The sequence below is a fragment of the Henckelia pumila genome, chromosome 2 (assembly GCF_033568475.1).
Source record: "Henckelia pumila isolate YLH828 chromosome 2, ASM3356847v2, whole genome shotgun sequence".
Classification (NCBI taxonomy): Eukaryota; Viridiplantae; Streptophyta; class Magnoliopsida; order Lamiales; family Gesneriaceae; genus Henckelia; species Henckelia pumila.
The window spans coordinates 51,398,044-51,470,132 of NC_133121.1; the positions used below are offsets into that span (position 1 = coordinate 51,398,044).

Below are 72,089 nucleotides of genomic sequence, written 5' to 3' on the forward strand. Positions count from 1 at the left end.
GTTCCAGGATCGGAGCTTCCGTTCCGATCAAAGCTTACTATCCGGGATCGGAGCTTACTATCCGGGATCGGAACTTACTATCCGGCCCAAAATGAAAAAGCCCAAATTTTACTTCTGAAGTCCAATAACACTCCGAAATTGGTTAAATACCAACCCTTAATCATGTTTAACATATTATTATCTTAAAATGGTATCTGGGTTATTACAGTGACCCTCAATGGTTCAGGGATACAGCTAGCCGTGGGCTCACAACTCCTTGTGACTCGGAACAACAATTTCCGACTTGCCCATCGAATCATGGTAAGAGCGCCTAGCAACATCGCCCCATGATTCCCTAGGTATCACTGATAGTGCCTGCAAGAACCAATAGATTTTGGTTAGCGTACAGTACGGTCTCTTCATCCATATATCCCGATCGAATCAACAACCATTGGTAAATCGAGAGTCGTTCGAGATTCGATAACTATGCAATACATCTTGAAGATCAAATAGTGACATCGCATGTGTGTTGGAAAACTGGCGAGTTCCCAGACCAATTACGATTGATACCCGGTGCAGCGGAAGTTTAAAAATTTTTCATGGAACGTTTCCATGGTATGGGTATCAACCGTTCATCGATTGAATTACGTGTGTGTATAAAATTTAAATAACAATTAAATAAATTTTACCTCAAATCTCGCAACGAGATTAATGGACACCAACAGAACAATTCTGCTCTTGTTGTCTCTCCCTGGAACCGATGAACGCCTTCAATCAGGTCCACGAACAGAGGTTTAATCCCTCTGATAGATTGCACTAGAAAATCTATCAGAAGTTTTCTGCGAAGAGAATACACGAATTTGATTCGTTATTCCTTACTGCGATTCAAAATCACAGACCGGAATTTTCTCGGGCAGAGGGGAGGGGTCGGCCGAAAACGTTTTTGAGAGGGGTAGGGTTTCGAAAATCCTGTCTCAAAAATTATGACCTGTTGTGTGTAATTTCTGTACTGAAATAACTTATTTATAATGCAGGCCACTAACACCTTAGGGCCCATTAGTCATAAGCTGGGGCCCGACAAGCAAAGCCCGCTCGTTCAGAAATTAATATAAAATTCATCGTGACTCCGATTGATGAAACGATTTCACCAATGTGCACAGAAACCATTTCTGCACGTTTTAAAGTCAAAATAAATTTTCCTGAATCCGAATTCAGTGGTTTCCAAAAATGTCCATCCCTATGTCATTTTAGGAAATCCTACTCCCTTACTCTTATTTAAGAAGTCCAACTCCTTAGTTCATTAAATTTAACTCTTTAAATTTAACTATCTCAACGGGGATTAAAACTCCATTACACTGTGTGACCCTCAATGGTTCAGGGATACAGCTAGCCGTGGGCTCACAACTCCTTGTGACTCGGAACAACACTTTCCGACTTGCCCAACGAATCATGGTAAAGCGCCTAGCAACATCGCCCCATGATTCCCTAGGTATCACTGATAGTGCCTACAAGAACCAGTAGATTTTGGTTAACGTACAGTACGGTCCCTTCATCCATATATCCCGATCGAATCAACAACCATTGGTATATCGAGAGTCGCTCAAGATTCGATAACTATGCAATACATCTTGAAGATCAAATTAGTGACATCGCATGTGCTACTAAGAAACCATTTCTTAAATCACATCAAGTACTCTGGCCAGAGATTTGTCACACTAATATCTCCTCAGATCGCATAGGATATCCACACTCGCAAGTATGTGGTGAATCCTTGACAACAATGCATTGACTCCTATATGTGTCGTAACTGTACCCAATCTCGACACCTGATGACCCCCTCAGAGTCGGTAAACGAGTCAAAGCACAGTACTAGCATATAGAGTCTCCATGATGTTTCAAGTCGTAAGGACTAATGGTGTACAACCAAAACCGCGGACTTTATCCACTCGATAAGTGATAACCACTTGGAAAGTCCGGATAGGGTAGTTCGACTATTCATCCTATGAATATCCATTTGCATGCTTCGAACATCTCCATGTTCCCTACCAATGAAACGTGGTACTCCGCATCGCAAATGCTAGTCTCAAACTCGAGCGATCCTTATCCTTATTATCGGACGGCTCAATCGACTAGGAACGGTTTTAGAATATACAGTGACTATAAGATGTATTTCATGATAGACATCTCCATGTTCTACCACATCTTACATACACTATAGTATATTCAAGGTCTTTATCAAAACAACAATAGTATATCACAATATAACAATATGAAGTAATATAAAGTCATTGCCATAAAAGTGTAAATAATATTAAACAAAAGATTGTTTATACAAAGAGTCAACAAAGCCCATAGCCACACAGTTGGCTCACTGGGCACCCACTCTTACAATCTCCCACTTGCCCTATAGCCAACTAGTCATACTACGTAGACCCATTGCTTCGCGATGTTTGTCAAACAATGGTCCTGGCAAAGGCTTAGTAAGTGGATCAGCGATATTGTCTGCAGAGGCCACTCGTTCGACACTGATGTCTCCTCTTTCCACAATCTCCCGGATTATGTGGTATTTCCTCAGTACGTGTTTGGATCTTTGATGAGACCTCGGTTCCTTTGCTTGAGCAACGGCACCCGTGTTGTCGCAGTACACCGGGACTGGACCAACAAATTCAGGAATGACGCCCAACTCTTGGACGAAATTCCTCATCCAAACGGCCTCTTTAGCAGCAGCTGATGCTGCAATGTATTCAGCCTCAGTGGTGGAATCCGCTGTGGTGTCCTGCTTGGAACTCTTCCAAGAGACAGCACCACCATTGAGCATGAACACAAATCCAGAGGTTGACTTCGAGTCATCCACATCACTTTGGAAGCTAGAGTCGGTATAGCCTTCCAGTTTGAGTTCTCGTCCTCCATAAACCATGAACATATTCTTAGTCCTTCGCAAGTACTTAAGAATGTCCTTCACGGCTTTCCAATGCATCTGACCAGGATTAGACTGATATCTGCTCGTGACACTCAGAGCAAATGCTACATCCGGTCTGGTAGATATCATCCCATACATGATACTACCTATAGCTGACGCATATGGTACATGTGTCATATTCTCTATCTCTGCATCAGTCTTGGGACACATAGACTTGGATAGAGAAACTCCATGACACATGGGTAGATGTCCTCTCTTGGACCCATCCATTGAAAACCGTTTCAATATGGTATCGATGTAGGTTGATTGAGTGAGTCCTATCATTCTCTTAGATCTATCCCTATAGATCTGTATCCCAAGAATGTAGGATGCCTCACCCAAATCCTTCATCGAAAATCTACCTGATAACCATATCTTTGTTGACTGCAACATCCCTACATCATTCCCAATGAGTAGGATGTCATCAACATAAAGTACTAAGAATGTCACCGCATCCTTAACTACTTTCTTGTACACGCAAGGTTCCTCCGGGTTCTTGATGAAACCAAAATCTTTTATTGTTTCATCAAATTTCTGGTTCCAACTTCTTGATGCTTGTTTTAGACCATAAATTGATCTCTGAAGCTTGCATACCTTATGCTCGCTTCCCATGGATGTGAACCCCTCAGGCTGCCTCATATAGATTTCTTCCTTAATGTCTCCATTAAGAAAGGCAGTCTTCACATCCATCTGCCATATCTCATAGTCATACCATGCAGCTATGGCAATTAGGATTCTTATGGACTTGAACATTGCGACTGGTGAAAAGGTTTCATCATAGTCAACTCCTTGCCTTTGAGTATAACCTTTCGCCACCAATCGCGCCTTGTAAGTCAATATCTTACCATCAGGCCCAAGCTTTCTTTTGTAGATCCATTTACACCCTATTGGAACAATTCCATCGGGAGGATCCACTAAAGACCAGACTTGGTTAGTATGCATCGAATCCAATTCAGACTGCATAGCTTCAAGCCATAAATTCGAATCCGCATCAGAAATTGCTTCCTTGAAGCTTCTTGGATCACATCCAATGTCGGGTTCATCTTGACCCTCTTCAAGAAGAAGACCATATCGAACTGGAGGTCTAGAAGTCCTCTCGGATCTTCTAGGTACAGGCGTGTCCAGCAATGGTTCCTGAGGTGTGGGATCGTTATTTTGTATTTCGGGTTCTTCTCGAACTTCTTCGAGTTCCATCATCTCGCCTTTCTTATCCAATAAGAACTCCTTCTCCAAGAAGGTGGCATTCCGTGAAACAAACACCTTTGTTTCAGCAGGATAATAGAAATAATATCCGATTGAATTCTTCGGATACCCCACAAAATAACACAAGCTGGATCGACTATCCAACTTATCTCCCACTGTCCGCTTCACGTAAGCAGGACATCCCCAAATCCTCAAGTACGAATACTTAGGAGCTTTGCCATTCCATAACTCGTATGGTGTTTTGTCCACTGCTTTAGTGTGGACGTTGTTCAACAACAATACCGCCGTTTCAAGCGCATAGCCCCAAAACGAAGGTGGAAGCTCAGTGAAGCTCATCATAGATCGAACCATGTCCAACAAAGTTCGATTACGACGCTCCGATACACCATTAAGCTGTGGTGTCATAGGAGGAGTCCACTGAGAGAGAATCCCATTCTCTTTCAGATAGTCCAAAAACTCGGTACTCAAGTATTCTCCACCTCGATCCGATCGAAGTGCTTTAATACTTTTACCTAGCTTGTTTTCTACTTCAGCCTTGAATTCTTTGAACTTTTCAAATGCTTCAGACTTATATTTCATTAAATATAAATACCCATACCTTGAATAATCATCAGTAAAGGTAATGAAGTAGGTGTGGCCATGTTGAGTCCCTACTCTAAATGGACCACAAACATCTGTATGGATCAAATCCAACAGATTTTGACTACGCTCAGGCTTCCCCTTAAAAGGAGATTTAGTCATTTTCCCTTTTAGGCAGGATTCACAAGTAGGTAGAGAGTTAATATCAGACATATCAAACATGCCCTCTCCCACTAGCTTGTTCATCCTCCTTGAGGAAATATGACCTAGTCTAGCGTGCCAAAGGTTTGCCGGGTTTTGACTATCGATTTTCCTTTTGTTTGTTGTCGCCGGTTTGTCAATACAATTCACTGGAACGTCTTTTAGTTTTAAATTATATAGATCGTTTTCAAGTTGTCCATTTCCAATTAAACATTCATTCTTGTAAATACTGCAAATCCCATTCACAAAATTACAAGAATAACCATCTCTATCAAGCATAGAAATAGAAATAATGTTTTTAATTAAATCTGGCACAAATAAAACATCTCTCAACAATAATTTAAAATCATTCTGCAAAATCAAACAAACATCTCCAATGGCCGTAGCTTCAACTCTGGAACCATTCCCGAGCCTCAGCTGGGTCTCACCCATTCTAAGCCTGCGACTTCTTGTCATCACCTGCAAATCATTGCAAATGTGAGATCCACATCCGGTATCCAATACCCAAGAAGTTGTATTAAGTGACATGTTTATTTCGATATAGAACATACCCTTTGCAGTTCCTAACTGCTCAAGATACTCCTTGCAGTTGCGCTTCCAATGACCCGGCTTCTTGCAGTAATGGCAAACATCCTTGGATTTTCCATTGTTTGAAGCCTTTGTCTTTTGCTTCTTCTCGGGTTCCACTTTCTTGGGTGGGGCAGAACGTTTCTTGCCCTTCATACTTGGCCCCTTCTTAGCAGAAGATGAGGAGCCCACCAAGAAAGCTGGCTTATCCTTCTTAAGTGTGGATTCATATGTAACGAGCATATTGACCATCTCTTCAAGGGTGGCCTCTATCTTGTTCATATTAAAATTTATCACGAATCCATCAAATGAGGAAGGAAGAGATAGAAGCAGCAAGTCCACATTGAGTTCATGCTCCAACACCAAATCAAGGGTCCCTAACTTCTGTATGAGCCAAATCACTCGTACCCCATGATCACGGACCGAAGTCCCTTCACGCATGCGGCACGTCATCAACTCCTTAACAGTAGAGAACCTTTCAGCCCTCGACTGAGCCCCAAAAAGTTCCTTGAGTTGCGCGTGAATGTCAGCAGCATTCACCGTGTCCTCAAATCGCCTCTGGAGTTCATCAGACATCGAGGCTTGCATATAGCATTTGGTCTTGATGTCATGGTCACACCATGCATCAAGTTTGGCCAATTCCTCCGGACTTATGTCAGCTGGTGCTTCCTTCGGAGGTGCTTTCTCTAACACGTAGAGCATTTTCTCCGAAGTTAAGACAATCTTCAACTTCCGGAACCATTCCGTATAGTTGGCGCCAGTCAGCTTGTTTTGTTCGAGGATCGAGAATAAAGGATTTCGCGAATTCATTGTATGAAATACTGAAAAGGAAAAACAGACATATATCAATGATTGTTTAACAATTTACTAAGACATAAAATAGGCGAATTTAATTTTATGAATCTCACTCCCACTATTTTAACGATTTCACCACCCTCTAGTGAAAACGGGAAACTTTTTCCTTAGTGAGAACATGGAGTCCAATTGACAAACTTATGGTCCCGAATAATATCAGCCAACCATAATTCTCAAAAGGTAGAGCCCAATTGCTTCCAAAGCAACCCCCATGTGTTTACCTCATGTCCAATAAGGGCCCAATAATATGACGCCGTTTAAAGTGACATGTCAAGATGACCCATCAATATTAAGTTGTGATAGACGGTCGCCATGTGGATCCCCCAATAATATGAGCCGATCCCATGGGAGTTCCACCCAACTTACAACATTTGTCGATCCAATGTACAGCTTTCCGACGGACGGGCCCCCCCAATAATATGAGCCGGACCGTATCCGCGGGTAGCATCACATACATTGACCGTTGATGGAAGGTAGGAACATTTAAACAATATTTAAATTTCCTTTATTTATCTTGATATAAATTTTAAATCATATTTAAAATGAGGGATTTTATTTATAAAAATATTTGTCTCATCATATTTAATTTATTGCATGCATTGCCGGATTCACGCAATTTATGTCTAAACATGCATACAATCATAATATCACATATTATATAGGATGATCGATTCCATTTCTAATTGACCCGTGGTTGCCAATCACGGGTCTTAGTCCAATCCTAGGTAATATGCAGTATGCAAATGCAATCCTATTACATATGCTTCCAATTTACATTTCTTCAGTCTTCATTGTCTGCTGGGCCCACCATCTTCAAATCTTGATCTCCCACTAAATCTAATGTATTTACAATAAATAACAATGACAAGTAGGGGATACATTTTTAGGGGTGGGAACGGGCTATAAACCAAGCCCACTTTTATTACATATGACATTCATATCGGGCCATAAACCAGGCCCATTAATAAAACCAACAACAATAAAGACAAAATGTAAATTCCTAACATACACCTACAAAATTGGTCATGGCAATCGATCATCCTTATCCAATAACTTTTAATTCAAAATTAATTTATTGGATAACATGCTGTGGCAATTCAAATTTAAACAAGATAAAATCATATTTTATATATAAAATCACATTTCACATATAAAATCATATTTTATCTCCATATCAAATAAAATCATATTTTATCTATAAAATCCAATTTTACAAATAAAATCATATTTTACTTAATATATCATAAGATCATATCTTATCATCAATTGTACCAAAATAATTGATTTCAAAATTCAATTTACGGATAAAATATTAAAATTTTCCAAAAATTCAAATTTATCCAAAATCAATTTTAAAATTTACGGACTCGAACAATTCGATCCGAAATCTCGTGAACCAATCAAAAACAATTTTTGACCGGACCAAAAATAAAATTTTAAATATTAAAATTAATAAAAATATAATTTTTCCCGCGGGCCGCCCGGGACACTCCCGGGCCGGCCCGCACCCGGGGCGCGGGCCGGGGGCAGCCCGGCTGCCCCCTTAGGGCAGCGCCTGGCGCCGCCCCTGGGCGGCGCCGTGCGCTGCCCTGGGCGGCGCCGAGCGCCGCCCTGCGCAGCGCCCAGCGCTGCGCTGGGCAGCGCACAGCGCTGCCCTGGGCGGCGCCGTGCGCCGCCTTGGGCGGCGACGGTCGCCGCCTTGGGCGGCGCCGTGCGCCCCCTTTGGGCGGCGCCGTGCGCCGCCCGGGGCAGCAACAATTGCTGCCCCACCGGGCAGCGATCCAATCGCTGCCCGGGTTTTGCCCCGAAAAAAAAATTTTTTTTTATTTAAAATATTTATTTTGTTTCAAAAACCGAGACTCAAAAATTTTGTACAATTGATTAATTCAATCGATTGATCTGAGCAACCTGGCTCTGATACCACTGTTGGAAAACTGGCGAGTTCCCAGACCAATTACGATTGATACCCGGTGCAGCGGAAGTTTAAAAATTTTTCATGGAACGTTTCCATGGTATGGGTATCAACCGTTCATCGATTGAATTACGTGTGTGTATAAAATTTAAATAACAATTAAATAAATTTTACCTCAAATCTCGCAACGAGATTAATGGACACCAACAGAACAATTCTGCTCTTGTTGTCTCTCCCTGGAACCGATGAACGCCTTCAATCAGGTCCACGAACAGAGGTTTAATCCCTCTGATAGATTGCACTAGAAAATCTATCAGAAGTTTTCTGCGAAGAGAATACACGAATTTGATTCGTTATTCCTTACTGCGATTCAAAATCACAGACCGGAATTTTCTCGGGCAGAGGGGAGGGGTCGGCCGAAAACGTTTTTGAGAGGGGTAGGGTTTCGAAAATCCTGTCTCAAAAATTATGACCTGTTGTGTGTAATTTCTGTACTGAAATAACTTATTTATAATGCAGGCCACTAACACCTTAGGGCCCATTAGTCATAAGCTGGGGCCCGACAAGCAAAGCCCGCTCGTTCAGAAATTAATATAAAATTCATCGTGACTCCGATTGATGAAACGATTTCACCAATGTGCACAGAAACCATTTCTGCACGTTTTAAAGTCAAAATAAATTTTCCTGAATCCGAATTCAGTGGTTTCCAAAAATGTCCATCCCTATGTCATTTTAGGAAATCCTACTCCCTTACTCTTATTTAAGAAGTCCAACTCCTTAGTTCATTAAATTTAACTCTTTAAATTTAACTATCTCAACGGGGATTAAAACTCCATTACACTGTGTGACCCTCAATGGTTCAGGGATACAGCTAGCCGTGGGCTCACAACTCCTTGTGACTCGGAACAACACTTTCCGACTTGCCCAACGAATCATGGTAAAGCGCCTAGCAACATCGCCCCATGATTCCCTAGGTATCACTGATAGTGCCTACAAGAACCAGTAGATTTTGGTTAACGTACAGTACGGTCCCTTCATCCATATATCCCGATCGAATCAACAACCATTGGTATATCGAGAGTCGCTCAAGATTCGATAACTATGCAATACATCTTGAAGATCAAATTAGTGACATCGCATGTGCTACTAAGAAACCATTTCTTAAATCACATCAAGTACTCTGGCCAGAGATTTGTCACACTAATATCTCCTCAGATCGCATAGGATATCCACACTCGCAAGTATGTGGTGAATCCTTGACAACAATGCATTGACTCCTATATGTGTCGTAACTGTACCCAATCTCGACACCTGATGACCCCCTCAGAGTCGGTAAACGAGTCAAAGCACAGTACTAGCATATAGAGTCTCCATGATGTTTCAAGTCGTAAGGACTAATGGTGTACAACCAAAACCGCGGACTTTATCCACTCGATAAGTGATAACCACTTGGAAAGTCCGGATAGGGTAGTTCGACTATTCATCCTATGAATATCCATTTGCATGCTTCGAACATCTCCATGTTCCCTACCAATGAAACGTGGTACTCCGCATCGCAAATGCTAGTCTCAAACTCGAGCGATCCTTATCCTTATTATCGGACGGCTCAATCGACTAGGAACGGTTTTAGAATATACAGTGACTATAAGATGTATTTCATGATAGACATCTCCATGTTCTACCACATCTTACATACACTATAGTATATTCAAGGTCTTTATCAAAACAACAATAGTATATCACAATATAACAATATGAAGTAATATAAAGTCATTGCCATAAAAGTGTAAATAATATTAAACAAAAGATTGTTTATACAAAGAGTCAACAAAGCCCATAGCCACACAGTTGGCTCACTGGGCACCCACTCTTACAATGTGCTACTAAGAAACCATTTCTTAAAACACATCATGTACTCTGGCCAGAAATTCGTCACACTAATATCTCCTCAGATCGCATAGGATATCCACACTCGCAAGTATGTGGTGAATCCTTGACAACAAAGCATCGACTCCTATATGTGTTGTAACTGTACCCAATCCCGACACCTGATGACCCCAATAGAGTCGGTAAACGAGTCAAAGCACAGTACTAGCATATAGAGCTTCAATGATGTTTCAAGTAGTAAGGACTAATGGTGTACAACCAAAACCGCGGACTTTATCCACTCGATAAGTGATAACCACTTGGAAAGTCCGGATAGGATAGTTCGATCATTCATCGTATGAATATCCATTTTCATGCTTCGAACATCTCTATGTTCCTTACCAATGAAACGTGGTACTCTGCATCGCAAATGCTAGTCTCAAACTCGAGCGATCCTTATCCTTATTATCGGACGGCTCAATCGACTAGGAACAGTTTAGAATATACAGTGACTATAAGATGTGTTTCATGATAGACATCCCCATGTTCTACCACATCTTACATACACTATAGTATATTCAAGGTCTTTATCAAAACAACAATAGTATATCACAATATGACAATATGAAGAAAGATAAAGTCATTGCCATTAATAAAAGTGTAAATTATATTAAACAAAAGATTGTTTATACAAAGAGTCATCAAAGCCCTTAGCCACAAGTTGGCTCACCGGGCACCTACTCTTTCAATCTCCCACTTGCCCTAAAGCCAACTAGTCATACTACGTAGACCCATTGCTTCGCGATGTTTGTCAAATAATGGTCCTGGCAAGGGCTTAGTAAGTGGATCAGCGATATTGTCTGCAGAGGCCACTCTTTCGACAGTGATGTCTCCTCTTTCCACAATCTCCCGGATGATGTGGTATTTCCTCAGTACGTGTTTGGATCTTTGATGAGACCTTGGTTCCTTTGCCTGAGCAACGGCACCCGTGTTGTCACAGTACACCGGGACTGGACCAACAACTTCAGGAATGACGCCCAACTCTTGGACGAAATTCCTCATCCAAACGGCCTCTTTAGCAGCAGCTGATGCTGCAATGTATTCTGCCTCAGTGGTGGAATCCGCTGTGGTGTCCTGCTTGGAACTCTTCCAAGAGACAGCACCGCCATTGAGCATGAACACAAATCCAGAGGTTGACTTCGAGTCATCCACGTCACTTTGGAAGCTAGAGTCGGTATAGCCTTCCAATTTTAGTTCTCTTCCTCCATATACCATGAACATATTCTTAGTCCTTCGTAAGTACTTAAGAATGTCCTTCACGGCTTTCCAATGCATTTGACCGGGATTAGCTTGATATCTGCTCGTGACACTCAGAGCAAATGCTACATCCGGTCTGGTAGATATCATCTCATACATGATACTAACTATGGCTGACGCATATGGTACATGTGTCATTTTCTCTATCTCTTCCTCAGTCTTGGGACACATAGACTTGGATAGAGAAACTCCATGACACATGGGTAGTTGTCCTCTCTTGGACCCATCCATTGAAAACCGTTTCAATATGGTGTCGATGTAGGTTGATTGAGTGAGTCCTATCATTCTCTTAGATCTATCTCTATAGATCTGTATCCCTAGAATATAGGATGCCTCACCCAAATCCTTCATCGAGAATCTACCTGATAACCATATCTTTGTTGACTGCAACATCCCTACGTCATTCCCAATGAGTAGGATGTCATCAACATAAAGTACTAAGAATGTCACAGCATCCTTAACTACTTTCTTGTACACGCATGGTTCCTCCGGGTTCTTGATGAAACCAAAATCCTTTATTGTTTCATCAAATTTCTGGTTCCAACTTCTTGATGCTTGTTTTAGACCATAAATTGATCTCTGAAGCTTGCATACCTTATGCTCGCTTTCCATGGATGTGTACCCCTCAGGCTGCTTCATATAGATTTCTTCCTTAATGTCTCCATTAAGAAAAGCAGTCTTCACATCCATTTGCCATATCTCATAGTCATACCAAGCAGCTATGGCAATAAGGATTCTTATGGACTTGAACATTGCAACTGGTGAAAAGGTTTCATCATAGTCAACTCCTTGTCTTTGAGTATAACCTTTCGCCACCAATCGCGCCTTGTAGGTCAATACCTTACCATCAGGCCCAAGCTTTCTCTTGTAGATCCATTTACACCCTATTGGAACAATTCCATCGGGAGGATCTACTAAAGACCAAACTTGGTTTGTATGCATCGAATCTATTTCCGACTGCATAGCTTCAAGCCATAAATTTGAATCCGCATCAGAAATTGCTTCCTTGAAGTTTCTTGGATCACATCCAACATCGGGTTCATCTTGATCCCCTTCAAGAAGAAGACCATATCGAATAGGAGGTCTAGAAGTCCTCTCGGATCTTCTAGGTACAGGCGTGTCTATCAATGGTTCCTGAGGTGTAGGATCGTTATTTTGTATTTCGGGTTTTTCTCGAATTTCTTCGAGTTCCATCATCTCGCCTTTCTTATCCAATAAGAACTCCTTCTCCAAGAAGGTGGCATTCCTTGAAACAAACACCTTTGTTTCAGCAGGATAATAGAAATAATATCCGATTGAATTCTTCGGATACCCTACAAAATAACATAAGGTGGATCGACTATCCAACTTATCTCCCACTGTCTGCTTCACGTAAGCAGGACATCCCCAAATCCTCAAGTACGAATACTTAGGAGCTTTGTCATTCCATAACTCGTATGGTGTTTTGTCCACTGCTTTAGTGTGGACGTTGTTCAACAACAATACCGCCGTTTCAAGCGCATAGCCCCAAAACGAAGGTGGAAGCTCAGTGAAGCTCATCATGGATCGAACCATGTCCAACAAAGTTCGATTACAACGCTCCGATACACCATTCAGCTGTGGTGTCATAGGAGGAGTCCACTGAGAGAGAATCCCATTCTCTTTCAGATAGTCCAAAAACTCGGTACTCAAGTATTCTCCACCTCGATCTGATCGAAGTGCTTTAATACTTTTACCTAGCTTGTTTTCTACTTCAGCCTTGAATTTTTTGAAATTTTCAAATGCTTCACACTTATATTTCATTAAATATAAATACCCATACCTAGAATAATCATCAGTAAAGGTAATGAAGTAGGTGTGGCCATATTGAGTACCAACTCTAAATGGACCACAAACATCTGTATGGATCAAATCCAACAGATTTTGACTACGCTCAGGTTTCCCCTTAAAAGGGGATTTAGTCATTTTTCCTTTCAGGCAGGATTCACAAGTAGGTAGAGAGTTAATATCAGACATATCAAACATGCCCTCTCCCACTAGCTTGTTCATCCTCCTTGAGGAAATATGACCTAGCCTAGCATGCCAAAGGTTTGCCGGGTTTTGACTATCGATTTTCTTTTTGTTTGTTGTTGCCGGTTTATCAACATAATTTATTGGAACGTCTTTTAATTTTAAGTTATATAGATCGTTTTCAAGTTGTCCATTTCCAATCAAACATTCATTCTTGTAAATATTGCAAATCCCATTTACAAAATTGCAAGAAAAAACCATCTCTATCATCCATAGAAATAGATATAATGTTTTTGACCAAATCCGGAACATATAAAACATCTCTCAAAAATAACTTAAAATTATTCTGCAAAAATAAATGTCTCCTATAGCTTTGGATTTATCTCTGGAACCATTCCCGAGCCTTGATTGGGTCTCACCCATCCTTAGCCTATTACTTCTTGTCATCATTTGCAACTCATTGCAAATATGAGATCTACATCTGGTATCCAATATCCAAGAAGTAGTATTAAGAAAAACATTTATTTTAATGTAAAACATACCATTTGCAGTTCGCAACTGTTTGAGGTATTCCTTGCAGTTACGTTTCCAATGACCGGGTTTCTTGCAGTGATGGCAAACTTGTTTAGACTTGTCCAATTTTGCATGTAACATTTGGCCTTGAGATCATGGTCCAACCATTTCTCTAGTTCGGCCAACCTTTCGGCAGTTACATCAGCCGGGGCTGTTTTCGGAGAAGCCTTTTCTAACACTTAGAAAATCTTTTCCGAACTTAGGACAATCTTAACTTATGGAATCATTATGTATTGTTTGCGCCAGTAAGTTTGTTTTGTTGGAGAATTGAAACATGTGGATTACGAAGATTCATCATAATGATATATTGAGATGAAACAGACAATTATCGATGATTGTTTAATTAATTTACTAAGACATAAAATAGGCGAAATTTATTTTATGAATCTCACTCCCACTATTTTAACGATTTCACTACCCTCTAGTGAAAACGGAAAACTTTTTTCCTTAGTGAGAACATGGAGTCCAATTGACAAACTATGGTCCCGAATAATATCAGCCAACCATAATTTTCAAAAGGTAGAGCCCAATTGCTTCCAAAGCAACCTCCACGTTTTTACCTCATGTCCAATAAGGGCCCAATAATATGACGTCGTTTATTGTGACATGTCAAGATGACCCATCAATATTAAGTTGTGATGGACGGTCGCCATGTGGATCCCCCAATAATATGAGCCGATCCCATGGGAGTTCCACCCAACTTACAATATGTGTCGATCCAATGTACAACTTTCCGACGAACGGGCCACCCCAATAATATGAGCCGGACTGTATCCGCGGGTAGCATCTCATACATTGATCGTTGATGGAAGGTAGGAACATTTAAACAATTATAAATTTCCTTTATTTATCTTGATATCAATTTTAAATCATATTTAAAATGAGGGATTTTAATTTTGAAAATTTGTCTCATCATTTTAAAATTTTGTATGCTTGCCGGATTCACACAATTTTGTCTAAAACATGCATACAACAATAATATCACATATTATATAGGATGATCGATTCCATTTCTAATCGACCCGTGGTTGCCAATCACGAGTCTTAGTCCAATCCTAGGTAATATGCAGGTATGCAATGCAATCCTATTACATTTTGCTTCCAATTTACATTTCTTCTGTCTTTATTGTCTGCTGGGCCCACCTCCGTCTTCAAATCTTCATCTTCCACTAAATCTAATATATTTACAATAAATAACAATGACAAGTAGGGGATACATTTTTAAGGGGTGGGAACGGGCCATAAACCAAGCCCACTTTTATTACATATGACAATTCATATTGGGCCATAAACCAGGCCCATTAATAAATCCAACAACAATAAGACAAATGTAAATTCCTAACATACACTTACAAAATTGGTCATGGCAATCGATCATCCTTATCCAATAACATTTAATTCAAAATTAATTTATTGGATAACATGCAATGACAATTTAAATTTAAAATGATAAAATCATATTTCATATATAAAATCTTATTTTACATACAAAATCATATTTTATCTTTTTATCAAATAAAATCATATTTTATCTATAAAATCCAATTTTATACATAAAATCATATTTTACTCAATATATCCATAAGATCATATCTTATCATCAATTGTACCAAAAATAATTAATTTCAAAATTTAATTTAACGGATAAAATATTTAAATTTTCCAAAAATTCAAATTTATCCAAAAATCAATTTTAAAATTTTCGGACTCGAACAATTCGATCCGACGCCTCGTGGACCAATCAAAAACAATTTTCGATCGGACCAAAAATAGAATTTTAACATATTAAAATTTAATTTTAAAATTAAAAAATTAATTTTTCGCGGGCCGCCCGGGACATTCCCGGGCTGCCCGCGCCCCAAAGGGCTCGGGCCGGGCAGCGACGATCGCTGCCCGGGGCAGCGACCATCACTGCCCCCCCCCCCCCCCGGCAGCGATCCAATCGCTGCCCGGGTTTTGCCCGAAAAAAATTTTTATTTTTTTTTTAAAATATTTATTTTGTTTCAAAAACCGAGGCTAAAAATTTTTTGTACAATCGATTAATTTAATCGCTTGATCTGAGCAACCTGGCTTTGATACCACTGTTGGAGAACGGGGCGATCAGATCAATCAAGATTGATACCCGGTGCAGCGGAAGTTTAAAAATTTTATATGGAACAATTCCATAATGGGTATCAAAACTTTACGATTAATTTGTGTGTGTAAAAATTAAATAACAATTATAAATTTTTACCTCCAATCTCGAATCGAGATTATGGACACCAACAGATTGCTCTGCTCTTGTTGTATCTCCCTGGAACTGATGGACGAACTGTTCTTCAATCAGGTCCACGAACGGATAATTAATCTCTTTGATAGATTGCACTAGAAAATCTATCAGAAGTTTCTACGAAGAGAATTAACGAATTTGATCCGTTAAACCAGACTGTAATTCAAAATTCACAGACTGGATTTTTCCGAGCAGAGGGGAGGGGGGCGGCGGCCACACTTAATGAAATTAGGGTTTTTCGAAAATTATTTTGTGACCTGTTGTCTGTAATTTCTATACTGCAATAACTTATTTATAATGTAGGCCGCTAACAGCTTAGGGCCCATTAGTCATAAGTTCAAGCCCGACAAGCAAAGCCCGCATGTTCAGAAATTAATATAAAATTCATCATGGCTTCGATTGATAAACCGATTTCACCAATGTGTACAGAAACCATTTCTGCACCTTTTAAAGTCAAGATAAATTTTTCTGAATCCGAATTCAGTGGTTTCCAAAAATGCCCATCCCTATGTCATTTTAGGAAATCTTACTCCTCTACTCTTAAATAAGAAGTCCAACTTCTTCGTTCATTAAATTTAACTCTTTAAATTTAACTATCTCAACGGGGATTAAAAATCCATTACTCTGTGTGACCCTCAATGGTTCAGGGATACAACTAGCCGTGGGCTCACAACTCCTTGTGACTCGGAACAACAATTTCCGACTTTCCCATCGAATCATGGTAAGAGCGCCTAGCAACATCGCCCCATGATTCCCTAGGTATCACGGATAGTTCTTGCAAGAACCAATAGATTTTGGTTAGCGTACAGTACGGTCCCTTCATCCATATATCCCGATCGAATCAACAACCATTGGTAAATCGAGAGTCGTTCGAGATTCGATAACTATGCAATACATCTTGAAGATCAAATAGTGACATCGCATGTGCTACTAAGAAAACATTTCTTAAAACACATCATGTACTCTGGCCAGAGATTCGTCACACTAATATCTCCTCAGATCGCATAGGATATCCACACTCGCAAGTATGTGGTGAATCCTTGACAACAAAGCATCGACTCCTATATGTGTTGTAACTGTACCCAATCCCGACACCTGATGACCCCAATAGAGTCGGTAAACGAGTCAAAGCACAGTACTAGAATATAGAGCCTCAATGATGTTTCAAGTAGTAAGGACTAATGGTGTACAACCAAAACCGCGGACTTTATCCACTCGATAAGTGATAACCACTTGGAAAGTCCGGATAGGGTAGTTCGATCATTCATCGTATGAATATCCATTTGCATGCTTCGAACATCTCTATGTTCCTTACCAATGAAACGTGGTACTCTGCATCGCAAATGCTAGTCTCAAACTCGAGCGATCCTTATCCTTATTATCGGACGGCTCAATCGACTAGGAACAGTTTAGAATATACAGTGACTATAAGATGTGTTTCATGATAGACATCCCCATGTTCTACCACATCTTACATACACTATAGTATATTCAAGGTCTTTATCAAAACAACAATAGTATATCACAATATGACAATATGAAGAAAGATAAAGTCATTGCCATTAATAAAAGTGTAAATTATATTAAACAAAAGATTGTTTATACAAAGAGTCATTGTAGTGACCCTTATCCGGATCACCTACTAAACAGAACTTAGGCATGCAATTAACTTAATTAAACAGATATCAGAATAAAACTGCGGAATCCATAAACAAAATACAATCCCAAGTAAAGAAATCTGTAATTTATCCAATAATATACAACCAAATCGAATAGTTGTATAAACCCAAACAACAGTAATAAAACCTAAGCGAAGCTCCAGCTGGCCAACCACTGACTAGCCCCTCCTGGATCCACCCTCCTCGTCCAATCGCAAACCTGCCCCATGGAATAGGGTGTCCAGAAAATACAGAGTACGAGACGTGAGCATAAAACGCTCAGTACGAGAGTATGAGTATACATGCATGCAAAGTGAACTCCCTATAGACTCGAGGTCAAGGATCAGATAACAGAGACAGACCGGGCCCTGGTATGTAGCACGTTGTGCCGTCGCTTCAGGAGGTGGATCCCATACCGAGATAACCGTGGACACGCCGGACCCAAATCGATGGAAGTCCATCCACTAACAGGATAGGGTACAACCCTACTAACAGACATCTCGAAAGAGATATAGCAAGATGCAAATGAATGCAGCATAATATCATGGCATATAAATCATACAGTCACATAATACATGCATACTCAGTCAGGATATCTCGAACAGTACTTTCGTACCTCAAAACAGTGCAAGCTCTACCAACTCTAGGTCCACGCCTATAGTCTGCTCTACACTGCCAAATGATACTACTATCATTAAAGTGCTCTAAAAGCCTTAACTAAGCTATTGCATACTCCTAAATATTTATAGGAAGCAAAAGTTATACCTTCGTCCGTCGTTAGCCCTTTGATGTCGATGCCTCCAGAACTTGAGCACAACTCCGCTACGACTACTGAACGCCTCGCCGACCTCTGGACCAAGCCTAAGAAGACTAGAACAGCTCCAAAAGGACTAGAAAGGAAAGGAGAACTCGGAATTGGCAATTGAAAGTGAAGGCTCGGCCTTCTATTTATAGACAACGATCGGAACTTCCGATCCTTGATCGGAACGTCCGAACCTCGATCGGAACGTCCGATCCTGCCATCGAAGCTTCCGAAGATCCTGATCTGCCACGTGTCAAAATATCACTTGTTGACTCCGGATAGGGGTGATCGGAGCCTCCGGTCCTGATCGGAGCTTCCGATCCAACCACACGTCATGCCTGACGTAATAACATCGGTGCCTCCGATCGCTCATCGGAGCTTCCGATCCTGTTCGGAGCTTCCGATCGTGCCTTCAGAGCTTTCGATCCGTCCAATACCCAATTCAATTAATTAGCATTAATCCTTTAATTACTCAATTAGGGTATGGGCTACTACAGTCATCAAAGCCCTTAGCCACAAGTTGGCTCACCGGGCACCTACTCTTTCACGATGTGGCTAGGCCTACGTCATCATCGATGTCAACAAGATGATATCATTGCTTACATCATGATCGGACATCGGATAGTCCGGTGGGATGAACGGACGCTCCGATGAGCTAGCAGGACACATGGCGCACATGCAGATAACGGACGCTCCAATGGGGGTGATCGGACGGTCCGATCTCCGCCTATAAATATGAAGTCTGAGAGCTAATTTTATTGCTCATTTTCAATTCCTTTCTCTCCCATTCTAGCTCATTTTAAGGGCTTTGGGGGCTCTTATTTAATGGTAAGAATTGGCGGACAGTGTCCGGGGCAGTAGCGGAGCTATTGCAGAGTTGTGTTCAAGTTGTGGGGCAGTCGCTATCAGTGGGCTGACGACGGACGCAGGTATGGTCCGAGTTCCCTAAAAATATTAGGGAGTATCTATTAGCTTAGTTATATATTTTAGAGCTTAAATAGTGATGCATGAGTATTTTGCATTGTAGACATAGTAGCATGGTCAGTAGGCTTGGAACCTAGACGGGACTTCTAAGACTGCCTTAGTAAGGTACGTAAGTACTAACTGAGATTGACAGCGGGTGTGCATGCTTATATGTTACATTTATGTGTCATGATTGCATGGATTATTTATGTGGAATTGCATATCATATTGTGCCTATACATATTTTGAGATGAGCCAGTACGGTCGCTCAGCCCTGTTGGGACATTTGATGTCAAGGGCCCTGCTGACCGACGGGTCTAGCTGGCACTGACATCAATGGATCCCAGGTCCACTTTCAGTTAGGAGTCAGTGGAAGTACCCAGTGTTTTGGTTCCCCGTTCGGTACTTCTCATGTCATGGGCGCCAATATTAGAAGTTTGGATGCAGTTATCCCAGATACGGATACCCAGACATTTCATCATGCATGCGTCATGTCTGTATGTTTACCCGTACTAGCGTATTGAGCTTTAGAGCTCACGTCCAGTATTTTCTGTTTTCTGGACACCCCATTCGACGGGGCAGTTGCAGGTGCAGATACTATGCCCAGAGACTCGAAGTAGTCAGTTATCAAAAAGAGACGGCGGGATTAGCTGTAGGATTTATTGTTTTTAAGATTTATTCGATTGAGTTGTATTTATCGAATTTGTTTAACCAGTTGTATTCCGCCGATCTAGTTTTTATTTGGGTTTCCGTAGCATATGTCTGAATATGTTTAATTGCATGCTTAATTAAGCTTTAATCTCTGATCAGTAGTGGATCCGAGTTGGGCCACTACATGTTTAATGATTAAAAATATATATAGAATTATGGGTTTAGAGAGGCCTAAAACCAAGCCATGTTTAAAAGATAGTGTGCAACATACACAATTAATTCCTTAATGTTAGCAAGAGGAATTCTTTAACAAAAATAAATTGAGTGGCAGTAATTTGAAGAAGTGCCTTAGAACTTAGAATCATCTTTGTTTTTTTTCAAAAAGGTTTCCAAATATATTTATTATAAAATTTTTCACAATATTATAGTATAATCGATGTAAACAGTTAAAAGAAATTTATTTTGATCCGTATGAAAATTTATCAACTTGTCGTCCGCTAAAAAAATTAAAATATAGTAACTTGTCAATTTAAGTGTATCACTAATGTTACCTTACATGATGACGGTCACATGGTTGTTTCTTTCTCTGTTGACATGTAGTTGTTGTAGAACTGCAAATAAAATCTCCATAGTTGGAGACAAAATTAGTGATTGAGAAATTCGTTAGCGAAAATAGAAATTTTTTTATTAAGGTAGAAAAGAACATTTATTCAAATGGCCCGTACATATACATCTCAGAAAAAAAAATCTAATAAATATAAGGTAAAACTTGAAACAGAATTTTTATATTACTTATTGGGAAATTTGATTCACATAGAAATACCTGCCAAAATAATACCATAAACATTTATAAATAAAAACTTTACATTATATTAGGGTACTAAATGATTCAATATCACAAATGATATTATTTGAAGATAATTATTTTTTTGGGACTTAATTTAGAGCAAAATAATATGTATTTGAGGTTGTTATGAGAACCTCATTTAGCTAATGAAAATTGATAATTGAACAAAAAAAATTTCATAACGAAGGTAACTCGGTTTCTTGATCTTGTGTTTGAGAGGATTTCAGATCCAAAAACAGAGTTGAAAGGGTGCCCGAAATTTTTAAAAACTAAAAACTTAACCAAAATCTGTATAGAGAAAGGATGCATATAAAATGTGATTTAAAATATAGAACATTACATAACATAAAGACTCTGTGGTCATGTCCTCTTGCTTCTTTGTGTAATGTAATTACAGGAAAATATTTCACTTTTCCATTATCCATATTTGCATATGATATCTACATTTAACTACATTAGAATAATATTTTTCCTTCAAAATATACGAAAAATTTAAAATTTTTATTTATATTAACCAAAAAAGGTAAAATTTCATCTCTTTGTATTATACATAAAGCGCAATTTATAAATCATACCAAGTATTGCACCATACATAGTGATTAAAAATTTTTAAGCGGTAATTTGCTTCTTCTTGCATAAGACATAAAATCTATTTTTATATATAACAAATACTTTAATAATAAAAAAATAATATAATTAGAGTATAAGAGTATTGAATTAAAGAAAATATAAATAATTAGTTTTTATCTAACTACTATCATGATTTCAACTTAGAATGTTTTGAAACAATAAATTATGTTAGGAAGAAATGTAATATTGTATGTGTTCTTAGAGATTAATGAAACTTTAGTATAATACATCTTCAAAACATGAGTAATGTTTTGAATAATCACGTAGGCACTTATTTAATTCACTAACTCATTTCAACAAACATATGATTTCTTTAAAATATGATATGCATATAATATACATTATTTGCAACCATCAATAGCATAATGCATTTAGTGAATGAAATAAAGTCAAAATAGAATCAGAGAACAAACAAATCAGCATTAAATGTGTACAAAAAACATTGAAAGCGAAAAAACTCAGTTATGCGGCAACATATATGCATGGTTGATAGAAATTTACTTGTTACTTAAATAGTCTACAGTTTTTTATTCAAAAGAAACTCATGCTACTCATCAGTAAAATTGATAAACACTTACCTCCGTGTCAACTTCTAGGTTATTGATGGTTACTGAGTTTTAGAAGGCAGGCAAGCATTTTGTGAGGCTTCAAAGAGACGGCATGATGCGAATGGAGATGAAACACCAAATTATGGATACCTGGCATGTCATAACTCAGTTTGACCGACAATAAAATACAAACCATACTGATATTTTAAAATATAAAAGAATCCAAATGCAGTAAGATAAAGTGATATCAATATACATCTGCATAATCGATGAAAGTTGATGAAATGTAAAATTATGTGGTTTCCACTTTTGTAGTTGAGTTTCCGTCACACCACAATCAAAGGATGCAAACAATAAACAACAGAAATCGGTTAATCGACAAAAGTGTAAGCTTTGAGTTTGTTATAACAAACTGAAAAATAGTAAACCAAAAAATAAACCCATATCCTAGTAATAGCCGCATGAAGGTATTACGAAAGCCTTGGTTGAAGCAAATAGCATGACAAACCAACAAATAAATAAACAACAAAAGTCGGGTGAATAGAATTTATTGGGCAGTGAATGAGACTTGTGACATAATACAGAACAATGTGGGTATGAAATCAGTTAAAAAATTGAATGAAAATTGGTCTGGTCATTACAACAATGTGGGTTTGAAAGTAATAAAAGGAAATTTGAGTGAAACATTAATCATTATCATTAATAAAAATAAATTCTGAGTATTAAGCAAATTAGGGAAGAGTTCTGTACTCTCTTCTTTTCCTTTACAACATCACCTTCGATGATAGATAATGGAGCTTTTTTCAGCTTGGTGCTAGGTGAATGAAATATGTGTACGGGTTGCAACCAAAAAAATCTAGAAAGAATGATGCAGATTTAGATGTTTTGGTTTTACTTTAGCATATCTGACAAATTTATAGTACAAATAATAATTTAAACATACTCAGTACTCAATTTCATCATATTAAATACTCAAACAAAGTCATCCTATATAAATATATTTAGAAACGATGCGGATTCTAAAAAATACACATGTCATACCCCGATAGATTTTGATATATATCTAGAAATTCATTAGTTAACAGCAATTGTTCTTCATATAATTGCGCAGTGCATGAAAGAAATTGGAAAAGAAAATAAAAGAGAACGACGAAAAAACTTATTGAGGGAAAACGAAGCCTTGGGCGTAGGAAAATTGAATGAAACGTATCAACTTGAATTGAATTAAGGGAGTGTTTGCAATAAATTGTGATTTTGTAAAAGTGATTAATTTATAGATTATAAAAAAAATTAAAAAAAATCAAAAGTTGATAGTGTTTGGAAACAAATGTGAAAATCTAAAAAACAAAGTTGGGTAGTGTTTGATAAATAAGTGATTAGAGTGATTTTAGCAATGACCTACTTATTAGAATCACTTTTGGAGAATCATAATCACTACATGACTAGCTTTTGGATTTCAATTAAGTTAAGCATAAGCTAACACATAATCTAAGTTTAAGAAACACACAAAAATGATTTTTTTAAGCCAAAAGCTAACAATCACTTTTTTTAGTGATTGCAAACACTCCCTAAATCAGTTGGCTCTATTGTTGGTCTGCAATAGAGTTTCACCCATCCATATTTCAACAAATGTGGAGAGTTTTTTTTGTGTATACTCGATCTTCCGATCCCGTCGCTGTAGGAATTTATCGGGTTCGAGTGAGGAGGCAATGGACTTTGAAATGTAGGGTTTGTAGCAAAAAAAAAAAAAAAGTGGTTTTTCCGAAGGAGAAGGTAAAAACCGATCGGTGGTTATGTGTTTCTTCTTCCTTGTCGGCCACAATTGGTGAAGAGCAGGGCGATGATTGTTTTTTCTTCGGTTTCGACCATATCAAATTGTCGTAAGAAGTGTGAGTTTTTTAAGTTTTTTTTAATTCATTGGGCTATACCAAAGTAACGGGCCATATCAAAGGTACAAAGCAGTTATTCTGCTTTCTTCAGCCTTTATAAAATAAAAGGAGATATATTTACGGATAAATTTTTAATGAAAATGATGAAATAATGATGATTTTTAAGTTCATGCATCATGCAAATATTTTAATGTAAAGTTTAAGGGCATGTAAAGAAAATAATTTTTAATTAAGTTGAAGTGAGTGTGGCAAGTGATGTGGTTGGAGGTTGGTATACCTAGGCCCGGTGACCTTCATGTTAATGCTATAATGAGCTTATGGATCGATTCAGCGGTAAGGGCTGGTGAAGTGGAAGTAAAGAGGTGTAGACCCCATCGTCACGTACTTTGGTTTTATGATTGATCAATCGTTAATATTTTAAGTCATCATCATGGATACAACCTATAATGTTTCAAGAATTTATGACATGTCATATTATGATATGTATTGAGAAAGATGATTATGATGTCGTATGATGATAATGTTCACGACTCAGCAGAATGTTAAATTTTAATGTTTTTAATATCATGCATGTATAAGCTATATTCATGATATTTTATACGATATGTGCTTTCTTGTGGTTTCATGTTGTTATTAATGGATAGAACGTGTTGAGCCTCTAGCTCACTAGATTTAAATGGTGCAGGTGAGCATGAGAATGATTTTATAGTTGATGATGTGCTTCTTACTGGTGGTGAGGACGTCCCGTGCAGCTAGCATACCCGTAACCGTCGCACGCTTATGATACATTGATGGGATTTTTGATATATTAGTATTTTTATTCCGCACATTAACATTATTTATTTTTATGGATCAGAGGATTTTGATGTATGCATGAATTTTTATTATGATTAAGTGTTTAATTTAATTTAATTTAAGTGCATGAAATGTATATATTATGTAGTATATTTTTATAAAAAATTATTTTAAGTATATTACATATATGTATGAGTGTATATGTATTTATAAATATTTTGAAGTAAAGAAATAAAATACAGTATTTAAAAAAAAAATAGTAGTAGTATCGGGTCGTTTCACATAAATGATAAATCCCAGTATTTCTAACTTAATATTCAAATGAATGTTAGATGCCTTAAAAAAATGTTAGATAAACATTAGGAATGAAACAAACTCACATAATATCAAAGAAAAACAGCTAAAAATTGATCATACCAAATTTTAAAAATAACAAAGTTTGGGTGTTGTTTAAAAATTATAATTTTCAATATAATTAATTCAAATATATTTTTGGGTCTTAAAATCAACAAGCATTATAAAACAAGGTGTGACGAGTCAAAAGAAAAACATCTCGTAAAGGAAAAAATTGTTAATGGAGGATGAACAATAAAGTAATAAGGGAAAAAAAGAGACAAATGGAAGAAAAAAGAAGAGACCCAGGATATAATGGAAGGGTATTTAGGGATTTCAAAATATTAGAAAGGCGAATTTAGTACTTTTGCAAGGACAATTTTTTTCATACACAGGTACCGAACGCGTTTGTATTTAGGAATTTTAAGGCAATTTACTAATATATTATAACCTTATCTGATCGGTTATTGAAACGAAACGAAACAAAGCATTAACCAGGAGAATTGGTGCTTAGGGTTTTTGATTCGATCACCCAAAACCCTGATATTCGAACTGGTTCAACGTTTCGAGTCTTGTGAGATTGAATTGATTGGTTTATATGAGTGGTGGAGTGATGGCGGAGGAGGACATTGAGTACGAGAGCGATCCGGAGGAGCTGAAGATGTCGCTGAAGATGCGGAGGAGGCAAGCTAGTGATGATGAGGAGGAGGGAGGGGACGATGGCGAGGAGAAGCCTGTGCGGAGGGTTGATGAATTTGATGGAGAATCTGAAGGTGCTGTGGCGGAGTATGAGGATGATTTGGAGGAGGAAGATTATTATGATTTGGACGAGGAGAATATGGAAGAGGAAATAGAGGAGGCAAAGTATGGAGAGAGAGGAAGTGAGATTGGTGGCGGCAGTGTGTTGGTTGTGCCGGTGGATGGGGCGCAGCCTGTGAAAGCTGGGTTCGACGGAGATATGGGGGAGGAGATAGTGGTTAAGAATGGGGCTGAGATTATTGACGAAATTCGTGGTGGGCATGAAGAAGACAAGAAGGAGATTGAGCCATATGCAGTGCCCACTGCTGGTGCATTTTACATGCACGATGACAGGTTTCAAGACAACACCCGTGGACGAAACAGGTATCAACTTCTTTCTGGGCTTTTTGGTTTGAGTTGAATTGTTTGGTCGTGGAAAGTTTGGATTTTTGGAGCTCGAAATGAATAGATATTGGTTGTTCTTTAATGGTGGTTTGTTGGCTAGTATTAAGCTCATCTTTCGAAAAGAAGCTTTATATCTCATATTGTTTATCTCTCTATGGTGAATAAGCTTATTCAATTTTAGGTTCTTGGTATATGGTTATATTCCATCATCTGCTTTGGGAGAAGGGGATAAAAACATTTTGGAGATCTGTAATAGAATTTCAAAGTTCTGTTAAAAAAGTTCTACTGAGAGGAAAATAAATTCATTTAGAACCCATTCCTTTTCTTTCTGAATTTTGTTGTGCTTAGGCGAATGCTGGCTGGAAGAAAGCTTTGGGAATCTAAAGATAACAGGAAATGGGGACATGATATGTTTGAGGAGCTAACTACGCCTGAAAGGCTTTATGAAGAGGTGGATAGTTTTCTTAAGCCCTTACTATTTTTGAGCGCTCTTTTTTTTTTTTTTAAAAATGTTCGTTTTGTCTTATACATATTAATATCTTCAGCGCAGGGGATCAAGAGGAAATTTTCGAGGTCGTGGGAAAAATAGAGGCACAGGCCTTGGGTATGCACGAGGATATAGGTCCGATAATCACTCTAATATTAGCTCTCAAAATAGTAACAATCGTAATAATGCTCCTAAAAGAATGAGAGGTCGAGGACCCCGGAGGTATCAGCCATCTTTGAAAAACAACGAGGGATATCACACGCAAAATAAGCAGTGAGTGCTTTACTTTTCTCTTATATTTTTTTTCTTATATATTGATCATGTTCTGATACGCAATTTAATTTTTATTTGTATGTCTAGGAAATCAGTTGAGAAGTCTTCCTATGTTACTTCTATAAAAACAAGCGAATCTGCTTCAAATGCTGAGATGGACATGATTCTGCCTAGGAAACAAGGATTTGCTTCTAATTTGAGCATTGCTTCTCCTCCATTTTATCCCTCTGGTTCTTCTTCAAGGCATAATGCTGTAGAGCATAAGAGGGATGTACAAGCTGGCACAAGCAATCGAAATAGTCAGCAATCTGCCGTAGATGAGAGTTTTAATGTGACAAAATCATCTGCAATGCTGAAGGGGAAGAGTATAGTAGATTCTATTGGTGTTCAGAAGCTTGCTATTGGTGATTCGCTTTCTGCAACAGTCAGGAAGCCTTTAAACAATATGCATCTGCCGGTATCTAGCTCTCTCTCTACTAATGCTGCTCAAAATCAAATGAGAGGTCATGGAAGAGGAAAAACTTCCTCGACAAAGTTGGCCTATCAACCAACATACTCTAATAACCAAGTCAACAGAGTCCCTACACCAAACCAGCTACAAACCGTTCCCAGATATCCTGGTCAGACTCCTGCTCAATCTTCCGTACAAACTCCTGATCAGCAGGTTGCACGTGTGCCGAGTTCACATGCTGCTTCTCCACCAAAGGTGGCTGTGATAGAACCTAGCAAGCTGGAGTATCCTTCAGAATACAGTAAATCCACGACTGCATCGGTTGCTACAGGAATAGAGAAAAGCCATGTGCAAGGCAGGGGCTCCTTTCTGTATGGTGGTGCTCATGTCATGGGTGCCTCTGACAATGTGGGAGCTGCTCATGCTGATCAAAACTTTCCAGCTTTCTTGCCAGGTAATTAACCCTCTATTGTGTCTTCTAGAGAGAGAGGAGTTTTAATGTGAATCTAGCATGCAGTTCCTAAATTTCAAGTGCATTAAAACAGCTTGTTACATTGTTATGCCATATTTTAAATTATAGCTGATATGTACTCCATAACAGACGTGCTGTTGTCTTTGTAGGCTTATCTATTTTATTCTTTGACAATATTTGTGCATGTTTTCGTTAGAGAAACTTAAGATTGTCTCTTATTTTTCTCTGTTATTTATCAGTAGTATTGTTATCTTTTTGTAAATGATTGGATTACGAGTCTGCTGCATCTTTCTTTCATTAGTTTTGCTTTTCCTGATGTTTATTACCTTTGGATGATTCAGTCATGCAATTTGGAGGCAAGCATCCTGGCGGAATGGGAGTTCCTGCAGTAGGCATGGCTTTTCCTGGATATGTTGGTCGACAACAACTTGGATTAGGGAATTCTGAAATGACTTGGTAATAACTTATTATTCAGTTTTTAAGTACATTCAGATTCGCTCTGTGAAGTCCACATGATTGATAGCTTAGTGGTTTCAAAATTATTTTGTTCAGCATTTTTTGCCATATAGTTATACCCAGTGTTCTAAAAATCGGCCTAGGCGCTAGGCGTCGGCTGATCGCACCGAGAAAGTGCTAGTCGGCCAGCCTAGGTGGGCTCTAGTTGAAAAGGATTATTTTATTTTATTTTATTTTTGCCTTTTAAATTATAATGCTAATAAAGAAACTAGCGAAAATTTTTATTTAGACTTCCACGAAAAACTTTTCAACGTCGTTTCAAAAGAGAAGAGAAGAAAACTACGGATAATACTTAGAGTAGATTTGTGTTATTTTATTAGTTATGTAATTTTGAATTCATTTAAAATTTGTTGTTATTGTGTTGGAGTTATAACATGTGATTTATTATGTGTTATCGTGGAATCCGCCTAGCGACGCCTAGTCCCCGCCTAAGCAGTTTAGGCGCTAGGCGTTGGTATGGCGCCCCGACTAGCGCCTAGCGAATTTTAGAACCTTGTTTATGTCTGTATCATGTGTGAGAAACCGGGATTTCGGGATTCTAGTTTTTTAACAACTATTTCAATGATTTATTGTTTCTATAATATCAAGGTTACCTGTCATAGCTGGTGCTGCTGGAGCATTGGGGGCACAGTATCGTCCTCCATTTATCTCTGCTGATGGTTCCTATCATACTCAACCATCATCTGGAAAGGTGTCTACTGTTACAGCTGCCTTGAGGTAGATAGGATAATACATGTGATTCCATTATTAATTATATCCAGCATCATCTTGATACATACTAGTCATGTGATATGTTTACTCGATTTCATATTTCTTTATTTATGCTAGTTCGATCTCTGTTGTGGTGCGTTTTAGCTTTCCTTTTTAGAGTTCCTGTATTTTTTTCTATGTTTTAATGCCAAAACTGTGATTTGATGTATTGATGCAATGAGGAACAATAAACCTAACGACTGTGGTTGCAGCAAAGAAAATAAAGTAGTATCTGCAGAGCTTACAAATGATGAGTCTGGGCAAAGGCAAAAGAATCCTCGCAGGCAAGTGGCGATTATTACGTCTCCTACACTTTTTATATAGAATTCCTGATTAATGCAGTTCTTGTCTTGCAGATATACTGAGATGAAGTTTGACCAGTGAAATAACCAAATCGATTTTACTGGTTGCAATAAGCAGTTTGATTCATGAAAGTTTTGAGTCAATATCATCCATCTGTTGGCTATTCAGTAGTTTCTTCGTTGTTCTATTGGTGCTGCTGACCTTTTAGGCCCTTTGCGTTTTCCAGTTGATCCTGGAGCACTTAGGGCTGTTACATTCTAAGATGATTTAGGTATTTGCTCTATTTTTTGGCTTTGTGCTTTGAGTTTGTTGATTATTAGCTTATGTTTTCAGGATACTGTTAGAAATTCCAATACCATTCATCAATAAACACAATCTCAATGTAATGGTAACAAATATATGGAAGATTGTATTGATAGGAAGAAAGAGGTATGCTACTTGAAACAACCGCTGAGTAGATAATCAAGTTGGTACAAAAACAAAATTACAAGAAAGAAAACTCCTAGCCACTGCTGGTGTAATTGAAATTTGGAATGATTTTAGAATACACGCAGCACTCATATATTACTGGTTTCCTTGTATGGTATGCAGTCTTTCCTTTGTCTCCTTACCCTGTCATTCAGATTTAATACCAAGGAGCTCAACCTTAGCCTCTGATCGTGTGGTGGTTATTTTCTTCCCCTTGTCATAAACCGGAGTAACTACTGATAACCTTCGTTCAGATTTAATACCAAGGAGCTCAAGCCTAGCATCTGACCGTGTGGTGGACATTTTCTTCCCCTTATCGTAAACCGTAAGGCTGTCAGTAGTTACTCGGACAAATTACATCTACCCCCACCCATAAAAAGAAGGAATCCTTGAATCTCACTGCTGAGGATATTAAACACCAGTCCTGGAGTTTTGAAATGTTAGCATTCTGGTCAGAATCCGCCAAATCCTTTGTTATGCACTTTGTAGTAAAAATAAATTGCGATGAAGGAGATGACAGTAAAAATAAATTGCGATGAAGGAGATGACATTGGCACGCCTCAATATAATTTGTTAACAGGTGACTTGATAAAATTGTTTAGAAAATCGAACATGCAAGATAGGAGGAGAAGTCATATTATAGGATGCCATTTTGCATTTGTTGTGAAACTGAGATTATATGCTGTCATTAGTATAAGTATTATTCATTCTCTATTTTCATCGTGATAGGTATATGCGAATAAATGCCTGATCTAGCTCCTAAGATTTAAAGGAGTAACTTGCTGCAGATTGGAAGGTGGTATTTTCTTTATGTGATTCTGTAAGAACATCAAGTTATCGAATAATCCCAATCTTGTACTTAAAACTGAAATTCCATGGTGGACAAGTAAATGACTCATTGTATAACACCTCAGGTATTGTGCATTAGCCTTATCATGAAAATGCTATGAAGAAGATTGAAGGGAGTAACAAAAGTTGTGAAGATGCTTGCTTGCTTGCTTTGTGTAATCAAGCTTTTGGGGCATATTAAATGGTTCGTTCTTTGACGATTTTTCTTTTCTTTTTTTTTTTTTTTTTTTTTTTTTTGTTTTGGATTTTTACATTTGGATTTTTCGTGGTATGGTATGTTGGTTTCCATAAAAAGTTGCTTGGTATTGATGGTCAACAATACTGTGGTAGATGTTCCTATCCTCACTGGACAACATTCATAAAGAAAATTACATGTATCATCTTATGAAATCCTGAGTTTGTTGATAACCTCTATGAAAATTTTTTGAGCTAATAATCCCTATTATTCAAGATCTGTAGCAATCACGCTTCCTTACAGCTAGAAAATGACAAAAATACCATTGTTTAAATAAATATTTAAATTAATTCTGTTTTATAATTCTATATTTAATTGAATAAAATAATCAAATTTTAGTTAAATAACAATGAAAATAATATATAATTATTTTATCTTAATATTTGTTATACGTTGAATATATTTTAATAGTAAATTATATTATTACATTAAATTAAATAGTAAGTTTAATTATTTTTTAAATAAAATTTAAAATTTAAATTATTTAAAACGATTATATAAATAAACTTAATGAAAATATAAGCTAATAAATTGATGTCCTAATTTAAATTTTTAATAAAGGGTGGTTAAATAGTTTATAAAAGTCATTTAAGGACATTTTTTAAAGTACTCGATCTAATAAAATACTAGAATTTTTTAAAATAATAACAACTAATAAAAATACATATAATACATATATGTCCATACATATATGTGTAAACACTAAAATTAAATATTTAATAAAAACTAACATAAATGATAATAATTTTCTAACCACAAAAAACGTGTAAATGCGGAATTTGTTGAAAAACACTGCTAAAATCTATCATGATATAAAAGTACTAATAGCATCGGTCACGGACGCCGTCTGCAGTGAACTCATAGACCCTCACCGCCGGTCGGAGCTAGTGTGCTATCATCATACTCACTTGCACCATATAAGCGTAGTGAGCCTAGAGGCCCAACATATTTTATCTCATAATAACAAGGTTTAAAAATCACACAAGCACATGATCATACTAATACATATAACTTACATGAACAAGCATGCATGATCTTAAAAATATCATAAACATCTGTCATCATCAGTCAATATATACATCATAACTAATCATACATAGCATAATTGAGCATGTCATCATCATAAACGGTCTATGATCATATCCATGAATGTGACTAATAATTGTGCCGACTGATCAGTCTAAAGAACCAACGTACGTGGCGGTGAATAATCACCTCTGTGTTGGTGGTAAACCACCTCTGTGCTGGTAGTAAACTACCTCTATGCTGGTGGTAAACCACATCTGTGCTGTCACATCACTTCAATTTCCATCAAAAATATTTTTCATGCTCAATTCTCAATCATTAACACCATAAAATATTTCATGTATGCATGCACTTAAAATATGTCTGTAATATATATTTAATTAATTTTCATAATAAATATACTTATACTTAAAATAAACTTCATGCATAAATGAATTAAATATATATTTCGCACTTAGTTATTTTTCATGGAATTGTCCAGACTGCTGGTCCCCTAGACTTCAGCCCATAAAATCTAAGACTGACCAAACATCAAAATTTGACCCAAATAAAATACTTAAACATAATTGGGCTCAAATAAAATATTTAAGCCCAATAACTTAGTTAAGCCCAATATTAATTACTGACAGACCCAAGAATTCACACTCTGACCCAATAATTCCCATGGACTCCCAAGTCCATGAAAATTATTGGGCTTACTTAAATAACTAATTTTAAGGCCTAATTAAAATAATTAGAGCTCAAATAAATTTTTAAACAATTGAATTAGCCCAAAAATACCACTTAATCTAATTAATACTTAAAAATAAAAATACCCGAGCCCAACTAACTTAACCCGGACCCGGACCCGAACCCGGACCCAACTAATATGACTCATGACCCGACAGACCCGACCCGGACCCCTCCAGCCCTGGTCCAGCCCGCCTCCAGTCCAAAACCCGATCCCCCCTCCCTATTCCCTTCTTGGCCGCGAGCAGCAGCTGGCCGGAGCACCACCGCCACTGGCTAGCCCACTTCGAGACCTTTCCAAAAAGCTAAGAACCAACTCAAACCATGCACTATAGGTGGAGAACGAACCCAAATACCAGCCAATATCTGATCTCGCGCGCGCAGGTGAGAGACTCGACCAAAACCGTTCGTTCTCCCTACTTCGGCCACCTTTTGCCTTCAAACCACTTCTCAATTCCAGCCAACATCTATAGTTTTCCAACCAGTCAAAAATCAGCCCAAACCGTGGCTTGAGGAAGGAGAACGAATCATTCTCCCTCAGACAAATTTGCGCGCACCCTTAGCCATCAACTGATATTGTAACACCCTCAACCGATGAAGATGTTACAAAACTAACATAACCTTACAATAACGCGGAAAAGAATTTTTTTTTTTTGAAAGATGTATGCATACATCAAACCTTACTTAAAACATTTCAGAATAGTTTACAAACCAAATCCAAACCTTAAAATTTATAAAACTTGTTTACAACCTTAAAATACATCATAAAGTTGCAAATAGCTCAAGACATAGCATATCACACTCAACACATAACACACTCATGCATCGCCCGCCGGTCCGACTCCTTGCTCTTCTTCATGTCCGACATTAAACTCGTCGACATATGCATAAATGTCATCCTCATTACCTACACCATTCAAGTATAGTGAGTCTAAAGACTCAGCAAGTATATGCAGTAAAAATCGTGAGATTTCAAATATCATTTAAACGTAACATAACATAACATAAACTCATCATTTGGTGACGAATTATGCGAAATTGTGGCAACCGTCATAATGGGCACATTCATCCTTTTCTTGTTGATCAACAAGCATATGGCACTAAGCCTCATAACATTCGTTCTTTGGAAAGGCCCTCTCCGGAGCTCATCCTGGAGCACCAGTCCCGTGTACTTATCTGTCTCATGAGCCATGTTTGGAAAGGCCCTATTCGGAGCCCAAACCGGAGCACCAATCCCGTGTTTGCCACCACAAAGACACATAAGACATCAAAATCTTTTCATGCATCAACATATCATATCATGCTTCATCTTAACATCATTCATCATATCATTTCATTCATTATGAAACATCATTGTTTCATCCTAAATTCCGTCATAACTTTCATTTCATGAACATAAAACTTTACTCCATTACTTCATGCATGTCATAGATGATAAAAATCATACTTTCATATTGAACATAGGTTTCATGAATGAAACTTAGACATTTACATGCATCACATAGCGTAATCGATCCACGTAAGTCGTTTTTGTCGTTCTTGACTTAAAACTTGAAACTTTTTGCATAGAAACTCTTAAATATATTTTAGAAGCCTTAAAAGATCATAACCATGAATTTAGGACCCTAAAATAAAATATTAAAATCATAAATTTCGAATGAAAGGGGCGCCCGCTCAACTTCTAAGCGCGGGCGCGCCTGACCTGCGCAACCGGTTCATCTTGCTCGCTCCAAAACTCTATTCTTAATTCAGAATCTGAAAAAGTGGTAAACATGAAAGTTGTAGATCTTGTTCTTGGCTTTCGAATGCCGAAAACCTCACCTAAAATAGATTTTTTCAGTAAAAAGTTATACTGATTCCCCCGAGATGTGTCACTGCCGGAAATTCAAAACATTTGACACACTTCAAGGCAATTTTGGTCAATCTTCCAAAATGATTTTGACAAAACTCAAAACATGAAAGTTGTAGATAAATAAACTAGCTTTCAAATAGAATTGGCCTCATATCATTTGGATCACTATCCTAATTGTTATTCTCAAAATCATAACAAGTATAGGTAATCCGGTGCCACCAAACACAATTTCAACACTTCAAACTTCAAACATAAACTTCTTTTAATCAAAATCCTAACTACATAAATCATCAAAGCTCATTTTCTTGTAATTGAACATGGTTTAACTAACTTCAAAACATTAAAATCTTAAAAGAACATGAACCTCTTGAATCAACTCAAGTACTTGACAAGAACAACCTACGCTTCACGATCTCGTAAAATCATAACTTCATGCTCTTGAAATTCATGAAAATCATGAATAAATATCTCAACACACAACAATTCATATCAAAATACATAATAGCTTGAATGGGTTTCAAAATCTTTTAAATTTGTACTTGCCTTGAAATGAAGACGAAGTTGATTCGGATTCTTGGCAACGAGCTAACCACACCAAGAACGAGATTTGGAACTTTGGCTTGTGACTTTCTTGAAGAACCGTGAAGGTTCAATAAAAAAACAAGAAGGAGAAGATGATAGAATGGAGAGAAGGGGAAAGAATCGTGTAGAGGATAGGGAAGAAGAGAGAGTCAAGGGAACAAGGGGACATGGGAAGTAATGGGGTGGGGAACCGGGTAGATAGATAGGATAATGATCATTCAATACATAATGTGTGTTCATCTCTAAAATGCAGTCAGTCACCCGTCCCGACTCGTCTGATAAAAATACCATCCCCCGACTCATGCATCAAAAACATATCAATATTATACTTAAAACGTTCGTAAAAATACGCTCTATCATCTCGTTCGTAGGTTAGCCTCGTCCCATGATTCCAAAATCAAACTCGACCTGAAACCATTAACTTAATCGAAAGCGTTAAACATAAAATAATTATATCATGAAACCATAATCATTAAATCATAACTTAAACAATTTATGGCATAAAATCATAAAAATTATTTTAAAATCATCGTAAGTGAGTTTAGTGGATTTGGACCTTACAACTCTACCCTCCTTAAAAGAATTTTGTCCTCAAAATTCGACTCACCAAATAATTCTGGGTATCGGCTACGCATATCTTGTTCAGTCTCCCAAGTAGCCTATTTTACTAATTGATTGCGCCATAAGACCTTTACCATCTTGATCTCTTTGTTTCTCAACTTCCGGACCTGTGTATCCAAAATTTGGATAGGTACCTCTTCATATGACAAGTCTGGCGTCCACTGAACTGGTTCATGACGAATGACATGGGAAGGATTTGAGATATACTTCCTCAACATCGAGACATGGAAGACGTCGTGTGCTCCTTCTAGATTTGGAGGCAATGCTAATCGATAGGCTCTTTCTCCAATCTTTTCTAGGATCTCGAAAGGCCCTATATATCTCGGACTCAGCTTTCCTTTCTTCCCAAATCTCAAAACTCCTTTCCAAGGTGACACTTTCAAGAACACATGATCACCTACCTGAAACTCCAAGTCTCTACGCCTCTTATCGGCGTAGCTTTTCTGTCGACTCTGTGCTGTCAACATTCTGTCCTTGACTTTTGCTATCATGTCGATTGTCTGTTGCACTATTTCTGGTCCCAATACAGCTCTTTCTCCCACTTGATCCCAATGCAATGGAGTCCTACACTTTCTCCCATACAAAGCCTCATAAGGAGCCATTCCAATAGTAGCTTGATAACTATTGTTATATGTGAACTCCACTAAAGGCAATTTCGATTTTCAATTTCCTCCGAAGTCAATCATGCAAGCCCTAAGTAAATCCTCCAGTATCTGAATCACTCGCTCAGATTGTCCATCTGTTTGTGGATGAAAAGCTGTACTGAAGGCTAACTTTGTCCCCAATCCATGATGTAAACTCTTCCAAAAGTTTGATGTGAACCTGGGATCCCTGTCAGAGACTATCCTTGCTGGAACTCCATGCAATCTAACTACCTCTCGAATATACAAATCTGCATATTGATTCATCGAGAAGTTTTTTCTAACTGGTAAAAAGTGAGCTGACTTCGTCAACCTATCAACTATTATCCATATTGAATTCATTCTTCGTTGTGTAATTGGCAGTCCAATCACAAAGTTCATGGTGACATCTTCCCATTTTCAAGTGGGAATGTGTAATGGTTTCAGAAGTCCTGCTGGCCTTTGATGTTCAACTTTGACCTGTTGACATGTCAAACATTCGCTAACAAACTTAACGATGTCTTTCTTCATACCTGGCCACCAGTATAGCATCTGTAAATCCTTGAACATCTTTGTACTCCCTGGATGAATAGAATATGGTACAGTGTGAGCCTCAATCATCACATCTTCCCTCAGTGAATCTACTGCTGGTACCCACTTTCGCCCTTTGTGATGCACGATCCCATCCTTCACTGTATACAATGCACCCCCTTTAGCTTCATCTTTAAGTTTCCAAGTTAATAATTGCTGGTCTGAAGCCTGACCTGTTCGAATCTTGTCGAGCAAACTTGGAACCATTGTTAAGGCTGATAGGGCACAAACTTCCATCGGCTCAACTACTTCCAATCTGAGTCGTTCAAAATCTGCAATCAACTCTTGTTGAGTTGTCATTCTGTTCAAAGTTGCAGATTTACGACTCAAAGCATCTGCTACTACATTAGCTTTACCCGGATGGTAGCTAATATTACAGTCATAATCTTTCACCAATTCGAGCCATCTTCTCTGCCTCATGTTCAACTCCTTCTGGGTGAAGAAGTACTTCAAACTCTTATGATCAGTGAAAATCTTACACTTCTCACCATAAAGGTAATGTCTCCACAGTTTGAGTGCGAAGACAACTGCTGCCAATTCAAGGTCATGGGTAGGGTAATTTTTTTCATGAATCTTCAACTGTCGTGAAGCATATGCTATCACCTTTCCATCTTGCATCAAGACAACCCCTAATCCACTCTTGGAAGCATCTGTATAAATTACGAATCGACCTGTTCCTTCTGGTATGGCTAGTACTGGTGCTGTCATCAACTTTTTCTTTAACACTAAAAAGCTTTTCTCACACTGATTAGACCATTCAAACTTCACACTTTTGCGAGTTAATGACGTTAGTGGCAGCGCTATCTTGGAAAAATCCTGAATGAATCTCCTATAGTAACCTGCTAATCCCAAGAAACTCCGTATCTCTGTAGCATTTTTTGGAGTAACCCAAATTTTTAATTGCTTCTATCTTTGCTGGATCAACCTCTATTCCCTTAGCCGAAACTATGTGACCCAAAAATGCAATCTGTTCCAGCCAAAATTCACACTTATTGAACTTAGCAAACAATTGTTTTTCTTTCAGAATCTGCAAGACTGTAGTTAGATGCTGACGATGCTCATCTGAACTACGAGAGTATATCAGTATGTCATCTATGAATACTATGACAAACTGATCTAAGAAAGGCTGAAACACTCTGTTCATAAGATCCATGAATACTGCCGGTGCATTGGTAACTCCAAATGGCATGACTAAAAACTCGTAGTGGCCATAACGAGTCCTGAAAGCCGTCTTATGAATATCTTCATCTTTCACCTTCAATTGGTGATAACCTGATCTCAAATCGATCTTGGAGAATACTACTGCCCCTTGTAACTGATCAAACAAATCATCAATCCTTGGCAGTGGATATTTGTTCTTCATTGTTACTCGATTCAGCTCTCTATAATCGATGCACAGTCTCATAGACCCATCTTTCTTCTTTACAAACAATACCGGTGCACCCCAAAGCGATATACTCGGTCTAATAAAGCCTTTATTGAGTAGCTCTTGTAGTTGCACCTTCAATTCTTTCATTTCAGTCGGTGCTAATCTGTATGGTGCTTTGGAAGCTGGTTGGGTTCCGGGCATTAATTCAATCCCAAATTCTACCTCCCTAGCTGGAGGTAATCTTGCAATATCATCATGAAATACTTCTGGGAAATCTCTCACTACCTCGACGTCTTCAAGTTTCGGTCGAGGTAATTCTTGGTCGCAAGTGACACTTGCGAGGAAACCTTCACATCCTTTTATTCAACAGTTGCCATGCCTTACCTACTGAAATTAAAAGAGATGAATTATTTTTCGGTGTGGCATGGAATAGAAACGTTTCTCCATCCTTAGTTTTCAAGGAAACCGTCCTCCGTCTACAGTCTATGGTAGCCTCGTAACAAGACAACCAATCCATACCAAATATCACATCAAAGTCCGACATTTTGAGGATAATAAGATCAGCATACAACTCATGACCTTGCATCTGTATACTGCATCCTCTGATAATCAAATCACTACCCAATTCTTCCCCTGAAGGCAAAGATATACTAAACCCCGAAATTGACTTATCCGGTACCAAACCCAATTTATTAACAAATTCAACAGATATGAATGAATGTGTAGCTCCAGTATCAATTAAGATATGAGCAGGAATACTGGAAACATTAATCATACCTGTGACGATGGCTGAGTTTGTGTCCACTTGCTCATGAGTCATGGCAAACACTCGGCCTTTGACCGGTCCTCTTTGTTGGGGACATTCCTTTGCAAAATGTCCTGGTTGTTTGCACAAGTAACATACACCAGTTCCCATCATACATTGGCCTGAATGAAGTTTTCCATATTTTTGACAAGCTGTTGGTGCATTTGCCGATTTTGGTGCTGGCAGAGCCAACTGTTTCTGCCCTTGAGGTCGAGGCTGTTGTTGTTGGTACGATCGGTGTTGGGGAGGGGCTTGGTACGGCCTCTTTCTGTTAGAATTTCCTTGTTGGTCTCGACCCTGATAGTTAGATCTCTTTGCCTGTGACTCTTTGATAATATCGTTTCTGTCCTTTTCGGACAGCATGGCCTGATCTACCGCTTCTTTGTAATTTTTCACTCCACTTAGTCTAACATCCTTTCTGATGAAGGCATTCAACCCTTCTGTAAAGTGTTTCAACTCTTCAGCAGGATCACCAGAAATCATCGGTACAAAGTATCTTCCCCTTTCAAACTTCTTTACATACTCCGCAATTGACATGTTTCCTTGACGGATCTCCAAAAACTCTCTAGCCAACCTGTTTCGGGTGCTCACCGTGAAATATTTGCCGTAGAACACATCCTTAAATCCATTCCAAGTAAGGGTGGTTAGGTTCAACGCTGCTTTGGCTCCATTCCACTAAACACGAGCGTCATCATGGAACATATAGGTAGCACATCTCAATCTATCCGCATCCGTGATCTGCATGAATTCAAAAGCAGTCTCCATAGCTTGGAAACATTGTTCCGCAATCAAAGGATCAGTCTCTCCTTTGAACTCAGGTGGTCCCAACTCTAAGAACCTTTTGTAGATAGGGTTTTGATTAGCCGCAGGATGGTTATTTTCGGCATTAGCTGTCTGGGCTTGAAGCAACTGTTGGATTTGAGCTCCCTGAGCACGGCTTTGCTCTTGAAGCAGAGCAGTTAATCCCGCCAAAAACTGGTTGTTTTGATTGTTCTCACTATCTGGCCCGCAATCATTATGGTTGTTGTTAGCGGCATTGGCGTTGGCGTTGGTGTTATTTCTCCTACGTGATGCCATAGTCCTAAAGTCCAATATTATCCACACCGCTCAGTCACGATTCAATACGTAAATATACTTTAACATGTAACATGCATACAATATCTCATCGCATTATCATACACATAATCGAATAAACATCATAACTTACAGACATGAAGACTGAGCGTTGGAGTCGTGGCGAGTATGCATGAATGTTTCAAGAAAACCCAGAGCGAACTGCTCTGATACCAAACTGTAACACCCTCAACCGATGAAGATGTTACAAAACTAACATAACCTTACAATAACGCGGAAAAGAAATTTTTTTTTTTGAAAGATGTATGCATACATCAAACCTTACTTAAAACATTTCAGAATAGTTTACAAACCAAATCCAAACCTTAAAATTTATAAAACTTGTTTACAACCTTAAAATACATCATAAAGTTGCAAATAGCTCAAGACATAGCATATCACACTCAACACATAACACACTCATGCATCGCCCGCCGGTCCGACTCCTTGCTCTTCTTCATGTCCGACATGAAACTCGTCGACATATGCATAAATGTCATCCTCATTACCTGCACCATTCAAGTATAGTGAGTCTAAAGACTCAGCAAGTATATGCAGTAAAAATCGTGAGATTTCAAATATCATTTAAACGTAACATAACATAACATAACATAACATAAACTCATCATTTGGTGACGAATTATGCGAAATTGTGGCAACCGTCATAATGGGCACATTCATCCTTTTCTTGTTGATCAACAAGCATATGGCACTAAGCCTCATAACATTCGTTCTTTGGAAAGGCCCTCTCCAGAGCTCATCCCGAAGCACCAGTCCCGTGTACTTATTTGTCTCATGAGCCATGTTTGGAAAGGCCCTCTCCGGAGCCCAAACCGGAGCACCAATCCCGTGTTTGCCACCACAAAGACACATAAGACATCAAAATCTTTTCATGCATCAACATATCATATCATGCTTCATCTTAACATCATTCATCATATCATTTCATTCATTATGAAACATCATTGTTTCATCGTAAATTCCGTCATAACTTTCATTTCATGAACATAAAACTTTACTCCATTACTTCATGCATGTCATAGATGATAAAAATCATACTTTCATATTGAACATATGTTTCATGAATGAAACTTAGACATTTACATGTATCACATAGCGTAATCGATCCACGTAAGTCGTTCTTGACTTAAAACTTGAAACTTTTTGCATAGAAACTCTTAAATATATTTTAGAAGCCTTAAAAGATCATAACCATGAATTTAGGACCCTAAAATAAAATATTAAAATCATAAATTTCGAATGAAAGGGGCGCCCGCTCAACTTCTAGGCGCGGGCGCGCCTGACCTGCGCAACCGGTTCATCTTGCTCGCTCCAAAACTCTATTCTTAATTCAGAATCTGAAAAAGTGGTAAACATGAAAGTTGTAGATCTTGATCTTGGCTTTCGAATGCCGAAAACCTCACCTAAAATAGATTTTTTCAGTAAAACGTTATACTGATTCCCCCGAGATGTGTCACTGCCGGAAATTCAAAACATTTGACACACTTCAAGGCAATTTTGGTCAATCTTCCAAAATGATTTTGACAAAACTCAAAACATGAAAGTTGTAGATAAATAAGCTAGCTTTCAAATAGAATTGGCCTCATATCATTTGGATCACTATCCTAATTGTTATCCTCAAAATCATAACAAGTATAGGTAATCCGGTGCCACCAAACACAATTTCAACACTTCAAACTTCAAACATAAACTTCTTTTAATCAAAATCCTAACTACATAAATCATCAAAGCTCATTTTCTTGTAATTGAACATGGTTTAACTAACTTCAAAACATTAAAATCTTAAAAGAACATGAACCTCTTGAATCAACTCAAGTACTTGACAAGAACAACCTACGCTTCACGATCTCGTAAAATCATAACTTCATGCTCTTGAAATTCATGAAAATCATGCATAAATATCTCAACACACAACAATTCATATCAAAATACATAATAGCTTGAATGGGTTTCAAAATCTTTTAAATTTGTACTTGCCTTGAAATGAAGACGAAGTTGATTCGGATTCTTTGAAACGAGCTAACCACACCAAGAACGAGATTTGGAACTTTGGCTTGTGACTTTCTTGAAGAACCGTGAAGGTTCAATAAAGAAACAAGAAGGAGAAGATGATAGAATGGAGAGAAGGGGAAAGAATCGTGTAGAGGATAGGGAAGAAGAGAGAGTCAAGGGAACAAGGGGACATGGGAAGTAATGGGGTGGGGAACCGGGTAGATAGATAGGATAATGATCATTCAATACATAATGTGTGTTCATCTCTAAAATGCAGTCAGTCACCCGTCCCGACTCGTCTGATAAAAATACCATCCCCCGACTCATGCATCAAAAACATATCAATATTATACTTAAAACGTTCGTAAAAATACGCTCTATCATCTCGTTCGTAGGTTAGCCTCGTCCCATGATTCCAAAATCAAACTCGACCTGAAACCATTAACTTAATCGAAAGCGTTAAACATAAAATAATTATATCATGAAACCATAATCATTAAATCATAACTTAAACAATTTATGGCATAAAATCATAAAAATTATTTTAAAATCATCGTAAGTGAGTTTAGTGGATTTGGACCTTACAGATATGGCTCGACCTGGCCCTCTCTTGGCTCGAACCACTCGAGCCAACTGACCCTAGGGACACCCATACACGTCTCCAGCCAAGGAGCAGCAGCCATGTTCAACCCATGCAAGAAAAACGTGACAATAAGATGCAAACAAGCCATATTCATCAGTTTTTCATCCATAAAATAAAGATCTCGCATGAAACATCATATTATCAATGCAAAACGTGATGAAATTAGAATATGTAGCTTATATGTTGTTGAAACGAAAAGAATTCAACATGCCTTTGATTTTATTCGAAGCTTTTATCGCGTGTACGGACTTCGGGACGACGGATTTACAAAAACTCAATAAAAATTCTCAAAGTCGGCTATGGAGGCTTGTGTTTTTGCTGGAAAAACGTGGAGGAAGGTGGAAGAAGATGGAGGAGGCGGCTAGAAGGAGAAACGTAAGATATGGTAGGATTTAGGGTGTAGTTTAGGATAAAATTAAATTATTATTTAATATACCATAACATAATATTTTAAAACTCATAATTAAAATTTTAAATCTGATAATATCATGAAAATCCCGAAATAATATAATAGAGGATTTCTAAAAGTTACTGAAAGTCATTAAAATGACTAATTTTGGGTAAAAATGGGCACATATATAAATATATATTAATAAATACTATAATTTTCATGAATAATACCTTGAAATAATATTTTAAGGCTCCTAAAAAATCTCATAAAATATTTTTGATGAAAAACTAATAACTCGTCCGTCCACGGTCCCGTCTACGCGATAAAATTAATCATTTACTCAAAAATCTAAAAATCCCATAATTGCGGGTTAAAAACTAAAATAAACTTTAAACCATGCACATAAATCACATAATAACATATAAATATCATTTAACCCACATTTTCAAATTTTTAAATAATTATTTTTCTTAATTATGCATGAGAAATTACTTTTAAAAAAAATACCGGGTGCTACAATTCTCTCCCCCTTAAAATAAATTTTGTCCTCGAAATTAAGGTACTTACCCAAACAACTCCAGATAGCGAGTCCTCATGTCGGCCTCGGTCTCCTAAGTAGCTTTCTCCTCAGAATGATTCAGCCACTGAACCTTGACCATCCGTATGACCCATGTCCTAAGCCTTCGCTCCTCCCTAGCCAAAATCCGCACTGGCCTTTCCTCGAAAGCTAGCTCTTGCGTCAACTGTAGAGGCTCATAATCCAGAACATGCGACGGATTTGAGATGTATTTCCGAAGCATGGATACATGAAACACGTTGTGCACTGGTGCGAGACTTGGTGGTAGCGCCAAACGGTAGGCAAACGTGCCAACTCTCTCCAAAATCTCGAATTGACCAATATATCTCGGATTGAGCTTGCCTCCGACCAAAGCTCATCACACCCTTCATAGGTGACACTTTCAGAAACACATGGTCACCAACAGCGAACTCAAGATCTCGTCGTCGTGTGCCAGCATAACTCTTTTGACGACTCTGAGCAGTCCTCATACGATCACGAATCTGAGTCACAACATCTGCAGTCTGCTACACTATCTCGGGACCAAGTAGAACTCTCTCTCCAACTTCATCCCAGTGCACGGAAGATCTGCATCTCCTCCCATAGAGAGCCGCATAAGGAGCCATGCCTATAGACGCCTGATAACTGTTGTTATAGGTGAAGTCCACTAACGGCAAATCTCAATTCCCAAGAGCCCTGGAACTCAATGACACAAGCCCTCAATAGATCCTCGAGAACCTAGATCACTCTCTCAGACTGGCCATCTGTCTGGGGATGAAAAGTTGTGCTGGACAGTAACCTAGTCCCCAATGCAGTGTGTAGACTCTTCCAAAAATGCAGATGTGAATCTCGGATCTCTGTCTGACACAATATACACCGGTATGCCATGCAGTTTGACAATCTCTCTGATATACAGCTCTGCATACTGAGTCAAAGTAGAAGTGGTCCTTACCGGTACGAAATGAGCTGACTTGGTGAGTCTATCCACAATCACCCAAATCGTTGTACAACCTCTTGCACTCCTCAGAAGGCCAACCACAAAATCCATCGTGATGTTTTCTCACTTCCATTCCAAATGGGAAGAGGTCTAAGCAACCCAGCTGGACGCTGATGCTCTGCTTTGACTTGCTGACAAGTCAAACACTCTGATACGAATCGCCCAATGTCCCTCTTCATACCAGGCCACCAATATAATGACTGCAAATCTCTATATATCTTCGTACTTCCAGGATGAATGGAGTACGGAGATGTGTGAGTCTCTTTCAAAATCTCGGCCCTCAACTTGTCAACGTTCGGTACCCACATCCGACCTCGATACTGAACAATACCATCCACGACATTATAAAAAAGACTGCCCTTGGCCTCGTCCCTCTGCCTCATATGCTGTAACTCAGCAGGCTGTCCATCTCTGATCCGATCTCGAAGAGTCGGCTGCACTATCAATACTGCTAAACTCGGCGCATGACCGCCCGAGTAGATCTCTAAATCAAACCTCTGAATCTCCCTCTGAAGTGGCAACTGCACTGATAAACAAGATACTACCGACGTCTTCCGACTCAATGCATCAGCCACTACATTAGCCTTACCCGGATGGTAGCCAATGTCACAGTCATAATCCTTCACAAGCTCTAACCATCTGCGTTGCCTCATGTTCAACTCCTTTTGAGTGAAGAAGTACTTGAGGCTCTTGTGATCAGTGAAAATCTTTCACTTCTCGTCATACAGATAGTGCCTCCAAATTTTCAATGCAAACACAACTGCTGCAAGCTCTAGATCATGCGTCGGATAATTCTGCTCATGAATCTTCAGTTGTCTCGACGCATAGGAAATCACTCTGTCACACTGCATAATTACGGCGCCTAAACCTAGCTTAGACACATCTGTATACACCATTAACTCCTCATGAGCGACTGACATCGTTAACACTGGTGCAGAAGTGAGGACTCCTTCAACTGATCGAAGCTCCACTAACAATCAGGACTCCACATGAACTTCTCATTCTTTTTGGTCAAGGATGTCAAGGGCACTGCAATAGAAGAAAAGCCCTTGATAAACTTTCTATAGTATCCTGCCAAACCCAAGAAACTGCAAATCTCTGATGCGTTCTTCGGAGTTCCCTAGTTCTGCACTGCCTCAACCTTAGACTGATCCACAGCTATCCCATCTCTAGAAATAATATGGCCAAGAAATGCCACCTGCTCAAGCCAAAAATCACACTTGCTGAACTTTGCATACATTCTATGCTCTCTCAGAGTCTGCAAAGCTGTCTGGCATCGCTAACACTGGTGCAGAAGTGAGTGCCTCCTTCAACTGATCGAAGCTCCTCTGACAATCAGGACTCCACACGAACTTCTCATTCTTTTTGGTCAAGGATGTCAAGGGCACTGCAATAGAAGAAAAGCCCTTGATAAACTTTCTATAGTATCCTGCCAAACCCAAGAAACTGCGAATCTCTGATGCGTTCTTCGGAGTCCCCCAGTTCTGCACTGCCTCAATCTTAGACTGATCCACAGCTATCCCATCTCTAGAAACAATATGACCAAGAAATGCCACCTGCTCAAGCCAAAAATCACACTTGCTGAACTTTGCATACATCCTATGCTCTCTCAGAGTCTACAAAGCTGTCTGCAAGTATTGTCTATGCTCCTCAATGCTTCGGAGTAGATCAATATGTCATCAATAAATACTATGATGAACTGATCGAGGTACGGCTGAAATACCCGGTTCATGAGATCCATGAAGACCGCTGGAGCATTAGTCAACTCGAAAGGAATCACTAGAAACTCGTAATGCCCATAACGTGTCCGGAAGGCAGTCTTGGACACATCTGCATCTCTGATCCGCAACTGATGATATCCAGATCGCAGATCGATCTTTGAGAAAACCAAAGCTCCCTGCAACTGATCGAATAAGTCTTCTATCCTCATCAGTGGGTACTTATTCTTTATTGTAACCTTGTTTAGCTCTCGGTAGTCAATACACAATCTCATGCTACCATCCTTCTTCTTCACAAATAATACTGGTGCTCCCAAGGAGAAAAACTAGGGCGAATAAAGCCTTTCTCCAATAACTCCTGAATCTGCTCCTTCAACTCTTTCACCTCGGTAGGAGCAAGTCGGTACGGTGCCTTAGAGATAGGCACAGTATCAGACATCAACTCAATATTGAACTCCACCTCTCTTGCTGTTGGAATCCCTGCAACATCATCCGAAAAGACATCCAGAAAGTCACGAACAACTTCTATATCTGATAAAGATCTGCTAACCGATTCTGACGCTGTAACAACACTGGCAAGAAACCCCTGACAACCTCATCGCAATAATTTCCTCGCACGTACAAAGGAGATAACATGCGAACCACTGCTACTCTGAGATGCAAAGAAGACAAACGGGTCGCCCTCAGAAGGTTTCACTGATACTGTCCTCCGACGGAAGTCAATCGAAGCTCCATTAACTGTCAGCCAGTCCATACCCAAAATCAAATCAAACCCGATCATCGGCAAAAACACTAGGTCAGCTCTGATGGAGTGTCCCTGCAGCTCTAACTCCAAACCTCTGATTATACTAGTGGTAGTAAGAATCTGCCCAGATGGCATAGTGACATCATACCCTATGGTAGCAACCTCAGGTGTGATACCTATCCGTCTGATAAACTCCAGGGAGATAAACGAATGCGTGACTCCCGAATCTAACAATGCAAACGTATAGTTACCCCTAACCAGAATCCTCTCTGCACGCAAAAGATTTCCAAGCAGATGCACCCAAATCTTAATTTACCCAATTTCACACCTGTGGACTACTCGTCTTCGAGGCATATTGCATCACCACACATTCCTCACGTAAATCGCAATGCATTACTAATTATTTTGAAAATTTCATAGCATAAAACCTTAAACTATGAACACATGCTCCTAATAAAATATTAAAACATGTAAAACTTACAGACCAGTAGTGTGACTTCTGAGCTCTATGTAGCAGACTAGTCACCCTCCAAAGACGGTGCTCTGATACCAAATGAAACGACTCGAACTAATAAATTACTAGAATTTTTTTAAAAAAATAATAACTAATAAAAATGCATATAATACATATATGCCCATAAATATATTATAAACACAAAAATTAAAAATTTAATAAAAACTAATATAAATGATGTTCAAATATTTAATAAAATTCTCGAATCATGCAATAATAAAATAATGTCTCAACTCAAAATCCGTAAACCATGCATACATAATAAAAATAATAATTTTCAACCACCAAAAATGTGTAAATGCGGAATTTGTTTAAAAACATTGCTACAATATGTCATGATATAAAAGTACTAATAGCATCGGTCACGGGCGCCATCTGCAGTGAACTCATAGACCCTCATCGCCGGTCGGAGCTAGTGTGCTATCATCATACTCACCTGCACCATATAAGCGTAGTGAGCCCAGAGGGCCAACATGTTTTATCTCATAATAACAAGGTTTAAAAATCACACAAGCACATAATCATACTAATACATATAACTTACATGAACATGCATGCATGATCTTAAAAATAATGCATCATAAACATGTGTCATCATCAGTCAATATATACATCATAACTAATCATACATAGTATAATTGAGCATGTCATCATCATAAACGGTCTATGGTCATATACATGAATGTGACTAATAACTGTGCCGACTGATCAGTCTAAAGAACCAACGTACGTGACGGTGAATAATCACCTCTATGCTGGTAGTAAATTACCTCTGTGCTGGTGGTAAACCACCTCTGTGCTGGTAGTAAACTACCTCTATGCTGTGGTAAACCACCTCTGTGCTGTCACATCACTTCAATTTCCATCAAAAATATTTTTCATGCTCAATTCTCAATCATTAACACATTATAAAATATTTCATGTATGCATGCACTTAAAATATGTCTGTAATATATATTTAATTAATTTTCGTAATAAATATACTTATACTTAAAATAAACTTCATGCATAAATAAATTAAATATATATTCCGGACTTAGTTATTTTTCATGGGATTGTCCAGACTGCTGGTCCCCTAGACTTAAGCCCATAAAATCTAAGACTGACCCAATAACTTAATTTAAGCCCAAACATCAAAATTTGACACAAATAAAATACTTAAACATAATTGGGCTCAAATAAAATATTTAAGCCCAATAACTTAGTTAAGCTCAATATTAATCACTGACAGACCAAAAAATTCACAGTCTGGCCCAATAATTTCCATGGACTCCCAAGTCCATGAAAATTATTGGGCTTACTTAAATAACTAATTTTAAGGCCTAAATAAAATAATTAAAGCTCAAATAAATTTTTAAACAATTGAATTAGCCCAAAAATACCACTTAATCTAATTAATACTTAAAAATAAAAATACCCGAGCCCAACTAACTTAACCCGGACCCGGACCCGGACCCGGACCCAACTAACATGACCCATGACCCGACGGACCCGACACGGACCCCCCAGCCTTGGCCCAGCCCGCCTCCAGCCCAAAACCTGATCCCCCTCCCTCTTCCCTTCTTGGCCACGAGTAGCAGCTAATCCATGGCTGCTGCCGCCCTACTCCAGCCGCTTTTGGCCGGAGCACCACCGCATATGGCTAGCCCACTTCGAGACCTTTCCAAAAAGCTAAGAACCAACCCAATCCATGCACTATAGGTGGAGAACGAACCCAAACACCAGCCCATATCTGATCTCGCGCGCACAGTTGAGCGACTCATCCAAAACCGTTCGTTCTCCCTAATCCGGCTACCTTTTGCCGTCAAACCACTTCTCAATTCTAGCCAACATCTATAGGTTTCCAACCAGTCAAAAATCAGCCTAAACTGTGGCATGAGGAAGGAGAACGAAGCCTTCTCCCTCAGAACCAAAATCTGCCCGCACCCTTAACCATAAACTGATATGGCTCGACCTGGCCCTATCTTTGCTCGAACTCTAACATCCGGTATTTTTAATACGTAAATTCGCATGCATAATTAGGAAATTTATTTATTTGAAATTTTAGAGTATGGGTTAAATATTTATGTGAATTATTTGTGCATGATTTAATTGATTTTCAAGCATTTAACCCATAATTAGAGATTTTCATGATTTATGGTAATTGAATTATTTTATCGCGTTGACGGGACCGTGGACGGACGAGATGACAACTTTCTATCCAATTTATTTCATGAGCATTTTTAGAGCCCAAAAATATTATTTTGAGTTTTATTTCCTCAAAATTATTAGTATTTAATTTTATATGATTTTAGGAGTCCATTTTTATTCAAAATAAGCCAAAATAATGACTTTTTATTATCTTTAAAATTCCCTTAATTATTTATTTCGGGATTTTTAAATTAGTTATCAGATTTTAAATATTATTTAGAGCTTTTAAGTTATATATTGTATATTTAATATCCTTAGTAATATTTTAATTATTCCAAAACCTATTTTTAATTAAAACCTTACCCTAATTCTACCCCAAACCCTCACGCCTCCAAGCTCTCAGCCGACACCTCCTTGCATCTTCATCTTCTTCATCGGCTAGCAATCTCCAAGGCTCCATAGCCACAATTTTGAAGCTTTCGAGTTGAGTCATCGTCGTCCCGTCGTCCCGGACTCGTCACCTACGCCTTTTCTCTTCAAACTTCGGTGCAAACCATGATTCTTTCTCTATTTTTCGTGCCATATCAGTTATTATGCGTGTGTGTGTGTGTAGGCATCAAACTTTTCATTGAAATTTTCAGTAAAACAAATCGGATTTCTGGAGGTATGCACATGGTTCTTTGATTTCATTAACATACTCACGTTTTTATGGTTATGGGTGTGCATGGCTGCTGGTCCACGGTTCAGAGGGGGGTCTTAGGGTCCCTAGGCTGGGTTTGGTTGGATGGTTAAGGCTGGAACAGGGCTGGAGTCGAGCTGCATCAGTTCTGGGTCCAAGGGTTCGCAGGTTAGGGTTTGGGAGAAGAGGGGTTGGCTGGGGCATGCAGGGCCGAGAACCAGCCGACCCATGGCCAGGTTAGGACCGGCAGGACTTTGGGAAGGTCCTGCCGGCGGCGGTCCGTCCAGTCGTGGCCGGACTGAAGCGGCAGCAGCCCTTGAAGGGCTGCTGCACGCAGCCGAGGGCAGCTGCGAGGGGGGGGCTTCGGGTTATGGGTTTGGGGTGGGTTCTGGGTCGGGTAGGGGTCTGGTCGGGTCTGGGTAGTAGCAGGGTCGGGTCAGGTGGTCCGAGTCCGGGTTAGGTGGGCCGGGCTTGGGTAATTTAAATTTTTAAGTATTTAATGGTTCAAGTGAATTTTGGGCTTTTAAAATTAGTTAGAAAATTATTTGGGCCTCCAAATAATTTTATTTAGGCTTTTTAAATTATTTTTAAGTTAGCCCAATAATTTTTATGGGCTCGTGGGCCCGTAGGAATTATTGGGCCAGCCTTTGGGCTTTTGGGTCCATTGGGCCGGAATCGAATGTTATTGGGCCAGGATTGTTCTAATGGGCTTTAAGTAATTATTTGGGCTCAGAATAAGTATTGTTGGGTTTAAGTATGTTAATGGGCCAGTCTCAGTATTAATGGGCCAGAATTTTAAGAAAATGGGCTTGAGTGTTAGGGCCAGCAGTTCAGTACAACCCATGAGAAATTGCATGTGTCCTGAATATATATTTAATTATTTTTAAGCATGGAAGTTATTTTTAATATTTATATGTTAGTATGAAATTAAATTAAATATATATGAAGGACACACATTTTATTTAAGTACATGTATTCATGAAATAATTTTTTTTATGCATGATTTAATGTTTAAGGTTGAGCAAAAGAAAATAATTTTTATGTTGGAAGTTGAAGTAGTGTGACAATTTGAGAGAAATTCGTCCCCATATGTGAACTATTGAAGGGCAGTTTACTGCCAATTTAAGAGGTGATTCGTTACCGCCACGTACGTTGGTTTACCACGCTGATCAGTATTTAATGTATGTATGGTTACACTATGGATACAACATTTCGATGTTAGAAAATACTTTGCTCAACAATGTTTATGTATTATTATGATATTTAAGTTTATGTTATGTTCATGATATTTTTAAGCATGCTCATTCATGTATATATTATGTATTAGTATTAAAGTGATTTAAATTATTTTAAACCCTTGTTATGTTAGCATGTTGGGCCTCTAGGCTCACTACACTGATATGGTGCAGGTGAGTACGTAGAGAAGGACAGTACCCACCGGCGGCGAGGACCTATGAGCGGACATGCAGTAACCCCGTGACCGTTGTCTGAGTCTATGTCATGTTATGAATATTTTTATCATGTTATACATTTTATTTAAATATTTTCAGTGCATGCAAATTTTATTTATTCCGTTTATGTCAGTATTTTATATGTCAGTATTTTATTTGTCAGTATTTTATTAAATGTTAGACTCAGATATTTAATTTATTAAAGGTTGCATTTTTATTTAAGTTATTTATTTTTAAATCTATTTATTCTGTGCATATATGTATGGGCATGTATGAACATATTTTTACTTAGTAAGTATTAAAAAAAAAAAAAATTTCCGCATATTTATTTATTTATATTTAGAGAGTTAGGGTCGTTTCAGTTGGTATCAAAGCACGGTCCTTGGAGGGGTCATTACTGCTATGCGAGCTCAGAAATTCACGCTAACGGTCTGTAAGTTTTAAGTGTTTATAGCATGATTTACTTTTAAGAATTTAAGTTAGCATTAATGTTAAAATACTTAGTTATGCATGGAGATTTACGTAAAGAAATATGTGGTGGTGCAGAATGCCTCCGAGACCTATGAACAGACGTGGGGAATCTCCACCTCCACCTCCACCTCCGCAGAACCCTCTTGCAGCATTGGAGCAGGCCAATGCTAATATGATGGCAGGGATTACTGCTCTGTTGGAGCAGCAGGCTGCACGTCCTAGACTGTCCCACGAGGAGGACGTTGCTGAGCGATTCCAGAAGAAGGGGCCGAAGGAGTTCACTGGTACCACCGATCCATTGGTGGCTGAGGGGTGAATTTGTTCTTTGGAGTCCATCTTTGCATACATGGGAATTACTGACGCCGACAGGATGAACTGTGCGACTTATATGATGAGGGGAGATGCAGCTCTTTGGTGGGAGGGTGCTGCTAGGAGAGTACATCTTCCTACGTTGACTTGAGCGGAGTTTAGGCATATCTTCTACGCCAAGTATTTCACGGAGGATGTGCGCAGTCGCATGATCCGGGAGTTTATGAGTCTCCGACAGGGGGACAGGTCAGTGGTTGAGTATGTGAGACAGTTCGAGAGGGGCTGTCATTTTGTGTCTCTGATTTCAGACAGTCCACCGGAGAAGATGAGGCAGTTTGTGGAGGGACTGAAGGCGGATATCAAGCATGACGTACGTATGATGGACGTCGCTACATATGAGGCGGCAGTTAGTAGAGCACTGAGGTCAGAAGAGGGTAGGAGAGAGATACAGCGAGAGCAGCAGGGGAAGAGACAGATTCAGTCTGGATTTCAGCGACCATCTTCGCAGCCTCCTGCGAAGAAGCAGTATACTGGGCCGTCTAAGGGCCCGAACCAGCAGCAGAGCCCACAGCAGCAGAGGCCACAACAGCTGAGGGGTGGGGCCCCTAATACTGGAGGTTTTCCTACTTGCTCGAAGTGTCAGAAGATGCATTCGGGACCTTGTCTTTTGGGAACTGGAGTTTGTTTCCACTGTAGAGAGCCGGGGCACCAGATAGCTAGTTGCCCGAGGAAGAAGAACACTGCGGGTAGAGTGTTCGTTATGCAGGCAGAGGAGGCCGACCCAGAAATCTCCTTGATCACCGGTATGTCTTACCCCTAGTATTTTATAATTTCTTCCTTTGGTTAAGAATTTCGATTTTTTCTTTGTGAAATAATTTGTATTTGGGATTTTTCTATCTGCATGTTGTAATAAGAAGCATGTTTTACTTGTGACTAGAATTAAGGGTTATTAGTGACTTATATTTGGGGGAAAGTTTAGTAGTGGTATGAAATTGTTGGGATTCTTCTGCGTGCAGGGAGAATTTTAGTTGGAGGCAACTCCATGTTTTCGTTGCTAGATTCAGGGGCTACGCATTCGTTTATCTCCCTGGAGTTTATCATACGGATAGGCATCACACCCGAGATTGTTGACAGTGGTTATGATGTCACTATGCCGTCAGGACAGATTATTTCTACCTCTAGTGTCATTCGAAAACTGGAGTTGGAGCTTCAGGGGCACTCCATTCGCGCAGATGTGGTGGTTTTGCCATTGAGTGGATTTGATTTGATATTGGGTATGGACTGGTTGACAGTCAATGGAGCTTCGATTGATTTTCGTCGGAGGACAGTGTCAGTGAAACCGCCGGGAGGCGACCCGTTTACTTTTCATGCATCTCAGAGCAGTGATATTCCTCAGGTGATATCTCTTATTTAGGCGAGGAAGCTGTTGAAACGGGGTTGCCAAGGTTTTCTAGCAAGTATTGTCACGGCCTCAGAATCATCTAGCAGATCATTATCAGAGATAGAGGTGGTTCGTGACTTTTCGGACGTCTTTCCGGAGGATGTTGCAGGAATTCCACCAGTGAGAGATGTGGAGTTCAACATCGACTTAGTGCCAGACACCGTGCCTATCTCTAAGGCACCATACAGACTTGCTCCTACCAAGATGAAAGAATTGAAGGAGCAGATATAGGAGTTATTAGAGAAAGGCTTTGTTCGTCCTAGCTTTTCTCCATGGGGAGCTCCAGTGTTATTTGTGAAGAAGGATGGCAGTATGAGACTGTGCATCGATTATCGAGAGCTCAATAGGGTCACAGTGAAGAATAAGTACCCACTGCCGAGGATAGAGGACTTATTTGATCAGTTGCAGGGAGCTTCGGTGTTCTCCAAGATCGACCTGCTATCAGGTTATCATCAGTTGCGAGTTAGAGATGCAGATGTGTCCAAGACTGCTTTTCGGACACGTTATGGGCATTACGAGTTCTTAGTGATGCCATTTGGGATGACCAATGCTCCAGCGGTTTTCATGGATCTCATGAACCGAGTTTTTCGGCCGTATCTTGATCAGTTCATCATAGTCTTCATTGATGATATCTTGATTTACTCTAGGAGCGTTGAGGAGCATAGGCAGCATCTACAGACAGCCTTGCAGACTTTGAGGGAGCATCGTTTGTATGCCAAATTCAGCAAGTGCGAGTTTTGGCTTGAGCAGGTGGCATTTCTTGGCCACATTATTTCTAGAGATGGGATTGCAGTAGATCAGTCGAAGGTTGAAGCAGTGCAGAAATGGGGTATTCCGAATAATGCTTCGGAGATTCGCAGTTTCTTGGGTTTGGCAGGATACTATAGGAAGTTCATCAAGGGTTTTTCCTCTATTGCAGTACCCTTGACTTCCTTAACCAAGAAGAATGCGAAGTTTGTTTGGAGTCCAGACTGTCAGAGGAGCTTCGATCAGCTGAAGGAAGCACTCACTACCACACCGGTTTTAGCGATGACAGTACCACATGAGGAGTTAGTGGTATACACCGACGCGTCTAAGCTAGGTTTAGGCGCAGTACTTATGCAGTGTGGTAAGGTTATTGCTTATGCGTCAAGGCAGTTGAAGATTCATGAGCAGAACTACCCGACACATGACTTGGAGTTAGCGGCAGTGGTCTTTGCTTTGAAAATCTGGAGGCACTATCTGTATGGAGAGAAGTGCAAGATTTTCACTGATCACAAGAGCCTCAAGTACTTCTTCACTCGGAAGGAGTTGAACATGAGGCAACGGAGATGGTTGGAGTTGGTGAAGGATTACGACTGTGACATTAGCTACCATCCGGGTAAAGCTAATGTAGTGGCCGATGCTTTGAGTCGAAAGTCGTCAGTGGTATCGTGTTTGTCAGTGCAGTTACCACTGCAGAGTGAGATTCAGAGGTTTGATTTGGAGTTTTACTCGAGTGGTCATGCACCGAGCTTGTCAGTGTTGATGTTGCAGCCAGTTCTACGAGATTGGATCAGGGATGGACAGTCTACTGATGAGGAGTTGAAGCGTTGGAGACAGAGAGATGAGGCCAAGGGTGGTCTTCTGTATACAGTTGTGGATGGCATTGTTCAGTACCGTGGTAGGATGTGGGTACCGAACGTCGATCAGTTGAGAGCTGAGATTCTAGCAGAGGCTCACACATCTCCGTACTCCATTCACCCCGGAAGTACGAAGATGTACCGAGATTTGCAGCTATTGTATTGGTGTCCCGGGATGAAGAGAGACATCGGGAGAGTTGTGTCAGAGTGCTTGACTTGTCAGCAGGTCAAGGCCGAGCATCAGCGTCCAGCAGGACTTCTTAGACCTCTTCCTATTCCGGAATGGAAATGGGAGAATATTACGATGGACTTTGTAGTTGGCTTACCGAGGAGTGCCAGAGGTTGCACAACTATTTGGGTGATAGTGGATAGACTCACCAAGTCAGCTCATTTCTTACCGGTGAGGACTACTTACTCGTTGACACAGTATGCAGAGCTTTACATCAAGGAGATTGTTAGACTACATGACATACCAGTGTCGATAGTATCAGACAGAGATCCGAGATTTACGTCTGCGTTTTGGAAGAGTTTGCACACTGCATTAGGGACTAGAATTTTGTTCAGTACAGCGTTCCATCCCCAGACAGATGGTCAGTCTGAGAGAGTAATCCAGGTTCTCGAGGATCTACTGAGAGCTTGTGTCATCGACTTTCAGGGCTCGTGGGAGACTAGACTGCCATTAGTGGAGTTTACCTATAACAACAGTTTTCAATCATCTACAGGTATGGCTCCTTATGCAGCATTGCACGGGAGGAGGTGCAGATCTCCTATGCATTGGGATGAGGTCGGTGAGAGGATTTTACTTGGTCCTGAGATTGTGCAGCAGACAGCTGATATTGTGACACAGATTCGGGATCGCATGAGGACTGCTCAGAGTCGTCAGAAGAGTTATGCAGATACTCGACGACGAGATTTGGAGTTCGCTGTAGGTGATCACGTATTCCTGAAGGTGTCACCTATGAAGGGAGTAGTGCGATTTGGCCGGAGAGGCAAGCTTAATCCGAGATATATAGGGCCATTCGAGATCTTGGAGAGAGTTGGCACGTTGGCCTACCGTTTAGCTCTACCACCAGGGCTAGCGGCAGTGCACAATGTATTCCATGTATCCATGCTTCGGAGATACATCTCGAACCCGTCACATGTGTTGGATTTTGAGCCTCTTCAGTTGACACCGGAGTTAGCATTTGAGGAGAGGCCTATACGGATCTTGGCTAGGGAGGAGCGCAGATTGAGGACGCGGGTCATACCGATGGTCAGAGTCTAGTGGCTGAATCATTCGGAGGAGGAAGCTACTTGGGAGACCGAGGCAGACATGAGGACACGCTACCCGGAGTTGTTCGGGTAAGTACTTTAATTTCGAGGACGAAATCCAATTTAAGGGGGGGAGAATTGTAACACCCGGTATTTTTAATACGTAAATTCGCATGCATAATTAGGAAATTTATTTATTTGAAATTTTAGAGTATGGGTTAAATATTTATGTGAATTATTTGTGCATGATTTAATTGATTTTCAAGCATTTAACCCTTAATTAGAGATTTTCATGATTTATGGTAATTGAATTATTTTATCGCGTTGACGGGACCATGGACGGACGAGATGACAATTTTCTATCCAATTTATTTCATGAGTATTTTTAGAGCCCAACAATATTATTTTGAGTTTTATTTCCTCAAAATTATTAGTATTTAATTTTATATGATTTTAGGAGTCCATTTTTATTCAAAATAAGCCAAAATAATGACTTTTTATTATCTTTAAAATTCCCTTAATTATTTATTTCGGGATTTTTAAATTAGTTATCAGATTTTAAATATTATTTAGAGCTTTTAAGTTATATATTGTATATTTAATATCCTTAGTAATATTTTAATTATTCCAAAACCTATTTTTAATTAAAACCTTACCCTAATTCTACCCCAAACCCTCACGCCTCCAAGCTCTCAGCCGACACCTCCTTGCATCTTCATCTTCTTCATCGGCTAGCAATCTCCAAGGCTCCATAGCCACGATTTTGAAGCTTCCGAGTTGAGTCATCGTCGTCCCGTCGTCCCGGACTCGTCACCTACGCCTTTTCTCTTCAAACTTCGGTGCAAGGCATGATTTTTTCTCTATTTTTCGTGCCATATCAGTTATTATGCGTGTGTGTGTGTGTAGGCATAAAACTTTTCATTGAAATTTTCAGTAAAACAAATCGGATTTATGGAGGTATGCACATGGTTCTTTGATTTCATTAACATACTCACGTTTTTATGGTTATGGGCTTGCATGGATGCTGGTCCACGGTTCAGAGGGGGGTCTTAGGGTCCCTAGGCTGGGTTTGGTTGGATGGTTAAGGCTGGAACAGGGCTGAAGTCGAGCTGCATCAGTTCTGGGTCCAAGGGTTCGCAGGTTAGGGTTTGGGAGAAGAGGGGTCGGCTAGGGCATGCAGGGCCGAGAACCAGCCAACCCATGGCCAGGTTAGGACCGGCAGGACCTTGGGAAGGTCGTGCTGGCGGCGGTCCGGCCAGTCGTGGCCGGACTGAAGCGGCAGCAGCCCTTGAAGGGCTGCTGCACGCAGCCGAGGGCAGCTGCGAGGGGGGCTTCGGGTTATGGGTTTGGGGTGGGTTCTGGGTCGGGTAGGGGTCTGGTCGGGTCTGGGTAGTATCAGGGTCGGGTCAGGTGGTCCGGGTCCGGGTTAGGTGGGCCGGTCTCGGGTATTTTAAATTTTTAAGTATTTAATGGTTCAAGTGCATTTTGGGCTTTTAAAATTAGTTAGAAAATTATTTGGGCCTCCAAATAATTTTATTTAGGCTTTTTAAATTATTTTTAAGTTAGCCCAATAATTTTTATGGGCTCGTGGGCCCGTAGGAATTATTGGGCCAGCCTTTGGGCTTTTGGGTCCATTGGGCCGAAATAGAATGTTATTGGGCCAGGATTGTTCTAATGGGCTTTAAGTAATTATTTGGGCTCAGAATTAGTATTGTTGGGCTTAAGTATGTTAATGGGCCAGTCTCAGTGTTAATGGGCCAGAATTTTAAGAAAATGGGCTTGAGTGTTAGGGACAGCAGTTCAGTACAACCCATGAGAAATTGCATGTGTCCTGAATATATATTTAATTATTTTTAAGCATGGAAGTTATTTTTAATATTTATATGTTAGTATGAAATTAAATTAAATATATATGAAGGACACACATTTTATTTAAGTACATGCATTCATGAAATAATTTTTTTTATGCATGATTTAATGTTTAAGGTTGAGCAAAAGAAAATAATTTTTATGTTGGAAGTTGAAGTAGTGTGACAATTTGAGGGAGATTCGTCCCCATATGTGAACTATTGAAGGGCAGTTTACTGCCAATTTAAAAGGTGATTCGTCACCGCCACGTACGTTGGTTTACCACGCTGATCAATATTTAATGTATGTATGGTTACACTATGGATACAACCTTTCGATGTTAGAAAATACTTTGCTCAACAATGTTTATGTATTATTATGATATTTAAGTTTATGTTATGTTCATGATATTTTTAAGCATGCTCATTCATGTATATGTTATGTATTAGTATTAAAGTGATTTAAATTATTTTAAACCCTTGTTATGTTAGCATGTTGGGCCTCTAGGCTCACTGTACTGATATGGTGCAGGTGAGTACGTAGAGGAGGACGTAGTACCCACCGACGGCGAGGACCTATGAGCGGACATGCAGTAACCCCGTGACCGTTGTCTGAGTCTATGTAATGTTATGAATATTTTTATCATGTTATACATTTTATTTAAATACCTATGAGCGGACATGCAGTAACCCCGTGACCGTTGTCTGAGTCTATGTAATGTTATGAATATTTTTATCATGTTATACATTTTATTTAAATATTTTCAGTGCATGCAAATTTTATTTATTCCGCTTATGTCAGTATTTTATATGTCAGTATTTTATTTGTCAGTATTTTATTAAATGTTAGACTCAGATATTTAATTTATTAAAGGTTGCATTTTTATTTAAGTTATTTATTTTTAAATCTATTTATTCTGTGCATATATGTATGGGCATGTATGTACATATTTTTACTTTGTAAGTATAAAAAAAAAAAAAAAATTTCCGCATATTTATTTATTTATATTTAGAGAGTTAGGGTCGTTTCAGTTGGTATCAAAGCACGGTCCTTGGAGGGGTCATTACTGCTATGCGAGTGATTTGGCTCATACAGAAGTTGGTAACGCTTGATTTGGTGTTGGAGCATGAACTCAATGTGGACTTATTACTTCTCTCTCTTCCTTCTTCGTTTGACGGATTTGTGGTGAATTTCAATATGAACAAGATAGAGGCCTCTCTTGAAGAGATGGTCAATATGCTTGTAACATATGAAACCACTTTAAAGAAGGATAAACCAGTTCTCTTGGTGGGCTCCTCTTCTTCTGCTAAGAAGGGGCCAAGTACAAAGGGTAAGAAACGTTCTGCCCCACCCAAGAAAACCGGACCCGAGAAGAAGAACAAGACAAAGGCTTCAAACATGAAAAAGTCCAAGGATGTTTGCCATCACTGCAAGAAACCCGGTCATTGGAAACGTAACTGCAAGGAATATCTAGAGCAGTTGCGAACTGCGAAGGGTATTTTCTATATTGAAATAAATGTTTCACTTAATACTACTTCTTGGGTATTGGATACTGGATGTGAATCTCACATTTGCAATGATTTGCAGGTGAAGACAAGAAGTCGCAAGCTTAGAATGGGTGAGACCCAGCTGAGGCTCGGAAATGGTTCTAGAGTTGAAGCCAAAGCTGTGGGAGACGTTTATTTAATTTTGCAGAATGATTTTAAGTTACTTTTGAGAGATGTTTTATTTGTTCCAGATTTGATTAAAAACATTATTTCTGTTTCTATGCTTGATAGAGATGGTTTTTCTTGCAATTTTGTGAATTTGATTTGCAATACTTACAAGAATGAATGTTTGATTGGAAATGGACAACTTGAAAACGATCTATATAACTTAAAATTAAAAGACGTTCCAATAAATTATGTTGATAAACCGGTAACAACGAACAAAAGGAAAATCGATAGTCAAAACCCGGCAAACCTTTGGCATGCTAGGCTAGGTCATATTTCCTCAAGGAGGATGAACAAGCTAGTGGGAGAGGGCATGTTTGATATGTCTGATATTAACTCTCTACCTACTTGTGAGTCCTGCCTGAAAGGAAAAATGACTAAATCTCCTTTTAAGGGGAAACCTGAGCGTAGTCAAAATCTGTTGGATTTGATCCATACAGATGTTTGTGGTCCATTTAGAATTGGTACTCAATTTGGCCACACCTACTTCATTACCTTTACTGATGATTATTCAAGGTATGAGTATTTATATTTAATGAAATATAAGTCTGAAGCATTTGAAAAGTTCAAAGAATTCAAGTCTGAAGTAGAAAACAAGCTAGGTAAAAGTATTAAAGCACTTCGATCGGATCGAGGTGTAGAATACTTAAGTACCGAGTTTTTGGACTATCTGAAAGAGAATGGAATTCTCTCTCAGTGGACTCCTCCTATGACACCTCAGCTGAATGGTGTATCGGAGCGTCGTAATCGAACTTTGTTGGACATGGTTCGATCCATGATGAGCTTCACTGAGCTTCCACCTTCGTTTTGGGGCTACGCGCTTGAAACAGCGGTATTGTTGTTGAACAACGTCCACACCAAAGCAGTGGACAAAACACCATACGAGTTATGGAATGACAAAGCTCCTAAGTATTCGTACTTGAGGATTTGGGGATGTCCTGCTTACGTGAAGCAGACAGTGGGAGATAAGTTGGATAGTCGATCCACCTTATGTTATTTTGTAGGGTATCCGAAGAATTCAATCGGATATTATTTCTATCATCCTACTGAAACAAAAGTGTTTGTTTCAAGGAATGCCACCTTCTTGGAGAAGGAGTTCTTATTGGATAAGAAAGGCGAGATGATGGAACTCGAAGAAATTCGAGAAGAACCCGAAATACAAAATAATGATCCCATACCTCAAGAATCTTCAGAGGACACGCCTATACTTAGAAGATCTGAGAGGACTTCTAGACCTCCTATTCGATATGGTCTTCTTCTTGAAGGGGATCAAGATGAAACCGACGTTGGATGTGATCAAAGAAACTTCAAGGAAGCAATTTCTGATGCGGATTCAAATTTATGGCTTGAAGTTATGCAGTCGGAAATAGATTCGATGCATACAAACCAAGTTTGGTCTTTAGTAGATCCTCCCAATGGAATTGTTCCAATAGGATGTAAATGGATCTACAAGAGAAAGCTTGGGCCTGATGGTAAGGTATTGACCTACAAGGCACGATTGGTGGCGAAAGGTTATACTCAAAGACAAGGAGTTGACTATGATGAAACCTTTTCACCAGTCGCAATGTTCAAGTCCATAAGAATCCTAATTGCCATAGCTGCTTGGTATGACTATGAGATATGGCAAATGGATGTGAAGAATGCATTTCTTAATGGAAACATTAAGGAAGAGATCTATATGACGCAGCCTGAGGAATACACATCCATGGGAAGCGAGCATAAGGTATGCAAGCTTCAGAGATCAATCTATGGTCTCAAACAAGCATCAAGAAGTTGGAACCAGAAATTTGATGAAACAATAAAGGATTTTGGTTTCATCAAGAACCCGGAAGAACCGTGCGTGTACAAGAAAGTAGTTAAGGATGCTGTGACATTCTTAGTACTTTATGTTGATGACATCCTACTCATTGGGAATGATGTAGGGATGTTGCAGTCAACAAATATATGGTTATCAGGTAGATTCTCGATGAAGAATTTGGGTGAGGCATCCTATATTCTAGGGATACAGATCTATAGAGATAGATCTAAGAGAATGATAGGACTTACTCAAGCTACTTACATCGAAACCATATTGAAAAGGTTTTCAATGGATGGGTCCAAGAGAGGACATCTACCTATGTGTCATGGAGTTTCTCTATCCAAGTCCATGTGTCCCAAGACTGATGAAGAGATAGAGAAAATGACACATGTACCATATGCGTCAGCCATAGGTAGTATCATGTATGGGATGATATCTACCAGACCGGATGTAGCATTTGCTCTGAGTGTCACGAGCAGATATCAAGCTAATCCCGGTCAAATGTATTGGAAAGCCGTGAAGGACATTCTTAAGTACTTACGAAGGACTAAGAATATGTTCATAGTATATGGAGGAAGAGAACTGAAATTGGAAGGCTATACCGACTCTAGCTTCCAAAGTGACGTGGATGACTCGAAGTCAACCTCTGGATTTGTGTTCATGCTCAATGGAGGTGCTGTCTCTTGGAAGAGTTTCAAGCAGGACACCACAGCGGATTCCACCACTGAGGCAGAATACATTGCGGCATCAGCTGCTGCTAAAGAGGCCGTTTGGATGAGGAATTTCGTCCAAGAGTTGGGCGTCATTCCTGAAGTTGTTGGTCCAGTCCCGGTGTACTGTGACAACACGGGTGCCGTTGCTCAGGCAAAGGAACCAAGGTCTCATCAAAGATCCAAACACGTACTGAGGAAATACCACATCATCCGGGAGATCGTGGAAAGAGGAGACATCACTGTCGAGAGAGTGGCCTCTGCAGACAATATCGCTGATCCACTTACTAAGCCCTTGCCAGGACCATTATTTGACAAACATCGTAAAACAATGGGACTGCGTAGTATGACTAGTTGGCTTTAGGGAAAGTGAGAGATTGAAAGAGTGGGTGCCCGGTGAGCCAACTTGTGGCTAAGGGCTTTGATGACTCTATGTATAAACAATCTTTTGTTTAATATAATTTACACTTTTATAATGGCGTTTACTTTATCTTTTATCATATTATTATGTTTTGACATACTATAAGATGTTTAGATGAAGACCTTGAATATATTATAGTGTATGTAAGATGTGGTGGCACATGGGGATGGCTATCATGAAACACATCTTATAGTCACTGTATATTCTAAACAGTTCCTAGTCGATTGAGCCGTCCGTTAATAAGGATAAGGATCGCTCGAGATTGAGACTAGCATTTGCGATGCCGAGTACCACGTTTCATTGGTATGGAACATAGAGATGTTCAAAACATGCAAATGGATATTCATACGATGAATGATCGAACTACCCTATCCGGACTTTCCAAGTGGTTATCACTTATCGAGTGGATAAAGTCCGCGGTTTTGGTTGTACACCATTAGTCATTATTACTTGAAACATCATTGAGACTCTATATGCTAGTACTGTACTTTGACTCGTTTACCGACTCTATTGGGGTCATCAGGTGTCGGGATTGGGTACAGTTACGACGCATATAGGAGTCAATGCTTTGTTGTCAAGGATTCACCACATACTTGCGAGTGTGGATATCCTATGCAATCTGAGGAGATATTAGTGTGACGAATCTCTGGCCAGAGTACATGATGTGTTTTAAGAAATGGTTTCTTAGTAGCACATGCGATGTCACTATTTGATCTTCAAGATGCATTGCATAGTTATCGAATCTCGAACGACTCTCGATTTACCAATGGTTGTTGATTCGATCGGGATATATGGATGAAGGGACCATACTGTACGCTAACCAAAATCTATTGGTTCTTGCAGGAACTATCAGTGATACCTAGGGAATCATGGGGCGATGTTGCTAGGCGCTCTTACCATGATTCGATGGGCAAGTCGGAAATTGTTGTTCCGAGTCACAAGGAGTTGTGAGCCCACGGCTAGCTGTATCCCTGAACCATTGAGGGTCACACAAGCAATGGATTTTTAATCCCCGTTAAGATAGTTAAATTTAAAGAGTTAAATTTAATGAACAAAGAAGTAGGACTTCTTATATCAGAGTAGAGGAGTAAGATTTCCTAAAATGACATAGGGATGGTCATTTTTGGAAATCACTGAATTCGGATTCAGAAAATTTATCTTGACTTTAAAAGATGCAGAAATGGTTTCTGTGCACATTGGTGAAATTGGTTTATCAATCTGAGTCACGATGAATTTTATATTAATTTTTGAACATGCGGGCTTTGCTTGTCAGGCTTGAACTTATGACTAATGGGCCCTAAGTTGTTAGCAGCCCACATTATAAATAAGTTATTGCAGTACAAAAATTACACAACAAAGGTCACAAATTTTCGAAAACCTAGTTTTTTCTCCTAGTGGCCGCCGCCCCCTCCCCTCTCTGCTCGGAAAATTCCAGCCTGTGAATTTTGAATTTGCAGTCTGGTTTAACGGATCAAATTCGTTAATTCTCTTCGTAGAAACTTCTGATAGATTTTCTAGTGCAATCTATCAGAGGGATTAAACTTCTGTTCGTGGACCTGATTGAAGAATTGTTCGTCCATCAGCTCCTGGGATATACAACAAGAGCAGAGTAATCTATTGGTGTCCATAATCTCGTTTCGATATTTCAAGGTAAAAATTTAAATTGTTATTTAATTTTTACACGCACAATTTAATCGTAAAGTTTTGATACCCATGATATGGAATTGTTCCATATAAAATTTTTAAACTTCCGCTGCACCGGGTATCAATTCTGATTGATCTGATCACCGTTTTCCAACATAGTTTCCCTAAAACGAGATTAGCAACCCGAGGTTCTCACAACAGGTGGTATCAGAGCGTAGGTTTTGGACTGAGATAGAAGCTGAGCGGGGTAGAGTGAGTCATATGCATTTATAGTATTGCATGATTATGCAGTATTTGATTCGATGATTTAATAAATTGCATGTACTCTGGATCTACTTTTTAAATTGAATTGATTAATTTACTGATTTGTAAATTTTCGAATTCTTATCGATGTTATTATAAGAATTTCCCCGGGTGATGTAAGCACCCAGAATCAAAGAGAATATTGTTCTTTGGGTGATGTAAGCACCCCAGACTGACAGTATAGTATGGCCAGACTGAACAGAATGGTATGGTCAGATTGAACAGAACTGTATTATTGCTCAGCTGAAAGAAGTATCTCTGATTAAAAAGAACAGAACAACATATCAGCCAATGAATAGATGTTATTGCATGTGGAAGTTGGCCTGAAGAACTTGATCAATCGTTCAGATACCTGAAAGATACCGATGAATGATGTATCAGATTGACTGTCAACCAACTTCAAGACCTAGCAACTAGCTGATAGATTTTGACGAAAAAATTCTGACAAAATAGAGGTATATTTATTTGTTGGTAAGTGCTTAGAACAGAGGTTTATTAATGTTTATTTGCCACAACAGATAGAAATGATGAGAAGGAAAAAAAAATATATCTTTTAGAAGCTGAATATTTTGAGTATTGAAGAATGTTTTATTAGATTTTCAAGCCTATTATAATTCTTTGAATTGGAGATGATGAAAAAGCTCAAGATTGAGTTGTTTAATTATGGCTTGAATTCGAAGAATATGTCTGAATAAATGTTGATGACTGAAACATGTTATGAAAGACATAGTCTTGTTTAATAGAACTGAAGCTGAATGATAAAGCAAAAGGACTGAAATTGTAAAGAAGCTATAGTGTGTGAGAGAAACACATATTTAGCTACAATTTTTATTCCAGAAGTATACAAAGAATCAGAATGAAATTGCACCTGAGAATGAAATTTCAGGTAACAGATTAATTTTGTTTTGACCTGTCTATTATTGGTGCAATAGATTCATGATAGCTGAAAGCTTATTATATGATCACCTCTGTATCAGAAAAGAGATTGTGTGAATTGAACTGAAGAATGGAACTATTGCTTCGATGAGCTGAAATTGAAGATGATTTTGTTCGTATTGAAATATCTGTTTATGTTGCATGATAGATGATGATGCAATAATCGAATACAGATGAGTAGAAGAATTGATGATAAGAAGCGATTAAATTAGATCAGTAAGAACATAATGTGCAATTGAATATGATGATATAGAATCTCGAATTAAAATTCTGTGATTTCGGTTCGATATATGATGTTTGATTACATAAATATTCTGAAATAAGTATATTCAATGCACTAGATATGTTCATGATCTAAACCAGAATTGGAAGATGCCGATGAGTAGAGATGACAGATATATTTCAGTAAGATTCTTGACTTTAGTTAAGTTGTGAACTGGAATTTATCAGAGAACTGATGAGTTTATGAATTGAATACTGCTTTTGAGGTTTACAAAATAGATGATAATATGAAAATCAGTTATAGATGAGTCTTTATTTGATTTTACTGAAGTTATTATATCATAAAATCATGATTTTTGAAATTCTTGATATTGATTTTGAGGTTTTGGTACTGACCTCAATCGATTTTGATTGACTTTTATTCTTTTATAGAGTCTGATTTGATCTACTCGTCTTGAGTTGAGATGCTAGTGAGTTGTTTTCACTTAGCATATTGTCATTCATATTATTGTTCTGTGGATGACCTTGACTTAAGTGAGTTTCTCTGATTATGAATTTCAAAAGTTACTGATTGGTTGATGTATACATTCAGTATATTATAATATTTATGACTCATAACTGATAGAATTTCCAATTGAGATTTGGGAAATAGAACGAAGAGAAGAGATGAATGCGTGACTGATTGATCTTTTGAATTTATGTGCTTGAAGTATCGAGATAGATACTAAAACAGTCAGAATTGTTGTAATTCAAATTAAGTGAGAATTGATTTGGAAGGATTAAAGCACATTGAGATGAGATCAAGTTATTAGAATTTAATTGAGAAATAGAAATGAAGAATGAAACAGGCATTCGATCAATTGATTTCAGATTTTGTGTATTTTGGTTTGAATATTCAGATGAATATATGGCCAATCAGAATGATTTTTGATTGAAACCAATCCAGAGCTGTTTAGAAGATGAAAGAAACACAGAAAGTAGACTGAAGCGATGAGAATTCAGTACAGAATGTCATATAGAGATATGAATTGAAGCCTCAGATCAGAATAGATGAATTTTTATTGTGACAGATAATATGATTGTGCTTGATATTTCCGACAAGAAATATCAAAATTTGAAGAATTGCACAATAATGAATTCAATATTTATTCAATAATTGTTTTATCAGAAGATAAAGCAAACAGAAGTGACCGAATTAGTACGTTTTCGAAGTTAAACGTACAGAGAGTTTCTGATGAAGTTGAAAATCATTGACCAGATGAGTTCAGTGATAGTTTAGAAATATTCCAGAATTGGTATGAGATCATGATATGAAAGAATATTTTGTGAAACTACCAAGATGAAACAGTTTATATGAAGTAAACAGGTGGTAGTTAGGAACAGATTGACTAAAACTATTGTATACGATGATCTATCTGTACGATCAAATAACTGAATTGTGATTAGATTCGTTGCAAAATGAATAGTAAGCCAAGAAATAATGTTTCAGATTGAAACATTGGGTTTACTATTTAATTGTAATACAGATGATCCGAAGACATTGAGTACATTTTGAGGTAAAAGTACAACATGTTATCCTTGAATTGGAAGAAGAATCAGAGAAGATGAATTGAAGTTCGAGAATGAATTTTATCTGACATGATACCAATTATCAACAGCTCTGAATACGTTGAAATCTGTGAATACAACATAAACTCTGATTATGAAATAATCCGAATAGACTAATCAGATTAGTGGAATACACTGTATGAGATGTGAATAACAGTTATCTATTCAGATCTGTGAAAAAGATAGAGATAGGATGAATTACAAGAATGATTAAAATCTATTGTCAGGATTAAGACTTTAGATTTATTCAACATATGTGGCATCGATTGATTGATTGATGTTCTGAGAGTTGGTTATATGTGATTGCATTATACCATTTGTCGATTGATGGATTATCTGAGTTGATTTTCCAGATATTGAGAATATTCTCAGAACTTTGATACCTGATTTGGTATTACTTGTCTTGATGTGTTGCCACTTGATGATTATAATTCCTGTAACAGCTAATGAATCGATTTTGAGATAATGATATGATGAAAAGAAATCAGATTTCTTTGTATTGGAATGATACTGAAGTATATGATATCAGATCAGACATGATTGTTGTCAGCAGATCAGATGTGATTTGAGGAACACAAGTATGATGAATATGAATCTGTATGGAATGAAAGCAGAGAAGATGAACCAGAATTAGTAATTGAATGATAGATATAACTTTTTAAGCTGAAACTGACTCGTTAAGCATAAAAGTTATTCCTGGACATCATTCGATTCAGAATTGAGAAAGAACGAAGTTGAGATACAGATTCAGAATATGAATGTGAGTACTGATCTTGAAACGATGAACTGAATGACAGTGTAGACTTGATATGTTTTTTTTATGCATGGCATAGAATGATTAAGAGAATGAAACAAGTTGTCACTGAAGCTGAATTTCATTGACTGAGAGGTTAGACAGAATTGATGATATTCTTTTCAGCTGGATAAGTTCAGTATCTAAGTGAAAGAAGTATCAGTAGATTCTTCGTATGTACTTTATTCAGATGAGATAGATATTGACGAGATTCTGAGTTAAGTCGATTATTCGACAAATCCTTGATTGAAGAAAGAAATAACTCAGAACAAAGTTGTTTCAATGACTTAAAGTACAACTGAATAGATACTGATTACAAGAGAATAGAAGCAGATTCGAAGTAATAATCTGACAAGAGATTGAAAGATGAAGTGAGATACGAAATGCAGAGTGGATGATTGAAGTGAGAATCACTTCAGATAATCATTCAGTCAATTTGATTTGATATTCCGGATGAATACGATTTCGAGGACAAAATCATTTCTTAGAGGGGAGGAATTATAAGGCCCGAAAATATTAAATTATTAATTATGAAGTTTGAAAATTAAATTCCATATTAAGGGATAATATTGATTTGAGAAGTTATGGAAATTATAGATTTAATTTCCGAGCCAAAAATATTTAATTTGAGAATTTACGGGTTTTGAGATTTAAATTCCGGGATTCTTAAATTAATTTATGAAAATATTTGAATTGAATATTTTTGGAATGCAAGAATTAAATTCTGAGTTCCGAGAATGAAAGAGGATTTAATTCGACGGTGAAATTCGAGAAAAGACCAATTTGCAAATATAGAGAAGTTCAAGGACTAAAATGCGATAAGTCTAAAATTATTTAATTTTGATCCGAGATTATTTAATTTGAGAATATTTTGAGTTTTGAATTAAATTCTTATATTCTTAAATTATTTTGGATTGAAATTGAATTAAAAAGAAGGCCGAGGACTGAATTGCAATTTACGAAACTGCAGGGACTAGATTGCAATATTGAATGAACATATCTGATTTTAATTCACATTATCAGCATGATACGTGTATAAGTTACATGTATTCAGAAAGTTGAAGAACAGAGAAGTCGAAACTTTCAATTTCTTTTGATTTCCAATTTTCAAATTGCCGTAACTTTTGATTCGATTGTCCGTTTTCGATTACGAAAGATGTTCTGGAATCCTTGCGACGAAGCCTTTGTATTGATGTAAGTATTTAATCCTTTCAGCATGTTTTGAAGAACGAAATATGGCAGAGATCAGATTATGAAACTATGTTGTGTTTTTGAGTTCGTATGTCGTTCGATATCGCAGTCGGATTGGAAATGAATTAAGAAACGAACTTGTCATGGTTTCAGCATGTTTTTGACTTGTTAACATGTGATTATACCTGCTGATATGATGAATTGAATGATGAATTCAGCTGATATAAGTGATACGAATGATTGAGTTGATTAGAAATGAATTCGATACCGAGTCGGTTCCCGATTTTCAATCGCTACGCCGCCGGTTGATGTTTTGACTTCGTTTTGATATCCTATAACTGTGTTGAGATAGTTGTTTAGATGTTATGAATGTTATGACATTTGTATTTCTCGATTTCAGTTGAATTTCGAAGGCTAACGATTCACGACTCCGAGTTGTATCGAATAAGAAGGAGTTGAAGTTTGAAATGATGTTGATTGAATCTATATTGATTATTTTGATTCAATTCTGAAATGATTGAATAGAATGAGGTTTGATATACATGTTTTGATGATATGTTTTAGAGTTTAATAGGGGACTATTGACTCAAGAACCTCAACTTGAAACTAAAGTAGAAGTGATCAAGATTGAAGTGAATGTGATTGAAGATTGATTATGATTGAATGATCAGATTCATACAGGAGTTGTGGTACTTTCTATCCAGATGTGGAACATGACAAACTCGAGAATGACAGGTATAATGACGACATCGCGAAGTAGGGACTTTGAAACTCAAGAACGACTAATCTTGAGTTGACCCGTAAAAACCACATACTTGTTTATGTTTTTGATTTGATTGGGATGTTGTCGATCCATCTCAGGTAGTGGATCTTTATATTCGAGTTGATATGATGTTATATTGAATCGATTCTATGCCAAGGTTGTGGTTAACCTTATTTGCGAGTCGTTTACAAACTCGTTAGATGGATATCCATGTCAAGATCGGTTACGAATCTTGATGGCAATGAAGTGATAAGAATCAATTCTTGAGATAAGCGCGCTATATAAATTGAGTCTTGATTTGATGTTGAGTCGATATATGCGTTATTTTTACTCTATTCTTGAGTTGACATGTTTAGAGTTGATATGAATTTATTTAACGCATTTATATGTCGATTATACTGAGAATGATTTCTCACCGGAGTTTATCCGGCTGTTGCCTTGTTTTTTATGTGTGCATTTCAACAGGTGGGGCAGGAGCTTGGTTTAGAGAACATTGATAGTTCGGGAGAGAGATGTAGCAAGTGTGGACTCGGGTTAAGTTGAAGAATGGTAGTAAATAGCATTGAACTTGACATTGGAATCTTGTTTAG

The 72,089-nt window shown here is 38.5% G+C and overlaps 2 protein-coding genes across 8 annotated transcripts; one reads left to right on the plus strand and one right to left on the minus strand.

Annotated features, from left to right (window-relative positions):
* The first annotated feature begins 25,835 nt into the window (after positions 1-25,835).
* On the plus strand, positions 25,836-52,454 carry LOC140880796 (protein MLN51 homolog). 7 transcript variants are annotated; one of them, XM_073285564.1, is made up of 11 exons: positions 25,836-26,507; positions 26,877-26,979; positions 27,074-27,288; positions 27,376-28,193; positions 28,553-28,667; positions 29,316-29,444; positions 29,690-29,761; positions 29,834-30,051; positions 30,978-31,044; positions 31,163-31,281; positions 52,436-52,454. In XM_073285564.1, the coding sequence occupies exons 1-8, from the start codon at positions 25,984-25,986 to the stop codon at positions 29,859-29,861; spliced, it is 2,004 nt and encodes a 667-aa protein (XP_073141665.1). In that variant the 5' UTR covers positions 25,836-25,983; the 3' UTR covers positions 29,862-30,051; positions 30,978-31,044; positions 31,163-31,281; positions 52,436-52,454. The 7 variants fall into 7 exon arrangements, with proteins under 7 accessions (XP_073141665.1, XP_073141671.1, XP_073141669.1 ...); XM_073285570.1 differs by lacking the exon at positions 52,436-52,454 and adding an exon at positions 30,372-30,828 and having other exon boundaries at positions 31,163-31,501; XM_073285568.1 differs by lacking the exon at positions 52,436-52,454 and having other exon boundaries at positions 29,834-30,828; positions 30,978-31,068; positions 31,163-31,502.
* Positions 36,805-40,604, minus strand: LOC140877604 (uncharacterized). The gene is made up of 7 exons (XM_073281137.1): positions 40,366-40,604; positions 39,500-40,101; positions 39,242-39,355; positions 38,789-39,078; positions 37,833-38,097; positions 37,341-37,625; positions 36,805-37,034 (listed from the first exon to the last, which is right to left on the minus strand). The coding sequence occupies exons 1-7, from the start codon at positions 40,602-40,604 to the stop codon at positions 36,805-36,807; spliced, it is 2,025 nt and encodes a 674-aa protein (XP_073137238.1).
* Positions 52,455-72,089: the final 19,635 nt, after the last annotated feature.

Excerpts from the sequence above, each read along its gene's own strand:
- LOC140877604 (XM_073281137.1), bottom strand. The coding sequence starts at position 40,604 with ATGGCATCACGTAGGAGAAATAACACCAACGCCAACGCCAATGCCGCT. Across the intron at positions 38,098-38,788 it reads TATCGCTTTGGGGTGCACCG|TGTGAGAAAAGCTTTTTAGT; the intron begins GTATTGTTTGTA and ends TGGTCTAATCAG. Across the intron at positions 37,035-37,340 it reads ATATTCTATTCATCCAGGGA|ATTTGTATATTCGAGAGGTA; the intron begins GTACAAAGATGT and ends ATCAATATGCAG.
- LOC140880796 (XM_073285564.1), top strand. The coding sequence starts at position 25,984 with ATGAGTGGTGGAGTGATGGCGGAGGAGGACATTGAGTACGAGAGCGAT. Across the intron at positions 27,289-27,375 it reads TATCACACGCAAAATAAGCA|GAAATCAGTTGAGAAGTCTT; the intron begins GTGAGTGCTTTA and ends TTGTATGTCTAG. Across the intron at positions 29,445-29,689 it reads ACTGTTACAGCTGCCTTGAG|CAAAGAAAATAAAGTAGTAT; the intron begins GTAGATAGGATA and ends CTGTGGTTGCAG.